Source organism: Balaenoptera acutorostrata, chromosome 3 (genome assembly GCF_949987535.1).
Source record: "Balaenoptera acutorostrata chromosome 3, mBalAcu1.1, whole genome shotgun sequence".
In the NCBI taxonomy this organism is placed as follows: Eukaryota; Metazoa; Chordata; class Mammalia; order Artiodactyla; family Balaenopteridae; genus Balaenoptera; species Balaenoptera acutorostrata.
In genome coordinates this window covers 38859056-38924818 of record NC_080066.1, presented here as the reverse complement: position 1 = coordinate 38924818, position 65763 = coordinate 38859056, and the positions used below count along the sequence as shown (strand labels likewise).

Here is a 65763-nt window from a genome sequence, read left to right as displayed (position 1 = left end):
GAAGACCAAGTGGGGAAGTGGGTTTAAAATCCAGCCTGCACTCAATCCCCAAGCTGTATGCCCTGCAAGCGCTGCCCAGAGGGGGCGCCTTTTCCTAATTTTCACACAAGACTTGTCTGGGCTGGCAGCTGAGGTGGAGTGCAGGCCCTAACAGGAGAGAGGCAGCCTGGCGTCTGAAACCTTCCAGGACTCCCTGGGGTTAGAGCACTTTTCCAGGCATGGATATTCAGCAGGTCTCTGAGGCAGGCATGAATCTGCATCCCCAGTTGCCCATGAGGAACCTGGGTAGGTGATGTGTGTGGAGGTGCTGCTGGTAGGCCCTGGGGCCTGGGCTAAGATCCACCATCCATTTGCCCCATGGTCTGAGCACCACCAGCAGACGTGGCTTCCGGATGCCAGGCCCTCCTCTCCATCCTCTAATCCTCCTCTCTTGGAAAGAATGAAACAGATAATAAAGTTCTATTTCCATCACATTTGCCATTTCCTGGTCTAAGTAAAGAGTGTCAGGAGAGTGACAAGCTAAAAGCTGCTGATTACTGTGGCTTCAAGGCAGTGACCAGTGAAAAGAGCCAACATCAGAAATAATGTGGTCCAGCCAGTTTTGGGTGCCCAACCCTGAAATTAATCAGCATTGGAGTAGAGGGATGGTTGGAGAAGATGGGTGAGGGTCTGTGTGCCTACCCCCAGGAGGTGGGGAACCTGACAGTTAAAGGGACAGACACTCTCCCTCTCCTGGGTGGTGGTGGGGTCTGAGGATGGAGGAGGCAGGGGCCAGGGTAGAGTCACCATGAAACCAGTTTGGGTATTTTGAATTCAAACCCATATTGTGAGTCTGTGCCCCAACCTTCCCCCAGAAATCCCTGGGATTATCATTCAATCCGATTTAGCGGCCTGCCCTCTGGGGGCCTAAATGTTAGAACAGTGAGGCTGATGGACTCACACACACACACACACACACACCCAGAGGCACTTAATCAGTCTGGCAGGAGGGACAGTTTATAGAAGTGATTTCATTTATTTAACTCTCAATATCAAGGAGGCTTTGCAGGGAATAAACCTTTCCTCTAGGTAGGCTGGTAAACTCTGTGACTTGTTTGCAAGCTTATTTTAAACCTATGGTATCATAGGAATAAGGCTAGTTTGGGGCCTGGTTCCAGCTCACACTTATTCTTGACTCATCTGAGTTATTAATTTTGATGGCACTTGTACCATCATGCACACGATCATCTTGATTTGGGTTTCTTGCTTTCCTGTGACTGGTCCTGCACTGGTGGAGCCCCTTTGTTTCTGGGGCTGTTTTCTGGGATTCAGGAGCTGCCAGTCACGGCTCAAGAGGAGGCTTGGATCTGCAGATCCAGAACTCAGGGTCAGGCAGCACTGCCCTCCTTAGAGGTGGGATGGTGCCCTGGCTTCAAGGTGAACAGGGCAGGGAAGATGTCCACATCCCTTGCCACAAGAGCCTCTGAGGCCACAGGGGAGGGGTGGGGAGTACTGGTGGAGGCTTGGTCTCTTGATCTTTCAGCCCCCTGAGGCTCAGTAAATTAATCTGCTAAAGAGGCTGGGTTGTTTTTTATCTCACTCCCAACACCCACCCCACCCCCCAGTCTCCTTTATACACCCTGGGGGCTGGGAGAACAGACAGGACTAAAACCCACAGAGGGGTCAGAGGGGAAGGCCTGGCAATTAACCTCACATCCTGAGCAGGGTGGGGTCAGGGGGTCATTGAGGTGGGGGGAGGGGCTGACCACCAGCTGCCATGCCCAAGAGGAGGCCTCCAGGGGCACCCACAGGTGGGATTCCAGCCAGGCCCGAGCTGGAGAGAGAAGGACAGGAGGTTCCAGCTCTCGAACCACCCCCTGCACCCTCCGCCAGGCCTCCAGGAAGCGTGTTTCTCACTTCGCTCCCACACCACACAGGGCCCATCCTGCTCCCGGCCAGGCCTCTTCCTGGGCTGGGACCCTGCCCCCAACCCCATCTTGGAGAGGCAGCTGATTCTCCCCCACCGCCCCTCCCCCCTCTCTACTTTCGGAGGAGAATAACCTGTGATAATTTTTTCTTCTTCTTTCTGGCAACTAATGGACTCCTTAAATAGCAAAAATTGCGGCCTGTAATTAAGATCTTGCTTTTTAAATGATTAATCATTGTAACCCCTTTGAGCAGCATCCTACTTTCCACTCTTCTCACATTGAAATGCAGATCATTGGCAAGGGAGGGAGGTGCTCCCAAGCCACTGAGGAGCAATTAAACCTTCCCAGCTGTCACTCGTCCCGTCTGCCTCCCGGCCTGTCCAGACGCCTTGGAGAGCGCGCGGGGCCCTGCTCTGAGTGCCGCACTTGCCAGTGGCCTGGCTGGGGCCTCCAGGAGGGTCTGCCTCCAAGCCTGACCCTGGGTGGCAGCGCAAGAGCTCTTGGAAACTCACAGGAAAGCAGATAACGTTTGCTGAGCATTTTTTTTTTTAATATTTATTTATTTATTTATTTGGCTGTGCTGGGTCTTAGTTGTGGCACGCGGGATCTTCATTGCCACGTGCAAGATCTTTTTTTTTTTTTTTTTTAGTTGATGCAGAATCTTTAGTTGCGGCATGCGAACTCTTAATTGTGGCACATGGGGTCTGGTTCCCTGACTGGGGATCGAACCTAGGCCCCCTGCATTGGGAGCACGGAGTCTTAGCCACAGGACCACCAGGGAAGTCCCTGTTGAGCACTTCTAATGTGTCCAGCTCTTTAGTAACAAGATCTCATTCAATGTTCACAATAGCCACCTGAGAGAGATGTGAAGGTAGCCCAGAAAATGCTTTGCATTTCTACAAAGCACCAACATTTATCAGCCCAAGAAGTGTTTTCCAAGCCTTTCCTCCCTTTGATACATACATGGACTGACCACATGATTTGGGGATGGTACCTCATTAGCGCTAGGAGACTTGGAACCCCCATGTCCATACCTGTCATCTTACTCAAGAGATTGCTGGGGCCCAGAGGTTAAGGGAAGTGGCCAAGATCACATATCACACATACAGCACTTAGGAGGAGGCCAGGCCCACGGTAGATGCTCATGGATTTGTTCAATGAGTAAACATGGGCAGATGTACTTCTTGTAGGGCTCTGCTGCTGCCTTTTCCAGAACCGACTTGTGTATGTGTGTGCGGTGTTGGTGGTTGGTGGGGGCGTCCCCCTCTTTGTAATGGTTTCAGAGGAAGAGGCAGGGGAGAAAAACAGCAGATACAAGCGTGAGCAGGGCTGCCATGTGTGGTCATGCACTATCCCTGCATGAGAGCACCGGCTGAGGAGGCTGACAGGCCAGTGCCCTGCTGGCCAAGCCACGATGGGTGCGTCTAATTACTCAGTGATCCATCCTCACTAAGATCCTATCAGCCACATACCGTGGGTAGGGGGTGGCACCCACCCCATGAAGGACAAGATATAGCAAAATGACAAAGGCATATAAGCTTTGGCCCAGCGGTCTCCCTTCTGGGAATTTGTCCTATAGATACGCTCACACTTGTGAGAACTGACTTATGAGCAAGGTTATTTGCTGCAGTGACATTTGTAAAAGCAAAAGGTTGAAACAAGGCAAATGAGCCTCAAGAGAGGACTGATTAATGTCATCCTATGAAGCTGTGTAAAATGAGGGAAAAATCAGAATACAAGTTTGTATGGGCTTGTTTATGTATAAAGAAACTCTGGAAGGATACAAAAAAATGAATAACAGTTATTACCTTTTTAGGGAGTCATGAGAACAGGGCAGATGGGAGACAGGACATGAAGGAGACTTCTCACAGCAAACCTTTTTAGTTTTGTACTAGGTGAAAAATATCAGCTTTTCCAAAAAATTAAATACGAATGATCTGAAATGCTCTTGGTGGTGTGGTACAGGCTTATACAAATGTCACCACCCCTGTGGGTTCTCTTAGGTGCCCGCTCTTGTGGGAGGTGTAGGTCAGGTGACACCACTTGTGGCCTGTCTGCAGGGGCATGCAGGGGTGGAGGTGGTGCAGACCTGCAGCTCCCTTTCCTTCCTCAGGGATACCCCCAGCTTCCTTGGCCTCTTACTCAGCTGTTCTCATGTTGGGACTCACCCCATAATCCAGGTATGGGCCCACCTTTGTCTTGCACTTAGGAACATCAGAGTGGTTCAAGGCCTCTGCTCCAGCTGTACATGACCATGGCACAGGCACACCACAACCGCACACACACAGCCAAACAACATGTGCTTGCATGCACACAGGCACACCTGGGCACATAGGCCTTGCTTGGGCCAATATGCAGGTCAGGGAAGCCCCCTCAGCCACAGTCAGGACCAAGGCACTGAGGAGTGGCGAGTGGGAACTCAGAGGGAGGGCTGGAAGAACCGAGAGAACTGGGCTCATCCATCCCGGGCCATCACCTCCCACAGGCTAGACCCAGGCGGGGAATGAGGTTCCATATCCCTTGGGACTGTGAGAAGTAGTGAGCCTTTGAGCTCAGGGGTCAGACCACACTGATACAAACCCCAGCCCTGCTGCTTGCTCCTGGCGTGCCAAGTGCTTTTCTAGGATGTGTCATCAACATTGGCAGGTCTGCAAACTGAGGCACAGAGAAGTCGACTGGCTTGCTAAGGTCCCACAGCTGGTTAAGTGGCAGAGCCAGGATCACACCCGTCAGGGTGGCCCAGCAGCTGTGCTCGTCCCCACAGTGCCGAGGGGGCCACCTCTCAGCTTTGAGGGGCTTTTTGAGGTGTTTGTGCATGAGAAAAACAAGAGACGCACAAGAGGTGCTCAGTAAGCAGTAGAATCATTATTATGGCCGTTTCTGCTCTGTACTCCTATAAGAGGCAGCTCACCGGCTTTCACTCAGGACATGACACATGGTGGCCAAAGGGTCAGTTGTCTAGTCCTGCTGGGCAAGTGTCAGGACAGGTGTCCCAGGAAGCATGGGGGTCCTCAGGAAATGCCTTTGCTGCCCAAGACCCCCAGAGATGAGGTCTCCTTGGGCGAGGGCACTTCACGGGCCACCACCATCTGGGAAGGGACAGCCCGGCTCACTATACCCAGAATCATTGCTCTGTCCCAGGTCTTCACACCCCACCATGGCTATGTCACCTCCCCTCAAGGAAGTTCTGAGTGGCACAACCCCTTCTGTCACTCTGAAAGTGCAAGACCAGGAATATGAGCCCTGGGCTGTCCTACTGTGTCAGGTAGGATTGTTTCTGCTGCAAGTAACTGACAGCCTGATGGACAGGACAGCGGCTTAAACAAATGCAGGCTTATTCATCTCACACAGTAAGAGGGTGATGATCCCCGGATTGGCCCGGTGGCTCAGTGACATCAGTGTTCATCATCTCTGGTCACCCTGGCACTTGAACCTTAGGCTCTCCTAATGCTGTCCCCTCAACAGTGCTTCACACTAGCCCATCTGGAGAAAGGATCAGTGAACACTAATCCCACCCAGTAGCTGCCAGAGACACTGGGCCACGTTGGCATCGACAAAGGCCCGGGAAGGGGGCCTGGCTGATATAGAGGGACTGTGTAGTTCCCAGAATGCCCCTCTCCCTGGCCTGGCCTGGGGAGAAAGGAAGGGAGGTGAGTTGTTCCTTTCTCTTCCCACCCCTACCCCACCCCGCATTCCAGGACACTTCCCAGAGCTGGGTCAGGCCAGCCCAGCCTGTTCCCATCCTCCCTGGGCGTGATGAATGCCAGGGCTGCTTATAGAGTCACAATCGCCAAATTAGGTTGCCAAAGCATCCGAGGCCTGGCCTGGAAACACCTCCCCAGCTGAAAGGAGGCATGTCTGGACCGAGCAGACGTCTTTATTCAGCTGTAATTGACGTTTCACAGACGTCTGTAACTCCGTCTGGAGAGACACAAAGCGCCCCCATGCTCAGCCCAGGCAGCCTTTTTATGTCGCCCCCTTTCATCTGGCAGTCAAAAGTGTATGAGCCGCCTGGGCCATCCTAACCTGGTCCTGGGGCCAGGACAAAGGCAAGCGCTGCACACAGAGGCCGCCTGGTGGGCCTTTACCTCCCGGAGTGCGTTATGCTAATCCAGCGCCAGCCCGGACCCCTCCTGCATATCGATGGGCGGCTGCCAGCCTGGCTGGGACAGCCACTGGGGATCCAGAGAGTCCCCACTCACCCAGAGGAGGGGTGGCCCTGGCCAGTCAGGTTTGAGAGAGTGGGTCTGCTTGGACCCAGACTCAGGCAGCTGAGGCAAAGGGGGTAGGGAGGTTGGTGCTCAGCAGGGGTTCTTAGCCTGGCATCCCTGCCCCCCAGGGGGAGGGGCATGTGAACCTCTCAAATGGTAGGCAAATCTATGCACAGGTCCTTTTCTCTAGGCAGAGGGTCCATAGCTTTCATCAGATGCTCCAAAAGGTGAGTCTTACTGCTGGCCTCATCCAATCTCCCATTTTACAGATGGAAAAGCTGAGGCCCAGAGCTAGCATGCTTTGCCCAATGTCACACGATAAGTTGGTGGTAGCACTTGGGCCCCTACTCTTGCCCAGAGAACTCTCTGCTGTCACAGGCAACACATTCCTGAGCTTACAGAGGCAGGCAGGTAACTGAGGAGGTATCCAGGTTCAAGGAGAAGGGGCCAGCAGGACAGAGGAGTGTGCAATGGTCTGCCAGGGACACTGCTGCTCAGCCATAGCCCAGTGTTGCCAGGTCCTCAAGAGGAAACTTAGATTTTGGGATTTCCCTGGTGGCACAGTGGTTAAGAATCCACCTGCCAATGCAGGGGACAAGGGTTCGAGCCCTGGTCCAGGAAGATCCCACATGCTGCGGAGCAACTAAGCCCGTGCGCCACAACTACTGAGCCTGCACTCTAGAGCCTGCGAGTCATAACTACTGAAGCCCGCACGGACTAGGGTCCACTCGCCGCAACTACTGAGCCCACGTGCTGCAACTACTGAAGCCCGCGCGCCTAGAGCCCGTGCTCCGCAACAAGAGAAGCCACTGCAATGAGAAGCCCGCACACCGCAATGAAGAGTAGCCCCCACTAGCCGCAACTAGAGAAAGCCCACGCACAGCAGCAAAGACCCAACGCAGCCAAAAAAAAAAAAAAGAAAAGAAACTTAGATTAAAAAAAAAAAAAGTGCTACCAAATGTAAAATAGATAGCTAGTGGGAAGCAGCTGCATAGCACAGGGAGATCAGCTTGGTGCTTTGTGACCACCTAGAGGGGTAGGATAGGGAGGGTGGGAGGGAGACACAAAAGGGAGGAGATATGGGGATGTATGTATATATATACCTGATTCACTTTGTTATACAGCAGAAACTAACATACCATTGTAAAGCAATTATACTCCAATAAAGATGTTTAAAAAATGTGAAATTTGCCAATTTAAAAATGTGGATTCATATTTTAGAGACACTGGGGGGCAGGGTGGTGATGGGATACATGGCCCTCAGGCTGTGGAGTTTGAGACCTTTGCTTCTGACTTCACTGAGATCCCCCATCCTCAGTTCCCAAGACTGCAGGCAAGGGAGGCTTCAATGTGGCCACCAGTGCAGATTCTCCAAATGCACAGGTCCCCCCGGCTCAGAAGTCAAAAGCAGTCTGTAATGCGGGCTGGTGTCCAGAAACCCACTCTACTTGTCCTCGGTGCCCTGGTGCACGTCTGCAGCCCTCTGACTGGGGGGCTTCTGCTTTCCGTTGTCAGCCCCAGCTGAGATGTCCCATCTCCAATGACTGCAATTCCTTGCCTTTCCTGAGCCCCGCTGTTTTCCCCACTGGAGGCAGAAGTGACAGGTTAATGGCAGTCTGTGCTGGTCTCTGCAGGGTGCCCTGACCTTCCCTTTGGGCTTGTCATGATCCCACAACACAGATCATCCTCCAGAGGGGGCAATGGGGAGGGGGAGGAGATCGAGAGGGAGAGAGACAGAGAGAGAGAGACAGCCACAGAGAGAGAAGAGCAGGGAGGTGAGGCAGCAGAGAGGGAAAGAGATAGAGAGGAGAAGAGAAAGAAAGAGAGGGAGAATCAGGCAGATACACAGAGAGAAACAGCAAGGAAATCAGAGAGAGACACAAGAGAGACAGGGGATGGTGGTGGAGACAGAAGGAGAGAGATGGGGAGAGACACAGGGGACAAGCCTGACACAGATGGAGAGAGTCAGAGAGAGACCTACAGACAGACATGGAAAGAGACCGCAGAAGAGAGGAGGAGAGAAGGGCAGAAGAAGAGAGAAGGTGGGGGACACACCCCCCCAGGTGCCCCCAGGTCCCCTTCCCTAGGCTTCCCTTGTCAAGACTGTCTCCACAATTCCCAGAGGCTCTGAGGGGCAAGAATCAGAGCCCTCCAAGATGATTCCCTCTTTGCTCTGAACCCTGGGGCTGTGCGCACCTGCATTTGAAGCTCAGGGGAAGCCGGCACTACCTCTACGCTGGTCAGTGACAGGCCAGGGCCGACATGTTCCGAGGGCTCTGAAAGGCAGAAGGGCAGCTCTCACTGGACTCCAGGGAGGTGCTGCAGATGGGGAGCCCCACCCACCTGTCAAAGGATGAGACCAAAAATTTCAAATTCTTAAAAAAAATCCTTTTAAAAACGTTATTAAGCTTTTAAGATGATAAAGAAAAAACGCTTGCCGTGACAACATAGGAAGAGATCAAGTGAAGAGTAACAATTCTCCTCCCCTGCAACATCCCCAAGCACATTCTAGGGGACAGGATTCAAATCCGGAGCTCTCTAAGCCAGATTCACAAGTGGTTCCCTTAGCCTTCCCTCCCCTTGGCCCATGGGACGGGCTAATGGGGTTGGCATTCGTGCCAGCTCTGCCTGCAGGACCCCTTGGTGGCATCTCTTAGGAACATACAGAAGGGCCAGGTCTTTAGTGAAGCAGCTTTTCACAAGTACCCATGTATGTAAGTGCACAAGCATGCGCAAGTACACACGTGCACGCGCGAGCACACACATGCATGCGCACACACAACCCATCTTCCAGGTGTGGCTCCTGGTGTGTCCGAGGGGTCAGCTAGGTGACCTTTCATTACAATCCTTGGTAATAGTCAACCAGAAAGGTTAGAACACATATCGGGTACTGGTGTGCTGCTCATAACCGTGGTCTTTGGGACACTTGACCTCTGTGCCTTGGTGCTCAGTGACTCAAGTGGGGAGATTTCAGGCACAAGAGAAAGACAAACAGTGCTGGGCCAACAGGGGAGAGGTTTGAGGGGAAAGATGAGCAGATGGGCCAGACCCATCCCTTTGTGTCTTCAATGACTGATTTCTTCTATCAAGCATTTACAGTGATGTTTATCTCATGTGCATTTAATTATGTGTATAGACACTCAAAATATTTTTAATTAAAAATACTGAATACATTTGAAAATGTACTCTTTCTTGTATCCTACATATTAGTACATCCATTTATACATGTATATTACTGTTCAGAGTTGTATATACACAACCACGTATACTGACTTGCTGGGCAAATTTTAAAGGTCCACTAGGGGTAATATTTTTTTTCAAATATTTTTATTTATTTATTTATGGCTGCTTCAGGTCTTAGTTGCAGCATGTGGGCTTCTCTCTAGCTGTGGTGTGTGGGCTCAGTGGTTGCAGTGCACGGGCTCTCTAGTTGTGGCGCACGGGCTTAGTTGCAGAACGTGGGCTTAGTTGTCCCAGCTTAGTTGCCCTGTCCCAGCTTAGTTGCCCCGAAGCATGTAGGATCTTAGTTCCTTGACCAGTGATAGGACCCGTGTCCCCTGCATTGGAAGGTGAACTCTTTTTTTTTTTTAATTTATTTATTTTTTTGGCTGCGTTCAGTCTTCATTGCTTCATGTGGGCTTTCTCTAGTTGTGGTGAGCGGGGTCTACTCTTCATTGCTGTGCACGGGCTTCTCATTGCGGTGGCCTCTCTTGTAGAGCACGGGCTCTAGGCGCACAGACTTCAGTAGTTGAGGCGCATGGGCTTAGTTGCTCCGCAGCATGTGGGATGGGATCTTCCCAGACCAGGGCTCAAACCCGTGTCCCCTGTATTAGCAGGCAGATTCTAAACCACTGCGCCACCAGGGAAGTCCCGGAAGGTGGATTCTTAACCACGGGACCACCAGTGAAGTCCCCCACTAGGGGTAATTTTGACTATACTGGATGTTGACTTTAAGTAATAACTCTAACCCCACAAAAGATAAGACTCCACTGTGCCTATTCCCTCCTCTCTGCCAAGCCCCCCATTATGCCCTGGGGGAGACAGAAACAAAGGTCCCACCTTGTGGAATAGTGTATCCTATTGGGGGTAGCCGTATAGGCACATGATGAGAATATACTGTGATGTGTGTTATATGGGAGGTGTGTCCATGGGGAAATGGCATCCAGGAAGGCTTTGTAGGGCAGAGGACACTGGAGGAAATTCTCAGAGGGGGAGTAGGAGAGGTTATGAGCACTAATAGTTTCAGCCTTGCTCCTGATGTCTGGGAGACAGCCTGGGTTCAAAGTCTGGCCCTGACACATACTAGCTGTGGGGCCTCAGGCCAGTTACCTCATCTCACTGGACCTAACATCCACAGCAGATGCTGTTGGTCACCCACCAGCAGGCATTTCTTTGTCCTTGCACAACTCTAATTTTGTCCCTGGCTCAGGGAAGGGGAACCGAGCTCCAGCCCCAGTCCCAGCCTCCAGGGGAGGGTTCCAGAAGATTTAAGTCCTTGTCCCCTTGTCAGTGATTGGTTTAGGCATTGAAACATATTGCACCATTGGCACAACTGCCTAACAAACCACCTTGACACTTCAAACAACAACAATCATTTCCTTTTTTATTAATTTTTGGCTATGTTGGGTCTTTGTTGTTGCGTGGGCTTTCTCTAGTTGCAGCGAGCAGGGGCTACTCTTTGTTGCAGTGCGTGGGCTTCTCATTGCAGTGGCTTCTCTTGCTGCAGAGCACGGGATCTAGGCGAGTGGGCTCAGTAGTTGTGGCTCGCAGGCCCTAGAGCGCAGGCTCAGTAGTTGTGGCACACGGGCTTAGTTGCTCCGCAGCCTGTGGGATCTTCCCGGACCAGGGCTCAAACCCGTGTCCCCTGCATTGGCAAGTGGATTCTTAACCTCTGTGCCACCAGGGAAGTCCCAACAATCATTTCTTTTGCTCAGTACATCTGCGATTGGGGCAGGAATCAGTGGGATGGCTCATCTAGGTTTCACGTGGTAACAACTGGGCAGTTTGAGTGGAGCTAGAGGATCAGTCACACAGCTGGAAGTTGGGGCTGGCTGTGGGCTGGTCAATCAGCCTAGCCTGTGGGCCGGTCACTCAGCCAAGCCTGTGGGCCAAGGGCCTCCATTCCTCCTTGCTTGGACTTCTTCAGACATGGACGCTGGGTTCCCAGAACAAGGGTCCCAAGAGGCAGGAAAGAGAAGCTGTCATTTCTTAAGTTCTGGGCCTGGAAGCTGGCACAGTGTCATTTTGTCCTGTTCTATTGGGCAAGCAGTCACCAAGCTCAGATTCAACAGGAGGGCACAGACCTCACCTCCTGATGAGAAGAATATGGAAGAATTGGGGGGGGCATGTTTTAAAATTGCTGTAGCCAGTGAAACATGGGGAGAAGTCTGTTGGGGGGTGATTTCTAACAAAGGTTTCTTTGCTCCCCAAAAGAGACATAGGCTTAACTGAATCACAACTGAGAGGCCAACATAAGAAATGAGACTATCCCAAGAAGAATAGGATGATCATACACTTGACCCTTTACGATTATATTCTAAGTTTCATAAAATTCAGGGAAAGGAGACCATTATAATAATATGTCCTGCAGTTGTTATATTTGGGATCATAACAAAGCATGCCTAAATTACATATAATTATGTGAATTATACTTAAAATCCTGTAGAATTTCAATATTTGATGGGAAAACTCAATACTGTCAAGATGTCAATCCTTCCTAAATTAAAGTATAAATACAATGCAATACCACTGAGATTGGAATTTAGAAACATTCTGAAGTTCATCTGGAAGAGCGAATGTGAAAAATTAACCAAGAAAATTTTGAGAGAGAAGAAGTGTTCTCACAGGACACAAAAACACATATAAAGGGATGTATCATAGCATGAGTTTTAATAACAAGAAATCGGAAACAACCTGAATGTCCACCCCCAGGGGAATAGTTAAATAAATTAGAGAGTATGTCTCAAACTTGAGCATGCATCAGGATCACCTGAAGACTGTCAGGCCCCGCTCTCAGAGTTTCTGTAGGCTGGGGGAGGGAAGGCTCAAGAATTTTGCGTTTCAAACAGTTTCCCAGGTGATGGTGATACTGCTGGTCCAGACCACACTTTGAGAACCCCTGGATTAGAGACTCTCTCTACTAGAGAATACACTGAAACTGATCAAAGGACAAGGTGTGCGTGAGCTGCGGAAGATAAAGAATAACATCAATTTTCCCTCCCAAAACACAAAAACTAAACTTAATCAAATTATGTGTGTGTATAATTTCACTAAAAAAGATGACTGAAGGGAAAAAAGACAGGTAAGGAAAAGGTAGATGGTTGCTCTTCCTGCCCTGGACATTGCTGGGTCTGCATGTGATGCCGCAGCCACCTTTACACTGGCCTGACATTGGAGCCAATAGCAAGGAGGGAGGAGCCATGAGAATCACAGGAAAGCATGCCCGCAGCCTGGTGTATCCCTGGAACTCTTGTTATGTGAATTAATAAGTCCTCATATGGCTTAAGCCATTTTTTGTTGAGGTCTTCTTTTACTCACAGCCCAAATTGCGTAACTGATACAGTAATGATTATGCAGGGTTTATGCAAAGATTGAATAAGATCATATAAGTGACTGCTTTCTTGGGCACTTGACACATAGCCCTTTTCTATCCAGCCACCTTTTACTGCACTTATTCCGGAAAAGCTTTCTGGGCTGGGCCATAATAGGAAATACTGTGAGGAAACTGGCAGATTCCCTGACCTCCAGGAGCTCAGAGTGGACAAGGGGAGCCAAGAGAAGCAAAAGAAGGAATTTAATGGTTCATGCAACTGGGAAATCTAGGAATGGGCTGGCTTCAGGTGTGGCAGAGTCCTGTTACTCAAATGATGTCAATTGGTCGCTTTTTCAATGTGGCTCAGGTCTGTTCTTTGTGAGCTAGCTGCATTCTGTCCTGCTGTGGAGCACTTCCTCTATGCAGTGGGAGGAGAGCATGGATTTTGTCAACCATAAGGCTTACATCCTACCATCTGAGCAAGCCTAGAGGAAAGAGAAGGCTCCTCTTTTCCCTGCCTCCGTATATAAAATCCCAGGGAAGGAGTCTGACTGGCTTAGCCTGTGCCATGTGCCCTTATCTGGCCAAAAATTGTGGTTGGGGGATGGCATACCATGCTTGGCCTAACATGTGTATTGTGTGGGTGTTTACATATATCATTTATGTCATATATGTGTATATATTGTGTATATATATATATTTTAATCTATTGTGTTCTTTTTAAGATTTAATTTTGGCTGCTTTGGGTCTTTTTTTTTTAAATAAATAAATAAATTTATTTATTTATTTATTTTTGGCTGTGTTGGGTCTTTGTTGCTGCGCGTGGGCTTTCTCTAGTTGTGGAGAGCGGGGGCTACTCTTTGTTGTGGTGCATGGGCTTCTCATTGTGGTGGCTTCTCTGGTTGCAGAGCACGGGCTCTAGGCGCACGGGCTTCAGTAGTTGTGGCTCGTGGGCTCTAGGGCGCAGGCTCAGTAGTTGTGGCGCACGGGCTTCATTGCTCTGCGGCATGTGGGATCTTCCCGGACCAGGGCTTGAATCCGTGTCCCCTGCATTGGCAGGCGGATTCTTATCCACTGCGCCACGATGGAAGTCCCTAATCTATTGCTGTATAACAATATTACCACAAATGCAGCAGTGTGAGACAACACATGTTATCTCACAGTTTTTGTGGGTCAGGAATCCTGGCATGGCTTAGCTGGGTCCTCTACAAGCCTGCAATCAAGGTGCAGGCCAGTACTAAGGCCTCATCTGGAGGCTCAGCTGGGGAATGGTCCACTTCCAAGTACGTGCAGCACTTGGCCAAATTCAGTTCCTTGCATGTACAGGATTGAGGGTTCATTTTCTTGCTGGCTGTCACCTGTCCTCAGTTTCTAGAGGCCATTTTCAGGTGGGCTGCAACATGGCCACCTGCTTTATCAAAACCAACAAGGGAGTGAGAGAATTTAGTAAGATGGGTGCTACAATCTTTTCTTTTTTTTTTTTGGCCACACCATGCAGCACGTGGGATCTTAGTTCCCTGACCAAGGATCGGACCGGTGTCCCCTGCAGTGGAAGCTCAGAGTCTTAACCACTGGACGGCCAGGGAAGTTCCCGGGTACTACAGTCTTATGTGATGTAATCACATCATCATATACATGTAATCACATACATCCCATCACCTTTGCTGTATCCTGTTGTTTAGACGTAAGTCACAGGTCCTGCCCAGTCTCAAGGAGATGGGATTCTGCATGGGCGTGAATACCAAGAAGTGGGTGTCATGGGGGCCACCTCAAGAGTTTGTCTCCATATAGTATATATACATACATGTATATGTTTATTGAATAGTTTATTACATATATAGTTGTTCTTTGCTTGCTATTCTCCACCTCATTCTCCCAGTGTAGCCAAAATTCATTCATTCACTCATTCATTCACTCATTCATTCACTCAACAAGTACTGATCAATCCCCTGCAATGTGCCAGGCTCAGCCCTAGGAAGATGGATTCCTGTCCTCAGGACTTATATCTACTGGGGGAACTGATAGTTAACTAATCACACAACGAAATACATCATCACAGACTCCGTAAATGCTATGAAGAAAAGTTCAGGGTACAGTAAAGGCATATAACAAGGGGTCCTGTCCTGGTCTAGGACTCAGGAAAAGTTCCTCTGAGAAATATTTCCTGAAATTTAAGGATGAGTAGAAAATGCAGTGCACAGGGAGTCAATGCAATGGGGCAGGGTGTATAGAACACTCTAGGCAAAGGGCACGGCCTATGCAAAGGCCCTGAGGCAGAACTGTATGACTAATTCCTAGAACTCAGTGAATTCCCTGAGGCTGGCATCCTGAACAACAAGGGGGAGTGGAGAATGCTGTTTCTGATCCTGTCACTCCTGGTGCTTAAAACTCTTCAATGACTTGTTCTCAGTACCCTTAGGATAATATCCAAACTTGCCCTTGGGTAGACCCCTGCCTTCCCCTCTGGCTGCATGCCTGACCACTCCTGAGCCAGATGTTCTGTCACCTCCCAGAAGCTGGTTTCTCCACCCCCAACCCTTTGCTTGAATAATTCCTATTTGTCCTTCAGGACACAGATTAGACATCATGGCCTCTGGAAAGCTGGGTTAAATATTCTCCTGTTTGTCTCTGCAAACCCATGGGTTCCATGCATGTTTTGTCAGGAGGGAGGGGAGTGAGGATGGGTAATTGTTCCATGGTCTCCTCTCCTCCCTCCCTCACAGGGTCACTTGGAGCTGACTATGGCCCTTGACAGATATCACTGATCTGCTTGAGGCAGCCCTTTCCACATAACCCTCCCCCACCCAGGATCCTCAAACCCTCCCTTCCTTTGTCTCTTCCAGTGACCTAAGAGTGGTAACAGCCTAGCTGTGACTAAAAGTGTGTGATTAAAAGCTGGACCTCTGGGGTCATAGTTTGAATGCCAGCTTTGCTACAAACTTAGCTGTGTGACTTTGGGCAAGTTACTCAACCTCTCTGTGCTTCAGTTTCTTCATGAGGTAAAATGAGGATAATAACCGTACTCCCTTCATAGAATTGTCATGAAGATTAAATGAATTGGGACTTCTCTGGTGGTCCAGTGGTAAAGAATCCGCCTTCCAATGCAGGGGACACAGGTTTGATCCCTGGTCAGGGAACTAAGATCCCAAATGCCGCAGGGCAACTAAGCCCATGCGCCACAACTACTGAGCTTGCGCGCCTCAACGAGAGATCCTGCATGATGCAAACTATAGAGCCCACGTGCTCTGGAGCCTGCGCACCACAACAAAAGATCCCACATGCTGCAACTAAGACCTAACGCAGCCAAAACTAAAAATAAAATAAATAAATCTTTAAAAAAAAAAGATTAAATGAATTAATATATGTAAAGTACCTAGAACTGTGCCTGGCACAGAGTAGGTGCTTCGTGTTGTTGTTATTGGTCTTTAGTCCTCTCCTGGCCTGACCAGTTACTGTATCATTGCTTTTAGACTTGCCTCCTGAACAGGGCTATGGAACCTGCAGTCAGAGTGCCTGGGGCTTCCCTGCACCCCTGTCTTCCAGCACCTGGCCTAGTACAGGTCAAATGGCAACTGCCCAGTGAATTGGATTTGATCTAAGAAGATTTCTGGCCATCATCTCATTCAGGGATAAACATGGACTCTGGCCTTTCCTCCCAGTTGGGGAGTGAGGGGTGCCGAGCTGTACCTGCAGACCCTCCCTTGGATCTCTCTCCCTGTCCCAACCCCCAGTGCCACCCTGCACCCCAGCCTCCTGACAGCTCCGGGTAGGGCAGATCCTAACAGCCCTGAATGGAACAGTGAGGAGGCACCTGGCGGGTAGGGGGTGGGGGGGTAGGGGTGGGCAGCAGCCCTGGGAGCATCTGTGGGGGGAGGGGGCTCCTCACTTTCAGAGGGACACCAACAAGCCAGATGGGTCCAGCGGGGAGTGGCCAGAGTGGGCATGGCCCCATCATGTGAGATGCAGAGGTGTTAGGTTGCCACACCCAAGGGAGATGGGAGGGGTCCTCACATGCTGAAGTGGGGCCTGAGGAAGGGGAGGGTAGCCCAGAGGGCAGGGGAATGCAGCCAGTGCAGGCCCCGGACAGGGAACTTACCTGTATCTGGACTGTTGACAGTCACTATTCTTAATGTCCACCATGGCTCCCAAGCAATGTATCCAGTGTCTGACCATCTTTTTGGCCGTAGCTCTGTGCTGACTGTAGAGAGTGACCGCAGCTCACACCAGTGTGCCCATGCTAAGGGCCCCATGACCATGCCCTTCTGAAACAGGAGGGAAGGAGGCAGGGCACAACATTTGAAGGAATGACATAGCCCAAGGACATGACATAAACTGATTAGAACCAAGTGGGTCCAAGATGGCGGACAAGTCGACTTCCAGTAGACCGTGAGCCTCAGTATACACTCACTGAAACACATCAGCAAGCTAAATGACACACCCACAGGCACCATGACATTTCCAAGACTGACCATAAGGATCAAAAAGTGGGCCGTGGCCTGATTCTTGGAAATCCACCCCCTTCCTAAAATAGCTGGAATCCTCCTCCCACTCATTAGCCTATGAAGTTACCCACCCCTATAAAAACTGACAACCCCAAACCCTGGTGCCTTTCTCACCTTCTGAGATGGCCCACACTCTGTCTGTGGAGTGTGTTTCTCTCTAAATAAATCCACTCCTTACCGATCACTTTGTCTCTCACTGAATTCTCTCTGTGATGAGACATCAAGAATCTAAGCTTCATTAAGTCCTGAAACCAGGTGTGTGATCTCAGTTGGAAGACTGTGGGTTTTGGCCGGGTTCGAGTCCCAGCCGCATGGGTTCAAGTCCCAATCTGAGGTGCACGGTTTCACTTCCTGGGTCATCTTAGTTCTCTGCATCCTCCATGCCTCAAACAGAACCTGGCCGACTGTCAGTTCTTGTTTGCTGCTTGAAGGAAGGAATGAACGCCTGTGGTGGGGCCGGGGCAGAAGGGACAGAGGGATCAGATAGACCTGGGTTCAGATTTCTGCTCTTGGGGCTTCCCTGGTGGCACAGTGGTTAAGAATCCGCCTGCCAATGCAGGGGACACGGGTTCAAGCCCAGATCCGGGAAGATCCCACATGCCACGGAGCAACTAAGCCCATGCGCCACAACTACTGAGCCTGTGCTCTAGAGCCCGCGCGCCACAACTACTGAGCCCATGTGCCACAACTACTGAAGCCCACGCACCTAGAGCCCGTGCTCCACAACAAAAGAAGCCACTGCAATGAGAAACCCATGCACCATGACGAAGAGTAGCCCCTGCTCACCGCCACTAGAGAAAGCCCACGCACACCAACGAAGACCCAATGCACCAGAAATAAATTAAAAAATAAATTAATTAAAAAAAAAATTCTGCTCTTCACCTACTGGCTGTGTGACCTTGGGCAAGTCATTTAGCTTATCTGAGCCTCAGTTTCTTTGTGACATGGGAAGCCCAGGGCCTACCTCCCTGGATTGCTCTCAGGCTCAATGAGCTGCTGTGTACAAAGTAGTGACACAGTGGCTGGCGCCTGCATAAAGGCTCAGTAAATTGACAAGAACTTTTTCTGAGTCTCTGCACATCCCCAAGTCCGCTTGCTGCGACTCAACCTTTCAGGATTCCATCTCTCTGGCATCTCCCAGATCCTATCCAGCTCCCAAACCACTCAAGTCTCAGCCTGGCCCTCAAAGGATCAGGCATAAAGACAGAAAGCTACCCACCTTCACCCTGAAGGGAACTGGAGGCCAATTCTTCTGTCCTCTATGGGGTCCTTGCCTCCTTCCCCATCCTTTATCTTGACTGGCCAAAAAGGACATCCCAGGGCACAACCCAGGCTGGAAGTTTCTGGAATTCATGGGAAAAAGCCCCACACTAGTTAGGGGAGAGTTCCCAAGGCCTGGGTGCCCCACACTCCCAGCCTGTCTGCTCCCTCGAAAAGGGTCCCGGTACCTCCTATTTTCCCAGCCAGGAGGCCTGCCAGTTCCCACATTACCACATGAATGGGCCACAAGGCGCCCTGTCCACTCGAGCAAACAATTTGGCTAGCAAATTGACATAATTAGGAGAGACAGAGAGGGAAGAAAGCCGCCCGGCTCCCACAGCAGCCCGCGGGCGGCTCCTGCCGAGCTCCTCCTGGGCTTTGTGGGCCTGGTGCTCAGGGCTGATTAGAAACCTTGTGGCCTTTTCAAGAGCCCTAAGTGATTGGCCCCCTTAATCTGATTACAACTTGCAGAGCCCCTCCAGCCGCCTCTGAAGGGCCGTTCTCAAGCATCCTGTTCGATGGTGCACACACGAGTACACACACACACACACACACACTTAGCACCCACTCAGGCCTGCCGGTGGAGGCGCTGCCTCTTTCCTCACCATGTCTCACCTCTTTAGTCAGGGACCTCTGAGTACCTCTGAGCTGGCCTAGTCGCTGCCTTCAGGCCCCATTCCCCTCAAGACACGCCCTAAACCTGACACACAAGGGGACTGACACTGCCCCTAACGCACTGGGTCACCTATCTTTTTTTTTTAAATGTCTTAATACAATTTTAAAAGTTACTTTCCACTTACAGTTATTACAAAACATTGGCTATACTCCTCACATCGTACAATACATCCTTGAGTCTATCTTACACCCAACAGTTTGTACTTCCCTCTCGCCCACCCCAAATTGCCCTCCCCCCACCCCAACTGGTAACCACTAGCTTGTTCTTTATATCTTGGGTCACCTATCTTTAGAGTGTCCCACTCAGATACACTGCCCAGGCCAGGGGCACATGCGTACACTCACACCCCGTGGGCATGCCTCCCCACCACCCATCCCTCCTCAGAGCGGCCACTCCGAGCATCCAGGACCAGGTTACCCGACCCCACCAAGGGCAGCCCTCTCTCCACAGCAGCTGTATTTCCGGGGCTTCTCGGGCTGCAGCTCCCAGGGGATTAGGCCCAGCAGGCAGCCTGGACACAGCTCAGGCACAGGCTGCTTGGGCCGCCCCCCCTGGGAACTCAGCTCGCAGGGCTACCGTCAACGGCCTCAGCTCTCCACATCCACTTTCTAGCTCTTAATCCCCGGAGCTGAGCCACAATGGCCCCTTTTCCCATACTTGCTCCTGGCCCTCACAGGCCCCAGCCTGGCTTCCCACCGCAATCGGAGCCCTCCTGGACCGCAGTGCAGGATGAGGGTGGGGCGGGGGACAAACTGGCCCAAGGCAGAAGGGGACAGAAGAGGAGGCTCCAGCCTTGTTAACTAACCACCCCTACCCCAAGAGATGCAAGACAGGCATGTACGTATGGGTGGGTGACATGCGTAGGGCCCTCAGGGATGAGCCCCAGGCTGCTGCACCCCATCTTTCAGGCCATTCAACCTGGAGGTCCTGAGAAGGGGTTCTCCACTTAGGAACCCCACTCTTTTCTCACACCGTCCTGAATACCCTCATCTCCTGGCTGGGCCAAGAACCAGAGAGTGGGAAACATGGGGTCCAGGTTGGGACATTGAAATCAGAGGGACCTGGGCTCCAGTGTCACTTTAGCACATAACACTCTGACCATGGACGGGTTACTTATCCTCTCTGGACCTCAGTATCCCCACCTGTGAGATGCTGGGAGTTGCTGGGAGGTTAAATAACAGGGCCTGTAAGGTCAGCACAGTGCCCAGCACATAGTCAGCACTCAATACATGGCTGCTGTCATCATTTGTGAGTCAAAACAGGAGGGGACTTGGGGTACAGCCACCAAACAGATGTGGGGACAGTCTCTGGGTGTGCACCTGCAGCCCTGCTGGAATCTGGGCTCTGCAGGGCCCTGCGAAAACCGTCGTCACAGCTGTGCCTTCCAGGATAAGCCTCCCAGTAGCCAACATTTTAAAGACCTCATCCCCAATCACGTGACCCAGAGCTAGTTTGGGCAACAGGGGTCCAGACCCAGGTCTCTCCCTGCTGAGGCCTGGGCTTGGGCTCCCAGGGCAACCTCGACATTACCCTGAGGCGACTGCCGGACCCTTGCCTTCGGTGCCCTCCCTGCACAGCCCCCAGAACCCGGGTCGTGTCATCAGGGGAACGGGGCCCCCCCAGAGCCGCCAAAACCTGGTCCTTGTCTGGGCCTACTACTGGGCGGGACTGCCAGCGGAACCTCAGGGCCGTCAGGCTTCGGGATCTCCTCCACCCGTACCTCTCCCGCGCCGCCGCCCCTCCCAGGCTCTCCGTGGGCGTGCCAGGCTGGGCTGGGCTGGGCTGGGCCAGCTCTGCAGGGGGAGGGAGGCCGGGGTGAGGATCAGCTGAAATCAAAGCCGCCGCTCCCCTCCCCGCCACGCCGCACCCCTGCCGAGCCGCCGCGCACCTCCTTCTTTGTCACAATGTTTTTCAATCCGGTGAAGCAAACTGTCCAATTAGAGCCGGGGCCTCCGGCTTCCATCTTTGCCGACGTTTAATTAACACGCTCCTCTTGGCAGCTGCTGACAAGTTCCAGAAACAGGTTGTAAAGGGTTTTTTGTCTTTACCCAGCATGGAAAATGAGGGGTGTTACATCGCGGGAACATGAATAGGTTGCATTTCAGCTCCTCCTCCCCTCCGCCTCCTCCCCGCTCCTCTGGCAAGGAGAATGAAGGCCTGAGTGTGTATGTACGTGTGAATTGCGAGGGGGACAGGGAGGGCGGATCTGGAGGCAGGAGAGACCTTCTCCTCCCTCTCCCCTCACCCCTTCTTCCTGGAGTCTTTGCTCCACAAAGGATCTGGATTCTGCTTCTTATTCTCCAGCTGGCACACTTTTGCCTCACCTCCTTTTTAGCCATACCAAACCTTGCCATGCTGATTCCCATCCCTGGGTCTCTGCCCATGCTGTCCCTTTGCCATCCTTCTGGTAAACTCCTATTCAGCCTCCAAAACCCTGCACAGGTGGCCCACTCTGGTAAGCCACCTGGGCACTGAATGCCTGCCAGAGTTCAGGGTGGGTTCTGGATGTCAGTTTAATCCCCCAGCTACACTGTGAGCCCCCTGAGGGCAGGAACCCTGTGTGGTGGCAGGCCTTAATAAGTGATGGAAGATCTGCATTACTGCAACATTCTCCTAATATGGAGGGAAAGCAGGACTGGCATGGCAGGGAGGAAGGCGGGAAGGGTTGGGGGAGGGGGATTGGCCACAAAAGCCCTATCTCCCTACTCTCTCACCTGCCTGAGTGCCCTTGAAAGGGAGCCGGGTCACATGGAGGGCACAGCGGGCATGGTAGTTTCACAAAATGGGCGTTTCTGGAGTGGCTGATGTGAAGTAAGGAGGGGCCCTGGGGAAAGATCCCAGTCCAAAAGCTGAGCCCTGCTGGGGGAGGGGGGGGGCGGGCTCCAGGCTGGGCAGACTCCAGCACCCTGAATTCTTCCTCTTCAGCCTGGGATGATTTTCCTTGCAGTGTGAGTGGCAGCTTGGGGTGGGAGGTCAGGACTGAGGCAGGAGTTTTCTTGGGTCTTTTTCTCCCTCAAACTGGCCCTGTTGGAGCATTAATACCCATTCTACAAAGAACACCAAGAACGTTTTATTCACGGAGGCTACCATCTGCATGGCACAGAGAGGTCTGGAGGATTCAGGGGGCATGGGAGATACTGGCTGAGGGGCAGGAAGGGAGTGGAAGAGCCCAGCAGTCGGTGGTTGGCAGCTACGTTGTCTCCTAGGAGGCCTCGGGTCCACCTCCAGCCCCCAGCCCCACTCCTGCCTGCTTTTCTCAGGATGTGGCCACCAAGACCCCTGGTGGCAGGCTTCCTGCAGCCAGAACCTGGCTTGGATGCCCACTTTGTCTATAGCTCCTCCTCCATTCTCAGGCAGGTCCCCTGGGATGAAGGCGGAGGGAGAGATGGAGGCACCCTGGACCAGGCCAGCAGGTGGAGTGCCGCTTGCCTTGCTCTTTTGTTCCCAGCTTGATCAGCACTGGCTCCTTGGGGAACGCTGGAACAGTCTGTGGAGCCTGCAGGGAGAGAGCCAACAGCAGCGGGCCACTGTCATGTTCTGCAATAGCCCCTCGGGCACCTTTTCCTTTTCTGAACGAGATGGGCAGCATTAGAAGCAACTGGTGACAGCCTCTCTTTTCTCTTTCCTTAAACCCCAGCATCCTCTCCTGCCACATCACTCAGCCTGTGTCCCAGATACAGCTCTTTCCAAACTCTGGTCTTCGAAGAGGTCAGATAACTACGATAAGAGCAATGATAGTGACCTGGAGAGACCCCAGTTCCTCCACTTGCGCTGTGTGGCTTTGAAGATCCTGAACCTCTCTGAGCCTTAATTTCCTCATCTATTAAAAAGAGGGAAGTAACTGCACCTGTCTGTAGAGATCTCTGAAGGGTCAGATGCAAAAGGCATGAGAAAGGGCTTGGTGCATTCCACAGAGGGAGCAAGGAAATGTTAGTTGATGGAAAAAAAGGAAGCAGAGAGAGATAAGGAAGGAAGGGTCTCGCCTGAGTTGATCTACTGAATAGAGCCAGACCTCCTGTCATCTCAACTTTTATAAATGAGGAAAGTGAGGCTCAGTCTCTGGGGTGAAGAGATCCTCAAAGTCACTCAGCCAGTAAGCAGCAAAGCCAAGTATGCACACATATATATATATATATATATATATATATATATATATATATATATATATATATATGGTCACCTTCCATCTATGCCTTCCATTCCAGGGTGCTTTCCACAAATTACCGTGTCTGTCCAGTAGGTGCATAGTCTGACTCTGAGTGCCTCCCCACCAACCCCAGCATGCCGCTGTGGGTGGGTGGGTAGGGGGGTGTGGGAGCTCACATCCTCATTTCCTGATGCTTTCTTTTTGCCCCTTTGCTGGTGGCATCTGATTCCTGGAGTTGGGTCCCCACTGACAAGCCAAGCCCATACTCACCTGCTTCTCACTTGCCCTGGGAGTTTAAGGTTCTGAGGCCTTGAGGGCGGGGTCCTCAGAACGGAAGACAATACTCTTCTGGTCCTTGGGCATCTGCAGAGAGAGGAGGCAGCTCCGAGTGCCCTGCCCCAGGCCGGGCAGGTGTACCTGGTGGAACTAGAACAGCCTGGGCAAGTGAGGAGCAGCAAATGATGTGTGGCGGGCGCCACCTTGTGATCACTGTGCAGTTTGCATGCCGCAAAGCAGGGCAGTCTTTCACACAGGTATCCTGCTCCTGGTTCACTTAGCCACTGTCCAGGGTGCTAGGTAGTAGTAGTGTGCCAGGTGAGAGGCAGCATGGCAAGCTCCCTGAACCGCAGGCAGGTCCAAAAGTGAGGTAGGGGGAGATGCAGGGGAAGCCAGAAGTGGATTGGTAGGTGCAGTAGGGGTGGGGCAGATCAGCCCAACCTTGGCCTCAAGGCTCAGATTTGATCCTAAAGACTCCCTCATCTGTTGTCCTGGGGAATATCTGTCTCACTTCTGTCCTCTGGGAAGCCACCTTATCTCCCAGGTAGACTACCCAGAGGCCAGGGGCCATGGGAATGGCTTGATGGTGGCTTACCTCCATCGACACGGAATTATATTACTTGAAACTGAGCACTGCTGAAGAGTATATAGCACGGAGAAGGTGTGAACTTAGAATAAATTATAAAGATCAAAACAGAACCAAGAGGGAATTCCCTGGTGGTCCAGTGGTTAGGACTTGGAGCTTCCATTGCTGCGGCTGTCCCAGTTCAATCCCTGGTTGGGAAACTAGGATCCCACAAGCTGTGCCATGGCAAAAAACCAAGAAAAGAAAAGAAAAAAAAAAAAAACAAGAGAGAACTTCTACATTTGGGAATTGATAATGTTTTTTAGTTTATTTCATCAGCATTAAATCTGTGTGGTGTCTGAAACAGTTTAAGTTCTGACTTCAAATATAGAATGAAAATAATTACACTGCTAAAAAAATAAAGTTTATTCAGAATGTAATAACACAAAACACTTCTTATGATAGAGAGATAAAGAAAAAGAGCAGGATAACAAATCGAGTATAATATCATCTCAGCTATGTATGAAAAATCAATGCCGATTTTTAAAAAAGGGCTGGAAGGAAATATATCGAGACTATTAATAGTGCTTGAATAAGGGTGATGGGATTTCTTTCTATTTTTCTCTATTTCCAGATTTTCTTTAATGAGCTTCTATTCATGTTATAATTTAAAAAATAATTTAAAGAGAGTGAATTTAAAAGGCTTATTAGTTATGTACATAAAATTGGATTACCCTGAAAACTTCTGGTATGATTTTAAAAATACAGAGCCAACTAATCATAAGAGATGCAAATCAAAACCACAATGAGCTATCACCTCACACCTGTCAGAATGGCTATCATCAAAAAGTCTACAAATAACAAATGCTGGTGAGGATGTGAGAAAAGGGAACCCTTGGACACTGTTGGTGGGAATGAAAATTGGTGCAGCCACTATGGAGAACAGTATGGAAGTTCCTCAAAAAACTAAAAATAGAACTGCTATATGATCCAGCAATTCCACTCCTGGATATATATCTGAAGAAAATGGAAACACTAATTTGAAAAGATACATGCACCCCAATGTGCATAGCAGCATTATTTACAATAGCCAAGATATGGAAGCAACCTAAGTGTTCAACAACAGATAAGCGGATAAAGAAGACGTGGTATATATAGAGAATGGAATATTACTCAGCCATAAAAAAGGATGAAAGTCTGCCATTTGTAACAACATAGATGGACCTGGAGGGTGTTATGCTTAGTGAAATAAATCAGGGAAAGACAAATACTGTACATTATCACTTATATGTGGAATCTAAAAAATAAAATGAATGAATGAATATAACAGAACAGAAACAGACTCACAGATATAGAAAACAAACTAGTGGTTATCAGTGGGGAGAGGGAAGGGAGGAGGGGCCAGATGGGGTAGGGAATTAAGAGGTACAAACCACCATGTATAAAATAAGCTACAAGGATATAGTATACAGCACAGGGAAATATAGCTATTATTTTATAATAACTTTAAATAGAGTATAATCTATTAGAATATTGAATCACTATGCTGTACACCTGAAACTAATATAATATTGTAATTCAACCATACTTCAGTAATAAAATAATACAAAGCCAAATGAAGGACAATGATGGGCAGACCCTTGTCTCAGGGGCCACAGACGCAGGCTAGGTCCTTGCCCTTGTCAGGAGGGGGAAGTGCAGGAGGCAAGAAGGGCCCTCCGTGTCATCCTCCATCACCTAATGCAGGTAAATACCTCTAATAATGATTCGTGGGGAGGAAGGCCATCCTGAAGTCACAGAAAGCCCAAACTGTGGCATGTTTTTAAAGAAACTGAGTTCTGTGACATTCTACTACTTTTAGCTTCTAGAACAGTGTTTCTCAAGTTGGATTTTTGTACTGACACTTCTCTGGATGCTGGGAGAAGTGTTAGTACAAGACCACCTGGGAGCTTGTTCCCATGCAGAGTCCCAGGCCCTACTGAAATGGAATTTCTGGGCTAGGGTCTGGGAAACTGAGTTTTTACAAGGTCTCCAGGTGGTTCTTATGGATACAGAAGCCAAGCACTGCACTGTGATTCTAAACCCAGGCTGTATATTAGATTCACCTGGGAGGTTTTAGGTACTGAAAAATTCTAATGCCCAGGCCCTTCACAAGACCAATTACTTCCAAGTCTCTGGAGGCTGAGACCTGAGCTTGGAAAGCTTTTAAAGCTCTCCAGGTGATTCCAATGTGCATGTAAGGACCCAAACCCACTGGTCTTGGGCCAGATGAGTTTTTCATCAGAATCAGGTGGAGGGCTTGTAAACAGAGTGCTGGGCCCCACCTCTTGAGTTGTGAAATCAGGAGCTCTGGGTGGGACTTGAGAATTTATATTTCTCATGAGTTCCCAGGTGGTGCTGCTGCTCTGGGGAGCACAGGGGACTATGCTTTGGGAATTACTCTAGAATGCTCTAGAATGAAGCCTTCAACCCCCAGGAGACACAGCCTCCTGGATAAAGGAGCAGGATGACACAGGCTCTGTCCCCCAACCCTCAGCGTCCTGCTTCCCAGGCCCCAGCCCAGCTGATGTGGTCCAGGGAGAGGGGAATGCAGCCACCCTTGTGTGGGGGGACAAGTCAGTAAAACTCACCTCCCAGTAGATTGCATCCTCAAAGCAGTTCTCATCAGCGGCTTGTCCCCAGAATGGCAATTTCAAAATGACCCCTAAAGGAAGTTGGAGGTCAGGGATAACTTCTCTACCTACCCAGCCCTTTCCCTTGACTGGAAAAATCCCCTCAGTCTCACCGCTATAAGTGCAGAGACAAAGGGTTTCTGGGAGCCCCAGCTGACCTCTGGCATGCACTCTTAGGTCCCCCAACCACAGGCCCCACCTTCTCTGGCCCAGCCAACCCCACTCACCTACGATGATGCCGCCCACCAGGGCCATGGCCAGCGACACAAAGAGACCAGCAGCCTGGAACTTGCCCTGTGTGCTTGCGTTCCAGCTCGGTGTGGAACTTCCAAAGGCAAAGGCAAGCCTGGGGTGGAAACGGGGCAGGTCAGGGCCCCACGGAGAGGCCAAGTCACCGCCTGCTGCCACCCCACACACGAGTGGACACCAAGGCTCAATAACCCCTGGGCCTCAGCCTTCCCGTCTGCAAAATGGGGGCACTGGAAAGATCAGATGGTCTCTAAGATTCTTATGGAAGGACAGAGGTTGAGGAGAGAAGGCCCATGAAATAGTGGTCCAGACTGGGCAAGAAAGGGGATAGAGACACAGTCTTGGACCCGAGAGGAACAGTAGGAAGGAGGAATGGAGAAGGAAGGAGGGAGCTCAACCTCCCTCTACCTCCTCCATTCTTACCCTTCCTGCCCATACAGCTCAGTGTTGGCGGAGGCTGCCGTCACAGCACCCACAATGCCGCCTATGATGCCGGGAATGCCATGCAGGTTGTGAATGCCACATGTGTCCTGGATCCGCAGCCGGGACTCCAGGAATGGCTGGAAAGGGGAGATAGGTGCTGCTCAGGCAGGGGGCTGTGGCACGATGTGGGGAAGCCAGGATTCTGGAGGCTCCAAATACAGAGAGACCCCGGATTCCCCAGCCCGTCACCCCCTCCCTAGGGACCGCCCCCCCACTGTCAGGAACACAGAGACCCCAGCATTCTCCAGCCCCCAGCCCCTGGCCTGGGGCCCTCACCGTCAGGTACACAAAACCCAGGGTGGAGATGATGCCGCAGATGAAGCCGACGATGAGGGAGCCGTAAGGCATGAGCATCATCTCGGCGGCGGTGCCCACGGCCACCCCTCCCGCGAGCGTGGCGTTCTGGATGTGCACCTGAGCAGGGCAGGCAGAGCAGGCAGGAACTCAGTCCTCTCCCACAGTAGCGTCCTGGAGGAGCTGACCCAGAGCCCAAGTTGACCTCCTATGCGTGGGTGCCACCTGGGAGCCAGGGATGGCTCAGAGTGCATCTCAGCAAGCCAGGAGACTGCGGAGGGCTCCAGCCTGGGCCCAGGCTTCGGACAGCCACCCCTGTGTTCTCTGCACATGTGCCACCCACACCAGCGTTCTGGGCTTTTTCCGTGTGCACAAATCAGTGTTCTTGTGTCCATGCCAATGAGTTCCATCAGCACATCTGCATGTTCCCTTTGTATCTGGCTGCCACACATCCCTGTGTGCCCAGGTTTGCATGTCTGATGTTCTCTACGTGCTCGTGTGCCAATGTCAGGCACCTCTGGGGCGTATTCATTCACACGCACCCATGTCAGACTCTGCGAGCCTACACCAGCACCGGCTGACTCTCTGAGCGCCTATCTGTGCCGTGGACTGTGTCACTGGCTTGCGGGGATGTTGTTTCCTCTCCACGACAAGCCCAGGAGGTAAGTACAGTTATCTTTTGACATTTGCAGATGAGGAAATTGAGGCACAGGGAGGTTAATGGACTTGCTGAAGACCACACAGCTAGCAAGGGGCAGAAAGGTGTCTTGATCCAGGTCTTCATGGAGCCAGAGCCCCTGACCTTGACCCTATTCCATGTCCCTCCCTGCATGTGCCCACGTCAGCGTGTCTGATTCTCTTCCCCCTGCTGCCTGAGTCCCCACCTCTCTGTGCACTGATCGGCCAGTGCATCCAGGGGCTTGAGGCTGTGTCCCGGAATAACGGGCACTCCTGGCAGTGTCTCAACACACATGTGCCCACGTCTAGAAGCTAGTGTCAGAATAGCAAATAGAGAAAAAAAAAAAAAAAGAATAGCAAATAGAGAGGTGGTCGTCTTTTTACAGAAAAATCTACCAACACCCATGGGGTTTGGCCCCTCCCGCTAATGACAGAAACACATGTCCCAGTGGCGTGATATGAAGGACACCGGGCAACACCACATTCCCACAAACCTCCCAAGTGCATCGAAGGGATTCCCCCTTTGAGTGGGTGGGATAGGGCAGGTGAAAGCAGTGCTAGGAAGGCTGAGGGCCAGTGTCTGGAGGATCAGAAGTTGGCAGAGGGGAGGTGCTCAGTCCAGAAGAGCTGTCAGCACCCAGGCTGCGGTGGGGAGAACGAGAGGAGCCAGCTCATGCAGAGCAGCCGGCATAATAGAACCTCCAAGATTGTGGTTCTGGACTCTGCCTAAAGCCAGCTATGTCATCTGGACAAATCATTTCTCCCAGAGCCTCCGTTTCTTCATCTGCAAGATGGGTGCGATAATCCTTATGCTGCCTGCTTCACAGCGTTGTCGGCAGGGCATGGTGATCAGTGCCCACTGGGCACAGGCAGTCGTGGCCGCAGCTCCCCCCAAGGCTCCCCACTGCTCCCCCCCACCCCCGGCCCCCGCTCACCATATCCAGCTTGCCCTTCTTATTCAGGATGCTGGACAGCGCCACCGCAGTGAGCACACAGGCTGCCAAGGAGCAGTAGGTGTTGATGGCAGCTCGGTGCTGGGCGTCTCCGTGATTGGACACAGCTGAGTTGAAGCTGGGCCAGTACATCCATAGGAAGAGGGTGCCTGACCAGACCAGACAGGGCCGGTGGGCCCGGGAGAAGAGGTGTTAGATGGGCCCAACGGAGCTCAGGCAGACATCCTGTCCTTTAGCTACAGAGATGTCAAATGACTCACACGCCCCAGCTATTTCCCACCCCGGCAGCTTTATTCATGCTGGGATCTTCTTAGAAGGCCCTCCCTGCCTTACTTACTACCTAACTCCCACTGAGCCCTCCACTCTGCTCCAGAGAGTCTACCTTGACCCCATAACTGGGCAAAATGCCTCCCACCCGGCTTCCACAGCACCTTGAGGGAGAATCTTTTTCTCTACTGTAGGGAGATTATCTGGTGGCATGGCCATCTCTCCACTACACTGTGAGGAGCTCCTTGAAGGCAGGGCTGGGTTTTAAGAGACCAGAGAGGGTGGCTGATATGTATTCTCTGGAATGAATGGACACAGGAACTAGGAATGTACACCTTGCCTAGCCTAGGGACGGAGTGAACCGTTCCTGGTTACCACTGTGTCTGCCCTGGGACATCCTAGGGAACACACAGGATGATTGACCAACTTCTTCCAGCCCCATGGGGGAAAGGGACAAGTATCTGGGATCCTGGAAGTATCTGTAGGCAACCTCTCTCTGCTCTTCCTCCAAAGGGAACTGGCAGCCACCTGACAGACCACATGGGGATCAGGTGTGAACGTGGCAGCCTGGATTCCTCATGGTGACCTGCACCCATCATGGTGCTCCCCACCCGTCACAGTGGTCCTCACCCAACATGGCAGCCCTCGGTCATCATGGTGGCCCTCAATCATTATGGAAGCTCTCACCGATCATGGCAAAGAGGTCCGAGTGGTACACAGAACTTTGCCTGTCCTTGCTCTGATATAGGTTGGGTCGGTAGAGGATCCAGGTCACTGTGAGCCCAAAGTAGGCGCCGAATGTGTGGATGGTCATGGAGCCCCCTGCATCCTTCACCTGGGGTACAAGGGGCCTGTAAGACTCTGACACCTCCTCTCTCTCCCTCCTCGGAGCACTCTCCCACCTCCCCCTACCCACAGACAGAAGTTCAGCTGTCTTTTGACTCCACAGGCTACAGGAGGGAGCCCAGGGCCCCTTATAGACCCATCAACTGGGAAGGGGAGAAAGTGGGGATCCCCTGTACAACTACACTTCAATAAAAAAATAAAGAGGGGGGAACCCATGAACTCAGGCTGTAAGCCTGTCAGCAAAATGCCAGGGCATCCTCACCCAACAGATGAGGTTTATGGCCAGACGGGGAACCCAGGCCTGGAGAGGGACTTGCTCAGTCACACAGCTGGAAGAGGTAAAGCCAAGCTAGGACCCAGGGCAGCGCCCTATCTAGTCTGTCACCCACTAGTTTCCAGCTTATCTTAATTCCTGGGACCTCTCCGCTGCCCTCTAGGGTCTCCCCTCTCCACATTTCCTCCTACACACCACTCCTGGCCCAACACCACCCTATCCGGACTGCCATTACCCATCTCCCCTGCACCCTATCATGCTCCTTGCCCTCCAACCTCCCAGCCAACCTCCCACCGTCCACCCCATCCCCTCTCCTCTCCCCTGTCCCCCAGAGTCAGAGCAGGCAGATTTGGTGCCCTCCCCATCTGTCCATTCCTGGGCCTCCTGCCCTACCCGACTCAGCCCACTGCACCTCTGGACCTTAAGTCTCAAGTTCGTCCTTTACAAAGTGGGGCAGGTCGTAGGGACTTAGCACGGCTGTCTTGAGGGTGTAACTAGACAACTTGCGTAAAGCACTTGGCAAACAGGTGGCACTCCACAGGGGTGGATGATTGACTGATTTAGTCTTCCTCCCTGCCCCCAACCTCCCCTCTCTTCATCTTCCTCTTCCTCCCCACTCAGGAAATCCCAATCAGAATCACAGACTCGCTTCTTCACTTTAGATGGGAAACCCAACCTTGTGTCCAAGGTCACAGAGCTAGCTGTTGAATAGTTGACAGAGCTGAGTTTCCTGACTCCCAGCCTGGTGGGTGCCTCTACTAGCTATGTGACCCTGGGGGAGCCCCTTACCCTCTCTGAGTCTCAGTCTTCTCATCTGTAACATGCGGGTAATAATTGTCTCTATCTCAGAGATGAGAATTAAATGAGATAACCCATGTGAAGCATTCAGAGCAGGGCCCAGGCAAGGGCAAGTGCTCCTTAGCTGTCAGCAGTCATTATTGTGTTTAAACTTGGCTCAAAGAGAGGCCAAAAGACTGTCATGCATTGAAAGAGTTTCTGCAGCAGATCAGGGAGGGGTTTTGAGGGCCAAAGGAGCCTTCTCTGCCTCTAAATTCACACCCAAGATACTACTTCTCAGTCAATTTCAGATCTCATCTGTTGACCCCACTGTGTACCCCCTCACCTAGCCTAACTTCTTTCTCTCTACCCACCCCAACCTGTCTCCAAGGCCTATTTGTTCACCTTCTTTATAACTCTTGTATCATCCACTTTCTTCTCTTTGTACTAACCCAGTCCCAGTCCCATTATCTCTCACCAGGGTGACTAAAACAGCCTCTTAACTGGACCCTTTGCCTCCAACTGTTCTCTTCACCACAGCCAAAGTGACTTTTCCATTACATGTGTCTGACCATGCCACTCTTCTGCCTGAAACCTTCCATAGCTCCCGACTGCCCTCATGATAAAGTGGAGACTCTTTGGGCCTTCCCTGGTGGTCCAGTGTTTAAGACTCCACGCTTCCAATGCAGGGGACTTGGGTTCGATACCTGGTCGGGGAACTAAGATCCCACATCCTGCATGGTGCAGGCAAAAACAAACAAAAAAATAAAGTTGAGACTCTTTAACACAGCCTCTGAAAGTCTGAAGATCCATGTTCCTCTCCCTACGCCCGCCCGTTTCTTTTGCCTCAAATGCCCTTGCTCATTCCTTTGCCTGGTTATCTCCTACTTGACTTCTAGCTTTGATATCTCTTCCTCCAGGAAGCCTCCCTGACCTGCCATGTGCTGGTTCAGGTCTTCCTCCCCTCCCTCCAGGCCACCTAGCCCTGGAGCTCAATCCTTGTCTCACTGTACGGTCACTGTCTATTTGCTTCCTGGCCCCCTCACTAGACTGTGAGCTCCTTGGGATCGAAACAAGAGTCCTGCTCACCTCTGTATCCCAGTGCCTGGAGCATTGCCTGACATGCAGTTAGACCCCAAAATTCATTCCCTTGACAAATATTTCTTGAGAACTTATTAGGCATTGGGCCAGGTGCCAGGAATAGAGACGGTCCAGATAAGATAAGGTTTCCCATGCTTATCAGGTAAGGATACATGCTATGAAGAAGATAAATTAAGGCAATGAGAGAGAGACTGGGAAGAGGTAAGGTAGAGGGCAACACTGGGTAGGAGAATCTGGGAGGGCCTCTCTGAATAGGTGAGATTCCAGTTTAGACCACAAAAAAAGGACTGGGGGGGATGAGCATTCCAGGTAAAGGGAACAGCAAGTACAAAGGCCCTGAGGTGGGACCAAGCTTGGTGTGTTTGAAGAGCAGACAGCAGGGTATGGCCAGAGCACAGAAAGATGAGGAGAGAGTAGATGATAAGCTTGGAGAAAAGGCTGGGACCAGAACGTGTAGGGCCTTATAACAAGTTTGGATTTTATTTGAAGTGAAATTTTAAAAACCAGGGTTTTAATCTGGGGAATGGTCTTATATGCATTATTAACAGGTCACCATGGCTGCTGGTGGAGATTAGCCTGAGGTGGTGGGTGGGGCAAGGATGAAGACAGGGAGGGACTTACTTCCCTGGCCGTCCAGTGGTTAAAACTCTGCACTTCCACTGCAGGGGGCGTGGGTTCAATCCCTGGTAGGGGAACTAAGGTCCCACATGCTGCCTGGCGCAGCCAAAAACAAAAAGGATGAAGACAGGGAGATGAGTCAGGAGGAAGGGATATGATGGCTTAGACTAGTCTGATGGCTGAAAAAAATGACACCATGAATGACTGAATGTAGGGTGGCCTGAAAACAAAAACCCTGGGGGTGGGACTTCTCTGGCTGTCCCGTGGTTAAGACTCTGTGCTTCCACTGCAGGGGGCGCGGGTTCGATCCCTGGTTGGGGAACTAAAATCCTGTGTGCACAGCATGGCCGAAAAAAAAAGAAAAAGAATGGAAATCATGTGCTCACAATAGTGGAACAAAAAAGATTACGGTCCTGGATCCCAGATGATACTGAGGAACCACTATACAAGCCCTGATCTCCCTGCTTCTGAGAATAAACTTTTGTATTAAAAAAAAAAAATCCTGGGGGCTTTCAGGCAGAGTCTAAATATAGAGGAGCTGGGGGCTAAGAAATGGATGGGGTCCCTGAATAATCCCTACACCTGCAAATATACCAAAGAGGTGTCTGAGCAAGAGTCAGCAGCCTAAGGTGCCCCTTACCTGGGCCAGTGAATTGGCCAACCCCAGGGGGCATCATTCCTGCCATAGAGGTCCACGTGAATGGCACCTCTGGAGTTGTGCAACCTGTGAAGCTATACATATCCACCTTGGCCACTCCCCTGGGAACTTTTCTTACTGATGTGCCCCTTCAATATACTGCGTCTTTTTCTTGGCAGAGCAATCTGGGAATATGTGTGTGGAAGAGGATGTGCAGGAACATCCCATTCTTTCCATCTGATATACAGGAAAGAGAAAGAAGAGAGAAAATCAACATGTGAGGAACCACTGCTCTGCCTAGCTGGTGGACTGATGTACCAGGTAGACTATCATTCCTGCCCAATAAATGTCATTACTCCCGCTTTACAGATGAGGAAACTGAGATTCAGAAGGTTAAGTGACTTGCCAAGCTTGAATTGAATCCAGTTGTCATGTCTCCCCAGCCCTCTCTTTCTCTGTCCCCCTCCTGCCCCTCCCCCAAGTGTCCCTTCCACCCCCATCCCTGTTCTGAGCCCTGCTCACCTCTAGCAGGCTGAGGAGAATGAACTCATTCACTGAGAAGAGGGTCACTTGGAAGAGAGTCATGATGAGGAGCTGGACAGGGCTGACTTTGCCCAGAACTGCCCCAAAGGCGACACAGACAGAGCCCACGCAGAAGTCCGCATTGATGAGGCTGTGGGGAGACAGGTCAGGGGAGGGGCTGAGGCCACAGCAAGAAGTGGCACTCTAAGCCCTGGGGTTGAACCTAGACTTTCGTCACTTGTGGGTTTGGGCTTGTGGTCTAAACTTTCTGAGCCTCAGTTTCATCATCTGTGGTAATGGGCACATAGCATCTTAGAGCTACTCTAAGAATTGAAAGAAATACCATGTGAAGTATCCAGCACAGCAGTGGCACATACTAGATGCCACACCCTTCCTTTGCGGCCTCATCTCAGGCCACCACCCCTCCTTGCAGGCAGCTTGCACTTAAAGCACCCAAGTGGTCTGGCTGCTGTTGTTGAATGTGACCCATATTTGGGGCCTTGTCCTGCCCTCCATCTTCTACCTGCCCTTCCAGAACCTCTTCTCACCTGCCTCCTCTTCAGGAAGCCTTCCCTGATTCCTCTAACCAGATGTGGTCTCTGCCTCCAAATCCTTATCTCTCACTCTGCACACACCTCTCCTGCTGGCTACCAGGGCCTTGCTTGGGTTTGAGTTATCGCGACCTCCTCCTCACCTTACTTGGGAGAGGATATGTGTCCAGGGAAGAGAGAGGGGCCTTCCTGCAGGCAGTAGGGAGCTGGAGGCTGGGTGGAGGGAGGGGGCAGAAAGACCAACAGAGAGAATGGAAGCAGAGGGGCACATAGGTGCTCCTTAAGTCTGGACCCTGAAAGCCCAGCCAGCCAGCAGAGGCGGACATCATGTGGTCAGAGGAGATCCTGTTTCCATCCGTGTGTCCGCTTTGCCTAACCCAGGCCCCCGTGGGCCCTGCCAGCAGCAACGCTGTCCTGGATTCCAAGGCAGACTCTCAGCGTGGCTCTCCGAGTCATGAGCGTTGTTAATTGGGGTTCGTGTAAGGACAGCAGGGGCTACTACTTCCTTAAGGCAGTCACATCCAGGGGAGTGCCCCTCCCCCACGCTCAGGGGTGTGTGTGTGTGTGTGTGTGTGTGTGTGTGTGTGTGTGTGTGTGTGTGAATCAGGAGGTGAGAAGTAAGAAGCCAGCTGATTGTAGGGTCAGTGCGTGGAGTGGGGGCAGGGCACTGTTCCCTCAGGGTCCCTCCCCAGACAAAGGATGTTCACTGGAATGTATGCTTCACTATGAGCCTTGTTCACTGCTGAGTCCCCAGGGCCTGGCTGCATGAAGGATGACAGTTGCTAAGTGCCAGGCACTAAAATGCCTGCTCAGTACTGCTCAGGCCCTCCTGTACCACATCCGAACCAATGATGGGAAATGGAGGCTTAGAGAGGCCGAGTTATTTGCCCCAATTCCCATAACTGCAGTCAGAAGACCATCTGACAGAGGTGACCACTAGGAAGGAGTGAGAGGGAGAGTACAAAAGCCCACACCTGGGCCATCAGCTCCCGGGAGATGGCGATCTGGATTTCACCTCTCGGGCAGGGCCTGCAGAGGGGAACTATGATGGAGTGGCAGGTAGGATCTGGAGGACTCTGCAGCAGGGACAGGACAGAAGCCAGAAGGGTCCACGTGTCAGGTTTGAGGGCGACATGCTCATCTCAGCCCTGGGCACCAGAGATCAGCTCTGGCTCAGCTGGTGAAAATCATTTCCCTGAAAACGAATTTGCCAAAACTCAAGTTGTCAAGTGACTAACTTGTTAAATAACTGGTTCAAAAAACTTAACTCACAAAAGTTTACAATAATTCCCTTTGAACATTTTAAAAAGCTGTATACTTTTGTTTTGCATTTGGCCATAGCTATTTTGCTGTGGTGGCCAATTAAATATATTACAGATATTTTTATACTTTGGGTCTATGGCTTTGGGAATGAGAATTTCTTGTGTATCTTAAACAGTAGAATGATATGCATGTCACGGATTTTATATACAAAAAGACTTCTTGGTTCCGAAACATTTTCTATCTAGTCGACTATTTTTCCTGTTTCTCTTAAGTCATGGAGTCACTAACTGGCTTAGTGAATTAATATTTTGCAAATATTTGGCATATGTTTAAAATTTCAGGCACCTGGCTTATGATACCTGGTTGGTGCCCTATATGTGACAGCAGGGATTTGCACTTTAAACGTGGTTTATATCAATTTGCCTCTAAACCCTTTCTGTGGACTTGGTTTTCTGATTTTGTCCCATGCAACACAAATTGCTGTAGGTTCCATAAGTTGCCATGGCCTAGAGAGTTTGATAAATGAGCCATTCAGTGAGTTGACTGCTTGGCAACTTGGTTTTTTAGCAAGTTGGCAAATTTATTGTATAACCTGGTGGTGGTGTTGCGGGGGAGGGACACACTGAGGCTCCTAGGAGGTCTCCTCAGACAGAGGGAGGGGCTGAGTTACCTGATGGGAGGGGGTGGTGGTATTCACCAGACCAAGAGATTATCACAGAGAAAAGTGATGAGGATAGAGGTGAGAAGAGATGGGGATGAGGTGCCCCCTGGAGGCTGAGGCAGGGAGGGGCTTCAGTCCTAGGTCTCCACACCTGCCTCACAGCTCTTTCCTATGCCTGTTCAGTGGGTGGGGATACGGGCAAGTCAGGGAGAGGGCAAGGCAGGGAGAAGCACTCCATTCCGTCCACAATGAATCTTAGGAGGCTGGTTCAGGCAGGCCCACACTCCTTCCCCTCCTCTGCCACCCGCAACACCGCCCCCTCCATGGGTTCCATGGGCTGAGGTCTCTCAGGGCAATTCTGATGTTTGATGTGTCAAAGGGGAGGGTCTGGCTCTGGCCCCTGGAGAGAAGAAGCCTGGCCTTGTGTCCCTGAAGCCTGCGTCATAGGAGGAGGGAAACCCTCCAACAGCACTTGGACACCATTAGAACTCCCACCCTGGGGACTCGCTGATCAGGAAGTGAGTGAGTGAGTGAGTGTGGTGTATGTCGCAGGGCCCGGGTACCCTGGTTCGACGGTGAGGACCCAGCTCACAGCCCCAAGCCCCGGGCTCCGCCCCTGGACCCTCCCCTCACCCGGGGCCCCGCCCACTGTGCCCGCCCCACCCCCACCCCCCCGCCCGCGCCGCGCTTACTTCTCCACGCCCAAGAGAATGTAGCGTCCGTCAAAGGAGTGGAACCAGCCCTGCATGAGCAGCGCCCACTGGATGCCGAAGGCCGCCAGCAGGAAGTTGAAGCCCACGGCGCTGTAGCCGTAGCGCTGCAGGAAAGTCATGAGGAAGCCGAAGCCCACGAAGATCATCACGTGCACGTCCTGGAAGCCTGCGGGGAAAGCGCAGCCGAGGGTCTTGGCGGCCTGGCGAAGACCCGCCATAGCCCTGGGTCTGGGCCAGCTCCGCCCGACACAGAGCCTGTGTCTTCCCTGCCACTGGCCGGGCCGGGCCGCCCCCCAAGCCGGGTCCCGCCATGCCCGCATCTGGATCCTGAGGCTAGGCGCGGTAATGAATAATGGCTCTACCGCAAGTAGAGGAGCCACTACTACCCCCATCAAGTCATAAGATACAAACTACTATGTATAAAACAGATAAACAAGGTCCTACTGTATAGCAAAGGGAACTATATTCAATAGCCTGTAATAAACCGTAAAGAAAAGGATATAAAAAAGAATGGACTTCTCTGGTGATGCAGTGGTTAAGAATCCGCCTGCCTAATGCAGGGGACATGGGTTCAGTCCCTGATCCAGGAAGATCCCACATGCTTGTGGCAACTAAGCCTGTGAGCCACAAGTACTGAGCCTGTGAGCCACAACTATTGAGCCCACGTGGTGCAACTACTGAAGCCTGCAGTGCCTAGAGCCCATGCTCTGCACCCCCACAATGAGAAGCCCGCGCACCGCAACGAAGAGTAGCCCCTGCTCTACACAACTAGAGAAAGCCTGAGCGCAGCAACGAAGACCCAACGCAGCCATAAGTAAATTAATTAATTAATTTTAAAAAATTTATTTAAAAAAAGAAAAAATATATTTATATATATGTATAACTGAATCACTTTGCTGTACACCAGAAACTAACATAACATTGTAAATCGACTATACTTCAATTAAAAAAAAAGACCTTCTGGAGTGGACTGGGCTGGGGGAACGGAGGTGGGCCCCCCACTTTAGAGCACTTAGACCACTGGGCTTTAAGGCCAAGAAATGCCTGAGCGCTGCCTCAGAAGATGACAGCTCCCCCTCACCACTCTCACCAAGGGTGGGCGTGGGCAGCTAGGCATTTGAAACTGGGGCCAGGCTGTGGATTACACCCAGGGTCTAGGGCCTTGCCTCCTCAACTCCATTCTTTTACTATGGAGAAGTTAGTCTCATCTAGCCTAGGAGTCCCTTGACTGGCCATGCACATCGGTTGATCACCCCCAGAAACATCGCCACATCCCACCCCCACTCCCAGCAAGCACACCTTCCAGCATCACTGAGACCTGAATTAGATGTCTCTGGAAAGTCACTTAACATACTTGGTTCTCAGCACCTTCTGCAATGCTTACTCACAGATGTTGCAGAGATTAAATGCAGACGTGTACGTAAAGTACCTAGCACAGTGTCTATCCCATAATAGATGCTCCAAATGGGCATGTCATTATTTATTGCTACTTGATTATTATTTATTGTTACTTAGGTATAGTCTAATTCTCAGTTCTGACCCAACCCTTCTACCAATTCACAGTGTGGCCTCGACAAGCTACTTCCAGGACTCCCCTGGCAGTCCAGTGGTTAAGACTCTGCGCTTCCACTGCAGGGGGCATGGGTTCGATCCCTGGTCAGGGAACTAAGATCCCGCATAGTGCGGCAAAAAAGACAGAAAGGAAGGATGGAAGGAAGGAAGGAATAAAGGAAGGGAGAAAGAAAGAAAGGGAGAAAGAAAGGAAGGGAGAAAGGAAGAAAAGACAAGCCACTTCCCCTCTCAGAGCCTCACTTTTCTCAATGATAAAACTAAAGGGATGGATTAGAATGATCTCAAGTGTCCTCCTAGGGCTAACATTGCATGGTTCTAGATTCCCAGGAAATAACAGAAGGCAAAGAGCTTTGAGAAGCAAAGACAGCTACGAAAGTATAAGGCACTAAAAGGAACTACCACAGGTGTCACAGGACACAGGGGCCAGAGGGAAGGGCTCTCACTGGCCAATTCTGGGACAATTTGAGCACCGAAATAATTAGGGTACCATAACAAATTAAAACCATAAAAAAATAGGAACTCAGAATAGGTAAATAAATAAATGAGATAGCAGGGAGGGCTCTTGCTTACAACAGAATGCTGACAGCCTGACGGTTAAATGTGTAATGAGCACTGAAGTTGGAAAATCATAATTTTCACAGCAAAGATTCCATCAGTGGATGCTGAAATCCAGGGACAAATTTTTATGAAGAGCTGGACATTTGCCTTGTCTTAAAAGAGTCTCCCTATAGACTGCTTATGAGTTGCAAGGGAGGGGGGAAAGCACCCAGCAATTATACGGCAGAGAAATTGGGCAACATCTTGACTGGGTGATCAAAATGAACATCACCAGTGGGGGACAGATGGACAATGTGCACCTTCAGGAAGATACTCTGAAAAGGACACATCACCTATGTGGTGCTCTGGCTGAGAATGCATAATCCCAATCTACCCATGAGGAAACATCAGACAAAAAATGAGGAACATGCTATTAGAAAGGGGTGAGGCTGTATTCTTGAAAAAAATCAATATCGTAAAAGATAAAGAAAGGCTGCCCATTTTGAGCATCTATTATGGGACAGACCCTGTGCTAGGTGCTTTACCTGCACAGGAATGGTCCAGATTAAAGAGGCTAAAGAGGGAGAGGGAAGGGTAAGCTGGGACGAAGTGAGAGAGTAGCATTGCCATATATACACTACCAAATGTAAAATAGCTAGCTAGTGGGAAGCAGCCACATAGCACAGGGAGATTAGCTCTGTGCTTTGTGACCACCTAGAGGGGTGGGATAGGGAGAGTGGGAGGGAGATGCAAGAGGGAGGGGATATGGGGATATATGTATACATATAGCTGATTCACTTTGTTATCCAGCAGAAACTAACACAACATTGTAAAGCAATTATACTCCAATAAAGATGTCAAAAAAAAAAAAAAAAGAGGCTAAAGAGACAGGTCAAATAAATTCAACACCTAACACTAGACTGGATCCTGGACTTGGCTGGGGTGGGGGGTGGGTGCGGGTGCAGGGGAGTACTACAAAGGTTGTTAGTGTGCCAACTGACAAAATTATATAGGGACAGTATATTAAAGTACTGTGCAATGTAAATTTATGAAATTGATTACTGTGGTTATGGAAGAGAATACCTCTATTCTTAGGAAGCATTGTGGAGTAATTAAGGCTACAAGACCATGATGTGTATAACTGACTCTCAAATAGTTCAGGGAAAAAGTAAGTGTGTGTATGTGCTTGTGTTTATGTGGGAAAAGAGAGAGGGAGAGAGAGAGAAGAGCAGATAGCTTAATCGGAGTTAAGGAGTATACAGTGTTCTTTGTACTATTTTTGTCTTAGCAACTTTTTGTAAATTTGGAATGATTTCCAAATTAAAACATTTTTTGAATAAAAGTGAACTGCAGGGCCCACCAGACCTGGCCCACCCACCTGCCTCCTCCTTCTTCCTTTCCTCAGTCCTCCCCTCCCTCCTGTGCCCCGGCGTCACTGGCCTCCCTTGTGCTCGGTCCCACTCCGGTCTTTGCCCGTGGTGGTCCCTCCACCTGGGATGCTGCTCCCACAGAATGGCCAGCAACTTCTCTTCCTGCAGATCTTGGCAAAATGTCACCTCATCACAGAGGCCTCCCTGACCCCTGAGTTTAAACTTGGTTCTTTCCTTCACAGCACCCTCTTCTTTCTTTTCTAGTTCTTATTACAATTTGTAGTTAGGTTTGTTTGTCTAGCCCACCAGACTATAAAGCTCCAAGAAGGCAAGGCCAAGCCTGTTTTGTTCACTCTGGTATTCTCCATTGTCTATGAGAGTGCCCCATAAATATCCAGGAATGAATGAATGAATGAATGAATGGTTACTGTCATGATCTCAGCAGCACCCAGATATGCCAGCCTAGGGTCCAGGTGGGATTTCACCATCAGGGGAGGCTGCAGGCCTTCTACCGTCCAAAGTCTCCTACCCACTGGGCGGATAGGCCCTGGTGCCCACAGCAGCCTGGCAATGCTTATGCTTGCCAGCCCCCATTTGCCCTCATCTGTCTCCCCTTCAGGCTTCCCTGAGGCCCAGGCCACAGCCATAGACCCCTTGGCTAGCAGCCACCTGGACGAGGCTGAGAGACGAGGCCCTGGCACATTGCTGGGTAAGGGTTGAGGGCATAGCATTTGATGCAAGAGAGCTGTGGGTGTCGCCCCAGTATGGTGCTCTGAGCTTTGCGCTTCTTGCGCAGACCTACACAAACAAACAGCAGCTCAACTTAGGTTCACAATGTGTGCAGCTGATTTCATGTATTATCATGTTTCATGGTTTATCACGTTTCTAACTGTTGTGGAGGAAACTGAGCTAATGTATGTGAAGCACCATACACGGTGTTATGGTTACTCTTGGGAAGAACTGATGGGTGACAGACTGGAAAGAGAGGGAGAAGACACGTTCAGACCACAATTACAAAAGCAGGGAGGGGACATGGCAGGAGGGCAGAGCTGTGGGTAAACACAGGGAAGGAGGAGGAGGTTGCCGGGGTGGGAGGGAGGTGCTGGGACTAGTGCTGGTTGTGGGAGTTTGAGATGACCCCGGGAGTGGCGGGTGGCGGTGAGTGTCGGGCAGGGTAGTGTGGGAGGAATGGATCCTGGCCGTGGGGCTTGGAGCTGGGGTCTGAGATCAGGCAGACCTGCAGACAGAGCTGGCAGCTGGAATGTGGGAATGGTGAGCGGGAGCCAGAAGCCGAGGATCTGCTAGCTTGCCTTGAAGCCAGCAGACCAGACAGGGAAGCTGCTGGCAAGGAGGTGGGGGGAACCCCTGGAAAAAGGTAGCATCACAGAAGGTGGGGGCCATTCAAGGAGCGGGGTGTCAGCTGTTTGGTGGCAGAGGAAGCATGCGGGCAGGGGCAGGGCTGAAGAGCACTGGAGGCGGCCTTCCTGGGGGGTGATGTGCAGTTTCAGGGCTGCCTTCGTTCTCCCTGTGGAGCTGGAGAAGACAGGCCTCAGCTTCCCAGGGCTTCTCCCTAACTGCCCCCACCTGGCCAGTTCTCTGTCCTTCTCTGTGACTCCCTGGCTGTCCTGACCTCTCTCTCTGACCCTCTCTGCAGGTGTCTCTTTCTCCTCCCCCCACCTCAGGCACACAGATGCCAGCTTCTCTCTCCTTGGGCACCTTCCCTATTCGTTCTCTTGCTCATCTCTCTTTATCTCCCAAAGTCCTCATTAGAAGTACCACTTTATTAACTTATATTTCATAAAGTTTGGTGCTACTGAAAATGCTTTTAATAGTAATGGTCTGGGGACTTCCCTGGCGGTCCAGTGGTTAAGACTTCGCCTTCCAAGGCAGGGGGTGTGGGTTCGATCCCTGGTTGGGGAGCTAAGATCCCACATGCCTTGTGGCCAAAAAACCAAAACATAAAATGGAAGCAATATTGTAACAAATTCAATAAAGACTTTTAAAATGGTCCACATCAAAAAAAAAAAAATCTTAAAAAAGAAAAATAATAGTGTGAAGGTCCGAGTGCATGAACTTCAGCAGGGACATACCTCTCTGATCTGCAGTTTCTTTTTCTGTAAAATGGGGGATAGTAACAGAGCTCAGAGGTGTGTGGTGCACATTTAATTGGTCATCCAACCAAAGCCCTGGGCATAGGCCTGGCCCTTTAGCCGTTGTGCAATCATATTAGCTACTGTAATACTTCTCTTTTTCTCTTTCAAGACTGACCAGGTGCTTTGCATTGGGTTGGCGACTTGCTGGAGGACAGTGTAAGTTGATAAGGCACCTCCCCTCTTCCCCCTCCTTCCCCAGCCTGGAGTGACTCAAGCAGCCCAGCCCAGAACCTGCTCTCCACTGGGAGGTCCCTGATAGGGCGAGCCTGGCACCTGGCGTCCAGCTCTGAGAGCTGCCACAAGGGGGCACCAGTACACAGCTGTTCTGCACCCGCTTCCTTGCTCACTCTTCCCTCCCAGGATGGGTCCCTAATGAAGCTGGTCTGAAGCCGGCCAAATCTCAAAAATCTCTGAAGCCTGAGGACAAAGCTTCCCATGCTGACAGGCTATGGCAGCTCTCCCTCCTCTGTTGCCTCAGCACAGAAGGAGTGGTGCCCTGCAGCAGCCTGGGTACCAGCCCTTCCCATGCTCTGTAGGCCAGCCCAGCCTAACCTGTTGCCTTTGAAGCCTACTGGCCAGTCCCTCAATTCCCCAAGGCTCTGTGCCCACCTCTCCCACGCCTCAGAGCCAACCACAGAACCACCCCATCACTGCAAAATCTCCTGGGGAGGTGGTCGGGGAGTAGCAATGAGGCAGAGACTGGGGGAAGCTGGTTGGCTGTGCAGTGGGAGGGCTTGGCCTCGCCCCTGCCTGTGCCACTCACCAGCTGGGCAAGTCTCTAACCTCCATCACTGGCACCATAAAACAGAAACAAATACACTCCCTGCCTGACAGAGCATGCAAAAAGCACTTGTAAGTGGGGAGAGCACAAAGGAATTTAAATGCTATAATTGTTCAAACTAATATTCGAAGAGACACTCCTCGGCCACATCTCTAAAGGGATGCTGAGCCTGCACTTAAACACCTTCAGCAACAGAGCACTCACTCCCTTCTGAGTAAGCTCGATACCAGCATTTACTGTCCTCTGGTTTCATGCCATGAGACGTGCCCTCCCAGCCACCCGTCATCTTCAATCTTCCAGGAGAGCCTGTGCATTAAATAACATTCCCACTTCACAGATGAGCATATTGAGGCTCAGCATGGTTAAGGAGGTGGCTTACTCCATTTAGTGATGGACCCAGATCTGTTTAATTCCAAAGTCAACCACCAGGTTACACTGCCCTCTGCTTGTGGGAACATTGGTCTTTTATTAAATGGAGTTGAATCTGAGGTTCAGGTTCCCAGGAGCACAGGTCAAGCCTTGTTGCCTCGGTTTCATGAAACAGTCCTTCAGGTTTGAAACTGTGGCATCCTCTACCTTGGGTGATCTCCCTTCTTCCTTAGTTCTCCCAGGAGGCTTCAAGAACCGAGGCTCTGATGGCTCCTCCTCAGGCCAACCTCCCCCAGACACTGCCTGGAGACCCTCAGGCCCCAGAGCACCAGCCCAGGAGAAAGTTTGTGTTCAGCAGCCGGTGCCTGCAGCAGGGCCTTTGAGGCCACTGCCAGGGCAGGTCCTCAGCTGGTTCTGTGCCTGCCGCCAGGGGCCCACATTTGGGGAGTTGTCCTCAGGCACTCCCGGGCCCCAGCCTGAGCCAGCTGGAGCGGTACTCCTCTGGAAACCGAGATGCCCAGTGGACTCCACTAATCCCTTGGGCAGGAATGAGGCCCACACAGGTGTTGACAGCCTGGAGCCAAGAATCCTGAAAGTACCACAAGGGCTGCCCTCACTCCCTGCCCCTGGGAATTGCCTTGAGGCCCAGGAATCCAGGCATGGGGCACCACCTGGGCTCCAACTCCTAACCATGGCCACCGGCCACTGTGAGCAAGTGGGGCAGGAAGAGACGGGAAAGGTGAGACTAGGCGAAGGAGAGCAGTCCAGGAGGGTGGGCTCAGGTCCCCGGAGCTCCTACTCTGGCTCACTAGTTTCCTAGTTGAGTGACTTTTGCAAGATACTTCCCCTCTCTGGCCTTAGTCTCCTCACCTGTAAAATGGGAGTCATAACATTGCCTTCCTCATCCAGTGGTGGTGATGACGTATGGAGAGATTGCATATTCCGTTTGAGTTGCTGCCACTACTTCCTGCCCTTGCCAAGGAATCCTAAGGCTGAGATTCTCTCCCTATACTCCTCTCCTCGCTGTCACTTCCTGCTGCTCAGATGACAAAGAGCTCCCAGGCCCTCACAGAGGCCATGGCAGGAGAAACTCAAGGCCCTCATTGATGGCTGGGGCTCTCTCATCCCACTTAGCGACCTCCCTCCCAGTCTTTTCACAAACTTGAGCCACTCAGCCCACATCCCTGCATGCCCTTTCCATGGACCCCTTAACTGCCCTGCTTTCCCCTCCTCACCATCCCACTGCTCTCCAGGAAGCTGTCACAGATCTCTTCTGCACAGAGCACTTGACCCCCTCACTGAGGCCTGGGGTGTCGGGGTGTACCTCTCTGACCAGAGTGGCCATAAGCCCTGGTTTGCTGAGACAGTCATGGTTTACGCCTGTGTCCTGGCAAATTACTACTAGCACAAATTTCCTACCTCTTCACTCTCCAAAGTGTCATTTGGTTGATAAATTATACGGCCACCCTATAGATAAGCGATCACTGAGTGAATAAAGGTAGAGCATGCAAGGAAGTGGGTGGGTGTGGAGAGAGTGGGGATAGGAGTTGGGGAGATGTGAGGATTGTACCCCCTACTGGGGGTTCTGTAGCTCCTATTAGAGGGTCTTGAGACCTTCCACTGCGCAGACACATGGAGGACCTATAAACGTCCATGGGAGGCCTTGACCCTGATGCTTTACCAAGGGGCTGGCTCTGTGGCCAACAGAGAAGCAAGAGCTGGAGGGAAGCAGTGAAACAGGCAAAGGAGGGTCTCAAGCTTGCCTGCCTCACCATTTGCTGGGTCAGTCCCCCACCAAGAAGCATAAAAGTGGGCAATGTGAAAGGTGGATTTGGAGTCTAAATTCCAAGGCTACAGCTGTCAAGATCTCTTAAAACATGGCCCTGAGTGGAGCCCAGTAGAGGCTGTGGTGTCACCAACGCTGGGCACCCTCTTCTCTCACCTCCCTTCTTTTAGGCACCATATTTCTGTTAACGAAGACTGTGATTTTGCTGGCTTTTTGGGAGGCACTTAATGTGGCTGGCTTCCACGGGGCCTACAGCCTCCTCCACCTCTACTTCTTTTCATGCAGGCTGCCATCCTGAATGTGTGTACTTATTTAACTGGATCTGAGTACAATGGGCAGAATCCCATTACTGAGGGTGTACAGCCATGGAGGGAAGACCAGTTTGTATAGGTGACTGTTCCAAAACCAACAGTCCATGACTATGTGAGCACCAACAGTTAGAAAGATTGTCTTTGGCTGCTGGTAGATGGTGTGGAAAACTAGAAAGCACAAGGGCATGAAAAGAGTCCTGGGCTGGGAGTCTGGAAGTTGGGCCGACCCGAGTGACCTTGGGCCAGTTCTTCTAACTCCTGAATCCTAGGGCCTTTGTGTTTAGTGCTCTTCTAGTAATTGTTCCATTATGAAGTGAGGATTCCGTGTCCAGAACCACGCCAGAACTTTATGTGCAAGGTCTCAACCCACTCCTGGGAGGTAGGATCTATTATTATCCTCACTGGACAGATGAGGAAATTCAGTTTCTGCATTGATGACATTTGCCTAAGGCCACCCACCTGGTTAATGGCAGAGCCATGATAGAGGTGAGGTCTGGTGATTCCAAGGCCATGCTCTTAACCACAGCACCACAGATGCGAGAGAATTCAGGGGTGCTCTTTCTCCCTCTCCAAGCCAAAAGATGGTAGGTGCCATGGTCCCCCACACCTCTCCCAGCAGCAGGGCTGGTAGGCCAATGAGCCACCCCTGCAGCCCTCGACATTGGAAGTACCCCCTTAACGTGGAGAGCATGGGCACAGCTGGACAAGGGAACCAGGGTCACCCACTGGTTGGTGACCAAGATGAGACTCAGGTCTTTGGAAGACATCAAGAACAGCTCTCTGACAGGGAGGTTGGAGGTCTCTGGCGGCACCTGGAAGGAGTGAGCTCTCCCCGGTGAGCTTTCAGGGGGTGAAAGGAATTTGTGCACATCGTGCCACTTCCCAAGCTTGATCTTCAGACACTGGGAAGTCCCCCTGGTGGGGAGCCTAAGAGGGGCGGGGCAGGGGGCTGTGGGTAGCATTTCCTCCTCTGGCTCCCGCCTGCCCGATGTTCCTGAGCAGGAGGCTGCGGAGGTGAGGCCAGGCAGGGCCCTCAGCCCGGTGGGGACAGCTCGGATATGCCGCAGGTGGGCCTGCAAGGTGGTGGGACTTACTCGGGTAGCGATAGTAGAATTCGTTGTCCAAGTCGCTGGAAACGTTCCCGGACATCTTCTTCTCGATCCAGTGGGGGTCGGCATCCAGGTCGTAGCGCACGAACACGCCAAAGAGGACCACCAGGGCCACCTGCAGGAGCAGGCAGATGACCGGCAGCCGCCAGCGGAGATTGGTGTTCCAGGCCATGCTGCAGGGGGCGCCTGGCCGGGACGGGCAGCAGGCAGTTCGGACGCTCGGAGGCGGGAGAGGCTTTTAAGACTTGGGCAGGGGCGGGGCGGCCGCGTCCGGTTGCGGAACAGCTGATCCGGGTGCCGCCCGCGCGCTCGCCCAACCGGCGAGGGGACCCGCGGCCCGCGGCTCGCCCTCCGCCGAAGGGCCCCCGCGCTGGGGTGGCGGTGACGGTGGCGGGAGCAGGGACCGAGAGGGCAGAGGGCAGGGATTAAGGCGCCCAGCCTCTGTGGATCCCATAGATACCGGGCAGCACTGCCTTTCCTCTTCTGTTCCAGTGAACAGAGAAAGAAAAAGCCGATCATTTGCCTCCCACCGAGATAAAAACGAAGGCATTCCCGGACATAAATCATCCTCATCATCTTCATCTTCATCTTCTTCATCGTCGTGCCTTTCTTTTCCTGATTACAAAATTCACACAGGGTACATGAAAAACTAGGAAAGTTCAAGAAACTGTCACAGACCAGGGAAGCCTGAAGAGACATGACAAATCACTGTGATGTGGTACCCAGGATTGTATCCTGGAACAGAAAGAGGACGTTAATGGGAAAACTGGAGAAACCCAAATAAAGTCTGAAGTTTAGTTACTAGTGTTGTACCCACGTTGTTTTCTTAGTTGCGACAAGCGTACCCTGGTTATGCAAGTTAGGAGGGACTGGGTGAGGGGTACAGGGGAACTCTCTGTACTATCTTTGCAAATTTTCTGTAAATTAACATTATTCCCAAAGAAAAGGGCATTAAGAAAAAAATATATATAAAAGATTGTAGGAACAGTTTAAGAGCTTTTCACAAGTTCATTTAGCTATGATCAGGAATTATCTATTGGTTACTATAAGTGATCTTGATATGAGTCAAGATAGAATTTAACCTTGGAATTTAAGTTAAATATTTGCTTAGTCCGTATTTTGTCAAAATAAATTTGATTTTCTAATTTTTCTTTTTTTTTTTAATATTGCTTTCCCTTTCTTTTTTTTCACACACACACACTGTATTTTATTTTTACAAGAGATAAATAAACTGACACCAAGCATTGTAAATGGATGACCACAACAAAAGCAACAATGGTTGCAATTACCAAACACGAAACACACTCATACTATGTCATAATATTGACATTCAGTCCAGTAATCCTCCACTGTAACAGCTCCTTTACTTTGCAGTGAAAATTGATTTGTATATTTTTTGCCTCTGAGTCCATGTGGGATTTTTTTTTTTATTCAGACAGAAAGTCACAAAAATTAGAATCATCCTCATCAGTTCACTCAGTCCCATGTAATTAATTTTTTTTTCATCTTGATCTTTTGTTAGCACTTTTATGAATTCATCAGGTAAAAAGAAAGAAAGAAAGGAAGGGAGGGAGGGAGGGGGAGGGAGGGAGGGAGGGAGGAAGGAAGGAAGGAAGGAAGGAAGGAAGGAAGGAAGAGGATTCTTCTGCTGCCTTTAGTCCCAGCTTGCCCCTGAACTTGGGGAACATGACCTCCTCAGTAGCATTTTGATGTTATTACACTTTACTGAATGTCCCAGGGCAGCTGTCCTCTTCACTGGCTGCCCTTGGTCTTAGTGGTAAACTGAGCTCTGTTTTTCCCTTGAGTGGCTAGCAGTTTCATTTCTGGTGCCCCTGGGGGGAAATGGCCACTGCTCCAAAAGCCTAGGGAAAATACCTCCTCCCAGAATAACTTCTCTCCAGCTAACATAAGGCCAGGCCAGCAGGCTGCCCCATCTCAGGCAAGGGCCAGACTCTCTGCAGAGCACCTGTCCTCCCAGGGTGATGGCAGGAGGATGGGAGCTCCCTCCCCGGGCCATTCATCCACTCTCTCCTCTCCTCGATCTACAATTCATTCATTCATTCAGTCAGTCAGTCATTCACTCACTCTTTCTTTGTAGCGCTGGCCTCACATCATCTGCTTATTTATCTGTCTGTGGTCTGTCCCCCTACATTCAGTCCCCAAGGGCAAGGGCCCCTAGAAGAGATTCTAGCTCAAGTAGTTGCTCATTAATGATTTTTCGAGTGAATGAATGCATGAATAGATGAACTCTCATTTTATTTAGCTAATCAAAACATGTACTGAGCACCTACTGCATACACAATGCAGGATTAGGCCCAAATAGCTGCACAAAGATGCACCCCCCCCGCCCTACCCCCCCAGTTTAGTACTATACAAGAGGAGGCACAAGTAATTTGCTCCAGTGGTTAAAGCAGAATTAAGCACTTTCCTATGCAGTTGAGAAGAGCTTGGTGGGCACCAAGGTGATCAAGGTGGGCTTCATGGAAGAGGTGAACTGATTTGGGATTTGTAGAGTAGTTAAGAGGTAGACCTTTCCCCTCTGCCCTCTGGCTTCCCTTGACTCACCCACGTCCCACCAGTTGATTCCAGGCCACCTCCTTGTCCTGGCCCAGTATTTCCTTTTGCCACCAGCAGGCTGGGATTCTAGGCTTCTCCTCTGAGACCAGGGTTCAAGAAACCAGCTGCTCAGGTCTGTTGGGCCAGGCAGGGGTTTACCACAGGAGCCAGCCACTTCCTCCTAAAACGTGAGTGCCTTGACAAGTAGGGAGGATGAGTGGGGATTGCCGGGACAGGTTGGTGTCCTCCCAGCCAAAGAGAGGCAGGGCATGGCAGCCACGTAGGCAGGCAGGAGGGGGGTTGTGGTTTGGGGGCAAAGGTGATTCTGAACTGCCCTGGGAAGCAGTTCTGGCCACACCCCATTCCCTTCATCTCCTCAGAGCCACAGAGAGTGCCACCTCCCCACGCTCATGGGGCGGTCTCCAATGTGGCTGGCCTGCAGGGCAAGGGGAGAGGATGCAGGCTTCTGCAAAATTCTCTCCCCTATGACAACTTGTGGGATCAAAAATGAGGTCACAGATAGTGGCACATGGGACATCTTGTGCTCCCTGGTGGGCTGCTCTGAGAGGGTCACAACATTCTATCTGTGCTATTCCTACCAAAAACATACACGCTGAATTTAATCATGTGGAAGCAGCAGACAATCCCAAATTGAGGGACATTCTGCAAAACAACTGGCCTGCATTCCTTAAAAAAAATGTAGGTGTCCCAGATGACCAACAAAAAAAAAAGAGAACTAGGTTAAAAAGACGTGAGAGCTGCATATGGTGCTTTGATTGATCCTTGATTGGCTCCTGGATCAAAACAAACAAAAAGAACCCTGTAAAAAACCACTATTGGGACAACTGGGGAAATCTAAACAAGAACCACGGTTAGATAAGGGATTTATCGGCGTCAAGTGTTTTGAGTATGATCACTGTAGTGTGGTTGTATAGGACAGTGTCCTTGTTCTGAGAGTATGCCTGGTGAAGCATTTTGAGGTGAAATGTCATGATGTCAACTCTCAAATGGTTCTGAAAAAAATGTATGTGTGTGTGTGATGAAGCAGAAGTGGTGAATCCAGGTGAGGGGTACCTGCATGTTCATTGCACCATTCTTGCAACTCTTCTGTAGGTTTGAAAATTCGTAAACAAAAAGTTTGGAGAAAATCCCTTGTGGAGCTGTCACTGGGAGCCTCCGATATCTGCTAGGAAAAATCAGCTTCCCCAAGGCCTGGGGCAGAAACCACAGAGTTATAAGCTCAAGGAGAGTCCTACCCACACACTCTGCCCAATTATGGTTCAAACTTTTCATGACCAACTGGGCTCCCTGTGTTCCGTACAGCACAGGGACCAGCATGTACCAGGGACTCAGCACTTACTCAGGACCTACCCCATGCCAGGCCCTGTACTAGGCACCAAGACATCAAGCCCCTGCTCTTTCAGTGTGCACAGTTCATGGAGGGGTCAGCTCATGCCACTGCAGAGTATGTTCTGGGTACAGGAGTCCAAAAACACACAAACCAAAATGCAGGGGTCTCAGGGAAGACAGAAGCAGAGATTAGCAACAGCAGCAGCCTCTGTGAACTGGGCGTTCCTAGGAGCCAAGCACAGAGCTGGGCCTTCTCTGGACAACACTGTGTCTCCTCTTCACAATGGCTGACCATGCAGGAGGGATTTTTTTTTTTTTAACAAGGTGGAAACTCTGGCTCAGAGAGGTCACATCACTTGTCTAAAGTCACACAGCTAGAGGATGGAAGATCTGGAAAAGGAGGTGACGTGATCTCAGTCATGAAGAGGTTTGACAAACTAACTTAGTTTTGTTTTTGTTTTTGTTTTTTGCTGCACCGTGCAGCATGTGGGATCTTAGTTCCCCAACCAGGGATCGAACCCATGCCCCCTGCAGTAGAAGTATGGAGTCTTAACCACTGGAGCGCCAGGGAAGTCCCCCCAAACTGATTTAGTTTGTTGCTTGAAGGAATTGCTTGAGTGAAGATGTGGAGGGAGGAAAGTGTGGGCAGGGTTTCTCGGCTTTAGCACTAGTGACATTTGGGGCCAGATAAATCTCTGTTATGCGTCTGTCCTGAGCACTGCAGGATGTGTAGCAGCATCCCTGGCCTCTACCCACTGGATGCCAGTAGCCAGTAGGACCCTCCACCCCTCGTTGAAACAACTAAAAATGTCTCCAGACATTGGCAGACGTTTGTCTGGGGGCAAGATCCCTGCAGCTGAGAGCCACTGGGGTAAAGCATCTGCATCCTGCCCTAAGCTGAAGGGCAGCTCTTGGCCTAGCTCTTCTCCTGGCTGGAGGGCTGTGCCTGCTCCCTCCTGAGGTGGGCAGGCGGACAAACCCTGGCATGAACTCTGCACTATGTCTGCGGCTGCACCCGGCTTCTCCTCCCACACTGTCCTCGCCTCCATTTCTGCCTTGACTGCTCTCCTTGGAGAGTCCAGTGAGCGGCAGCCCCCTGGGCCAGCTGAGAGTGACCAGAGACAGGCCAGGCCCTGATCATCACTTGCAGGGCCTAGGAAGGTCACCCCTTCCAGTGCCTCAGTGTCCCCACTTGTAATGCGGAGACAAACACAATTGCCTTGAGGAATCCCAATGGATCACTGCCGTGGCCTCAAGTTTCCTGGCCAGGCCTGAATTCCAGACAGTGAGTGACAAAGGGAGGGCTCTTGCACAGGGATCCTCCCCTCCACACCCACACAGGGCAGAGTCCTCTCTGCAGCCCAGATGGAAATGCTGTCCTTCAGACTTAAAAAGTCCCTGAGACGTTGGACAGTCAGGTCTCTAGGAATTCACCGTTAACAAATAAAGTACAGTCAGTAAGCAGTGGTATGGCCAAACTAGAGTGCCCCTCCACCCCAGCTGACCTGGACGCCCGCCACTGTGTACTGTGTGTTATTTTGCCAGCTGCTGCATTAGCCTTTAAAAGTATTTGGAAACTTAAGATGAACTACATTTCTTGCAAAGTATATTCCTTTCCGTATCACAGAAATTATTTTATGGAAATGTTAGCACTTCTGTACCAATGTTGAATAAAATTTAAAATTTAAAAAAAAAAAAAGGGTTAACACTCTCTTAATGAAGAACCTCCAGGAACCTCTTCCCCACCTCCCATCCGCCACCCCCCACTGCTATACCGGCCGTTAGATATTTTGGCTATTTCCTCTTCACTCCCTCCATCATTCAACATTTATTGCAAACCTACCATGAGCCAGGTCCTATGCTAGGTGCTGCCCTCAACGTGTTCCTGGGCCTGTAGGGACTAAAGAGACATCCAAACATCAACGATTAACGTAACACAGCAGTTGTAAAGGTAGAGGCCTGTACAGAGTCCCCTGGGGGCACCACGGAGGTAGGAAAGGTCTACCTGTGGAGGAGTCTCAGAGGACTGGGTCTTGAAGGATAAGTGGAAGATCGTAGTGAAGGACAAAGGGGGAAGGGAATTCCCGGAAGAAGGACCAGCATGTGCAAAAGCAGAGGTCATCCATAGGATGTGGAGAGAAAGTGTTAGAACTTGTATTAATTTCTAGTCTCACGCTTTTTTATTTTCTATTTTATAGACATATTAACATAGTGATACATATATGGTTTTTATTGTTGTTGTTGTTGTTGTTTTGGCTGTGCTGCAAGGCTTGTGGGATCTCAGTTCTCCAAACCAGGGATTGAACCTGGGCCACAGCAGTGAAAGCCAGGAATCTTAACCACTAAGACACCAGGGAACCCTCCTGGTTTATTTTCTAATATATGTAGTTTGAGGCACACCCCTCCCACATTTTCTACTGATGCATGATCAAAAGTGTTGCCAAGGCTGGCTTGAGACGTGTTGTGTTTGAAGGGCCTGTGAATGTCCAAGAGGTAATGTCTAGGCTTGGAGTTAGATATGGGTGTGGGTTAGGGAGACAGCCTTGGGTGCTGGGGGTGAGGAAGGGAGAGAGGTTTAGATTGTGTGTTTACAGAGACAAGGCAGGGTGGAGGAAGGAGCAAGTGGTTCTTAGCCTGGCTCAATCTGGGGAGCTTTTGAAAAGCACTCACTCCCAGCTCCTTTGATTTAATGGGCCTGGAGTGAAGCCCAGTCATCATCTTCTTTTAAACTCCCCAAGTGATTCCAGTTGCAACCAGAGTTGAGAACCACTGCCCTAGATCAGTGTTCTTTAAATTTTCATGCTGTGCATCCCCTAAAAGAATTTTGGAAAACTACATACTTTCATATTTTTAAGTTGACATCTAAATTTTTTATCACAATTTTAATAGCTGTAAAAATATAATTTCCTGCATGTTGTATATATTTTCTCCAGAACCTCAGGGTTGCAGATTTGGTTTATTTAATTTATGGGAAATGTCTGCCATATAAGCTAATTGGCAAAGCCAGAATTCATCATCAAGCCAGTCAGCCCAATCAGACTTACTATCTGTCAAAAGAAAATCTGGATTCATTTTTCATTTCAAATAAATGTGTTAATACATAGCCTCATGAAAACCATCTCACTTTCATGTTCTAGTTCTAAGCTAAATAGTGCACAGAGCCTTGTCACCTAGAATTTGTCCCTTAGATGGAATAAGATGCTGCCCCTTCAATATTTATAGCCAATGCTCTCTGTGCTTTGTTGAGGGGGATCTCTCCCTCAGAAGTGTGCACTCTCTAATTGCTCCTTTGTTTGGGTCCATAGTGGTCTGCACTTGTCTAAATGATGGACCATGGTCCAACTGAGATTGAGTGAAAGGTAAGCCTTACTTGGAAAGGTAAGTGAAGTGGGAAAGGACAACTGGCTTGATGTTTGACTGCAGAAGCAAATAGATTCATTTTAGAAAAAGAGGACAGAGAGAAGTTGAGGATCTGGAAGTTAATACCTCTGAAGTTGTTCATGATAGATCCATACATATGGTAACTTGATTTACAATAAAGACACCTATGCAATTCTGGGGAGGAACCAATGCTTTTTTCTCTGCATACTCATAAGTGAAAAAAATTAGCTGTGACCCCTTCCTCACACCATACACATTAACTCAACGTGGATCATAACCTAAATGTGAAACTAAACTAATAAAGCCCCTGGAAGAAAACATGGGAGGAGATCTTCACGATCAGGCAAAGATCTTTTAAGTAGGACATAAAAGGCACTTACTAGAATTTTTTCTAATTGGTAAATTGAACTTCATTAAAATAAAAACCTCTGTTTATGAAAAGATGTCATTAAGAGAGTGAGAGGGCAAGAGAAGATTTTCACAATACATATCTCTGACAAAGGACTCATGTCCTGAATATATAAAGATCTCTTCAAATCAATAAGAAAAGGACAGCCAAACCAACAAAAATTTGGGCAAAAGACTTGAAAAAGAGGCTATTGAAAGGGCCAGTAAACATATGAAAAAACACTCAACACCATTAGTCATTAGGGAAATGCGAAATAAAACCTCAATTAGATTCTGTGATACTCTCATCAGAATGGTTAAAATTAAAAAGACCAGCAGCACAAAGAGTTGTCAAGGATATGGAGCAGCTGGAGCTCTCATACATTGCTAGTGGGAGAATAAATTGGTAAAAACCATATATACCCCTACCCTATGTCCCAGAAATTCCACTCCTAGCCATATATCCAAGGTGAGATAGTAGCTGCAGTTCAATCAGCATGCAGGCAATAAGGGGTATGATGTTGTAGAAAATTTAGGACAGTGATAAAAACAACTAAAAGTCAATCTGCTTTATTGTCACCATGCACCAGGACCAGAAATTCTAAACAGTGTCAGTTATAGAATATCCTTCCCCCTAGAACATCTTTTCTTGGTCTAAGTTCTAAACAATTGCTGCAATTACCATTGAGTTAAATATATATGTGTGTGTATATATATATACACACACACACACACACACACACACACACACATATATATATACACATATATGCTTCAAATTAGCACATTTATAGTACTTATCCTTTCTTCTTTTTGGCTGTGTTGGGTCTTCGTTGCTGCGCCCAGGCTTTCTCTAGTTGCAGTGAGCGGGGGCTGCTCTTCGTTGGGGTGCGTGGGCTTCTCATTGCAGTGGCTTCTCTTGTTGCGGAGCACAGGCTCTAGGCATGCGGGCTTCAGTAGCTGTGGCTCACGGGCTCTAGAGCACAGGCTCAGTAGTTGTGGCGCATGGGCTTATTTGCTCTGTGGCATGTGGGATCTTCCCGGACCAGGGATTGAACCCGTGTCCCCTGCAGTGGCAGGTGGATTCTTAACAACTGAGCCAACAGGGAAGTCCCTATAGTACTTATCCTTTAATAAGCATTGCATTGTACATGGAAGTTAATTTTGAGAATGTCCAGATATACACTTGGCCCTCAACACACATGAATTCTGTGTATTTTTTTATTTAGCGAGGTTTTTATTGTGGTAAAATATAAATACTCTAAAATTTACCATTTAAAAAAAATTTATTTATTTAGTTGCACTGGGTCTTAGTTGTGGCAGGCAGGCTCCTTAGTTGTGGCTTGCCGGCTCCTTAGTTGCAGCACATGGGCTTCTAAGTTGTGGCATGTGAACTCTTAGTTGCAGTATGCATGTGGGATCTAGTTCCCTGACCAGGGATCGAACTCGGGCCCCCTGCATTGGGAGTGCAGCATTGGGAGTGCAGAGTCTTAACCACTGCGCCACCAGGGAAGTCCCTAAAATTTGCCGTTTTAACCATGTTTAAATGTACAATCCAGTGACATTAATTACATACACGATTTTGTGCAACCATCACCACCACCCATCTGCAGAACTTTTTCATCTTCCCAAACTGAAACTCTATTAAACATTAATTCTCCGTTACAACCTTCCCCTATCTCTTGGTAACCTCTAATATACTTTCTGTCTCTATGAATTTGCCTATTCTAGGTACCTTATGTAAGTGGAATCATATAGTATTTGTCCTTTTATGTCTGGCTTATTTCACTTAGCATAATGTTTTCAAGGTTCATCCATGTTGTCACATTTATGAGAACTTCATTCCTTTTTATGGCTGTATAATGTTCCATTGTACCTGTATTTATTTTGAGAGTAATTTCCTAAAGATTCAGAATCATTCAAGCTTTTTCAAGTCACAGTTCCTCTCTCCAGTCCCCGTGGTATTACATATTCCTGCACCTAACAATATATTTGAAATAAATAATGGTAGCACAATGATTTTAAAGACAAAGAAGCAGAACCTGAGTTAATTTAATTCTATCATTTATGTGATTATTGGTTTGTTTGTTTTTTTCTTTTGGCCGGGCCGAACAGCTTGTGGGATCTTAGTTCCCCAACCAGGGATCGAACACAGGCCCTGTGAATGAAAGTGCCAAGTCTTAACCACTGGACTGCCAGTGAATTCCCTATTGGCATTTCTGTGTTTAAAATTTAATACAGTAAAACAGTAAAAACTGGTATATGTTTCTTGTCTCCTTTAAAAAAAAGTTAACATACTTTAAAAATATTAATCCTTTTTGGGGGGTTATGGTAATATTTATTTTATTCTTAATTTTTTAAATGGTGTGATGACATATACATGAAGTGCAATAAAATTAAAATGTCATTTTCTGTGTTGTTTTTCTTGTCATCATTATTATTATTATCAATTTCATTATTATTGCTAAAAATAATTTTGTTGTATAGAGAACTGGAAGCATTAAAAATATCCATTCCAAGGGTCCAATATTGTAGGTATGCCACGGGATATACTAAAGAAAAATGAATATGTCCACCAAAAGATATGTATTATACAGTATGTTCATAGCAGCTTTGCTCATAAAAACCTCAAACTGTAAATAACTCAAATGTCCATCACTTAGAGAATGGATAAATAAATTGTGGATTATTCGCACAATGGAATACTACATAGAAATTAAAAAAGAACTAACTACGTATACATGCAACCATACAGATGTCTCTCACAAACATAAACGAAAGAAGCCAGGCACAAAAGACTCCATTTCTATAAAGTTCAAGGACAGGCAAAAAAAAATTTTTTTTAATGCTATTCTTGTCTGCTTACATTCTTTTTTTTAATGTATGTATGTATGTATGTATGTATGTATGTATGTATGGCTTTGTTGGTCTTCGTTTCTGTGCGAGGGCTTTCTCTAGTTGTGGCAAGCGGGGGCCACTCTTCATCGCGGTGCGGGGGCCTCTCACTATCGCAGCCTCTCGTTGCCGAGCACAGGCTCCAGACGCGCAGGCTCAGTAATTGTGGCTCACGGGCCTAGTTGCTCCGCGGCATGTGGGATCCTCCCAGACCAGGGCTCGAACCCGCATCGCCTGCATTGGCAGGCAGATTCTCAACCACTGCGCCACCAGGGAAGCCCCAGGCAAAATTAACTGATGGTGAAAGAAGTCAGGAATAGTGGTTACCTTGGGGAGGGGGTGGCAGTTATTGACTGGGGATGGCGGATACCCAGACGTATATATTTATAAAAATTTATCAAGCTTTACACCTGTGATTAATGCATTTCACTATATGTAAATTATTCTTCAATACAAAAGAATAAAATGTTAGCTCCAAAAGTTCAGGGATTTTTGTCTGTTTTGCTCAACTCTATCCTCAGAGATTAGAACAGAGCCTGACACATGGCAGCACACAGTAAGCACTGAACGAATGAATGAACTTAGGATTGGTCTTATTACACCATCATGTAAGTCTTGCAAGGTTACATTTACTTGTCTATCTTCCCCAGTGGATTTCTGACCTTGGGGATCAGGGACCTGGTGGAGTGAGGCTGTGCCTGGGATTAGGGTGGTTTGACGATCTGGGTACATTTTTTCCTCCAATTCCCATTAAGGGAAGGTAGGTTGGGCTCTGAAACTGGAGAGCATTCAGGATGTGCTCTAAGGATTTTGAGATGGACCATCAGTGATAACAGAATAAAGGAAGGAGAGAAATAGAGACATCTGTAGCTACACTGACCCCAACATCCTTCGTATCCCCCTACCTTAGACCACGGTCCGTGGGCCCTGCTCCTTCAGCCCAGGGTCCCTCTTTCCCTGCTGGCCCTGGTGGAAGGTCTCCGCAGGCAGCAGCTGTAGATTCTGCTCCATCCTGCCCCGTCTGATGAAAGCCCCTTCCAACCTTATTCCATCTTTTCTGAATTAGCCTCCATGGTGGATGCTCCTTTCTCATTGACTCCAGTGGTTTCCCTCCAATCCGTCTCTCTCTCTCTTTTTTTGAATATAATTTATTGGCAAAAAAAATTTAAATCATACAGCCATGCATGTTTACTTGTTCTCCTTTCTTTAAACAGTTTCAGTGGGTCTCTCTCTTTGCCCTTGCTCCAAACCTCTCATCCTGGTCTCCAGCTTCCATGTCTGAGCTTCCACGGTGACTCATACTGACACTGATCTCTTCAAGGTCTATGTTCGCTTGGAACACCTTTTAAAACTAGGAAAATTTGGAGAGGGTAGTGGCTTTATCCACATGGACTAATCACCCCTGAATGGGTCTTTTATCAAATTATGGTCCAAACATGGCAAGTGGATCAGGACACCCAGGAGGGGCCCTTGGCAGAGGTGAAAGTAGTGAGAAAGATCCCCAAACACATTCCTGCTCTCCCACACTTTTGCTTAACGTGGCTCCAAGTGCTTAACAATGATGGAGAGACAAACCTAATCACATCTTTCTAGAAGGTCTGGATCTAGAGCTGAGAGACCAGTTTTTAAATCTTTGCTTATAATAAAAAGAACACTGGATTAAATGCAGCAGAAAGGATCTGGGCTTAAAATAAGAAAAGAACTGCCAAACTGATGGTGAGAACTTCAGAACCTGGGCATGACCTGGCAGGAGCAGTTGGGCCAGCTCCTTCCAGGAAGTCCTGGCCACAAAGACAAGCACTGATTCAGTTGCATTTATGGAGTGAAACTAAGCCAAGCCCTGTAGTTAGGGCTGCTGCCATTGTAGGGCCAGGTGGGCTGGGTTGCCAGGGAGGCAGTGGCATGAGATGGCCAGGGAGCCTGCCCTGGCCAAAGAGGGTTTCTGGGCAAGGCTGGTTCTGTGAAGCAGGAGGGCCAGTCAGGAACCTGAAGCTACAACTTTCTTGCCCATGAGGGTTGACCTCTTGCCCATTTTCTTTCCTGACCAACTCTTCCTCATTTATCAGGATCCACCACAGGTACCACCTCCTCCAGGAAGCCGTCCCCTAGGACTCTGAGTTCACAGCAGTGAACTCTGGGACTTGGCTACTTCCTTCTACAGACTGTAGGTCTCTTGAGGGGGGACAGAGGGTGATTCATCATTGTGTGCCTTGTGCTTGGCAGGTGCTTGGAGATGTAGAGAAATGAGAGAAGGAAGGAGGAAGGAATGGAGGGAAAGAGAAAAGGAAGGAGGATGAGAGGAAGGGAAGGATAAAGGAACTGAAGAGGGAGAGAGGAAGGAAGAGAGAGGGGGAGAAGAAGGAAGGGGGGAGGGCAGGAGGGAGGGAAGAAGGAAGGGAGGAGGGCAGGAGGGAGGGACTCCTGTACCCAGAGCTTGCACAGATGCCCAAGACTCACCCCTGCTTGATGGTCAGCGGTTTATCAACAGCAACACTACCCCAGGCTTTGCAGCAGCTGGGACTTGGGCTGCTACATATTTCCTGCCCCGTGCAGGCCAGCCCAGGGAGAGGGGTCAGGCCAGGCTGGTGGTTGCTGAGCATCAGAGCTTGGGACTATGGGGGGTTGGGATGGGCACAGGCTGACAAGTGAGCGTGGACAGCTCTGGGGGCCAAGGGAGAGCTTGGGAACAGACAGGACTGGCAAATTCTTATTAGGTCTAGTTCTTGCTCATTTCTATTTGATTCACGTAATTTCAGAGCTGTGTTCTTAGAGGGAAATGTGCTTTCATTTAATTTTAATGTTTTCCACAAAATGACAATAGTATTATTGTTCTCCCTGAATATAAAGGAAAGAAAGCTCATGATTACCAATACAAAGAAAACAATACAAAAATGACCTAAAATTCCAGAGATAACTATTGTCAACATTTTGCTGCATATCATTCTAGAATTTATATATATATTTATATTTATATATTTGTATATTAAAATATATAAAAGATTTTTTAAAACAAACAAAAATGGAATCACACTGTACATAGTGTTTTGAAACTTCCTTTTTTCCATCTAATAATGCCTATGAACACTTTTCTGTATTAGTAAATAAAATTTCACATCATCATAGTGGCTGCAAATATTTTAGTAAATGAAGGTACATAATTTATTTATTTAACCTCTTTGAACATTTAGAGTTTTCCCCCCATTTTTTTTTTTTTCACTGTTAAAAGCAAGTTTTGGGAAAACTTAGCTCTTGTCATTTGAAAAAAAAAACAAACACACAAGTATACTATAAAAGACAGCTGATTTTGAACTACAAGTTTTAGAAATAACTTCTTTGATAATTAGCAGCAGTGTCATTCAAATCCGACCTTGTGGGGAAAACAAAGAATTGGGCAATAGCTGAGATTGAGATAATTGATAGTGAGCTGTGGAAAGGGAGACGTTTCATCCTGAAACAGGATTTTTTTTTTTTTTTTTTTTTTTTTTTGCATCAGTAGACCTCTCCAAATATAGTTGTTTTGAACAAGCTGTTGCCTGTAATCATTCCATCTACCAATCTCTTCTTGTAATTGTACCCTTTCAGGGCACCCCTGGTAAGTGTTAGTTTGTCAACAAACACCAGGGATCCCGCCCTGTTCCAAGCACTGTGCTAGGTTCTGGGGATGGAGCAGTGAGCAAGACCCACCCACATCTCACTCCCTGTCAGGCTTAGTGGCAAGGCCTTCAGTGAAGACAGGCTGGGCCTCTAAGAGTCGGCCTTCTCCCCTCCTTCTGTGGCCCTGAGCAGCAGCTGGGATCAAGGAGTTCCTGGGTGCTGACTCCCTGCTACCCCCTCCCTGGGAATGAGAAAATGCTTCTCCTAAACAGACCAGGATGTTGGAGTCCCCTGCCTCCTCCTTGCAGCTGCTCCAGATAACCTGCTCCTCCCGGATGCCACTGCACAGTACATACACCTTCAGGCACAGGGTGTTGGTATTGTTATTGAGATCAGGCAAGTTTCAGATTTGTTTCCAGTAGGCTAGAAGAGAGCTTAAAGGTCACCTTGTTCAACTGACCTGGCCCACTGAAGATTGAATCTTCTCTCTGATCTCTACCTTAGGTGGCAAGAAGGACATCTTAGGTGGCAAGAAGCACTGTACCTCTCAAGGTGGCCCAATTACTCATTAGATACTGCTGTTTAGTAATCTATTCAATCAAATGGTGCATATTGAGTGCTAGGTACTGAGTGCTTACTATGCGCTAAGAAATAAATCAGTGAATAAACAGACAAAAATCTCTGCTCCTGTGAATCTTATCTTCTAATGGCATGGAGTGGGGAGGACAGACATTAAACAAAATAGGTAAATTACAGAAAGCTAGAAGGTAATAAATGCTCTAGCAAAAAAACTGGGGGGAAGAGTGTGCTAAAATGGATCAGGATGGCAAGAATTGGATTGCAATTTTAAATAATATTTAAACATTAATGTGTTATTAGCTAATAATAACTAATAAATGTTAACTAATGAGTGAGCTTATTAGCAAGGTCACAGGATACAAGGTCAATATACAAAAATTAAAATTATTTCTATACATTATCAATAAACAATTGAAAATGGAAAAAAAATTTTAAAACATTATTTACAGTAGCACCAGAAAACATGAAATACTTAGGTAGAAATCTAACAAAATACGTGCAAATCTGTATGCTAAAAATGACAAAACACTGATGGAAGAAATCAAAGAAAACCTGAAAAATGGAGAGGTACATCATGTTCATGGGTTGGAAGACTCAATAAAATTATCCCCACACTGATCTGTAGATTCAATGTAATTCTAATAAAAATTCCATAAGAATTTCTTGTAGAAATTGATAAGCAGATTTTAAAGTTTATTTGGAAAGGCAATGGAACTAGAATATCAGAACAATTTCAAACAATAACAACAAAGTTGGAGAATTCACATTAATTTCATGACTTACTCTGAAGCTATAATAATCAAAACAGTGTAGTACTGGTGAAAAGATAATATAGATCAATGGAACCAAACAGAGTCCAGAAATAGACCAAGACATATATGGTCAATTGAATTTTGACAAAGCCGCAAATGCATTTCAATGAGGAAAGGATAAACTTTTCAACATTGGTACTAGAACAATTGGATATCCATATAAAAATAAAAAACCTCAATCCATACCTCATGTTACTTACAGTATTTAACTCAAAATGGATTATAGACTTAAATGTAAAACCTAAGACTATAAACTTTCTCAAAGAAAATAGGAGGAAATCTTTGTGACTTTGCGTTAGGCAAAGATTTCTTAAATATGATGCTAAAAGCATTACCTGTAAAAATTTTTTTCTTTTTTGCTAAATTGTGCTTCATCAAAATGAAGGACTGATTTTTGAAAGATGCTCTTAAGAGAATGAATAGGTAAATGACAGACTTGAGGAAAATATTTGCAAGTTACCTATCTGAAAAGGGACTTGTATCTGAATATAGAAAGAACTCTCAAAACCCAAAATACAATTCCTCAAAAATATTAAAAGTAGAATTACCATACTAACCAGTAATTCCACTTCTGAGTATATACCCCATAGAAATGACAGCAGGGTCTTGAAAAGGTATTTGTACACCTGTGTACGTAGCAGCATTATTCACAATAGCCAAAAGGTGGAAGCAACCCAAATGTCTGTTGATGGATGAATGGATAAACAAAATGCGTATGCATACGATGGAATACTATTCAGCCTTAAAAAGAAAGGAAATTCTGACACATGCCACAACACGGATGAACCTTGAGGACATTTTGCTCACTGAAATAAACCAGTCACAAAAAGACAAATACTGTACGGTTCCACTTACACGAGGTACATAGAGTAGTCAAATTCATAGAGACAGCAAGTAGAATGGTGGTTGCCAGAGGCTGGGGAAGAGGGAAATGAGGAGTTCTTGTTTAATGGGTATAGAGTTTCAGTTTTGCAGGATGAAAAAGTTCTGGAGATGGCACAATGTGAATGTACTTAACACTACTGAACTATACACTTAAAATGGTTAAGATGGTAAAAAAAATTATTTCTTAAAGCAAAATATAGCAACAGATAAATCTATAAAATGTGCATATTCAGCCCCTAGACACTGAGCAGCCTTAGTAAAGCCCTGGTTTATACAAAAGCCACAAACCAGCTGCCCTTGGAGCAAATTCAGACAATTGATACACTCTGTCTTCCACAGTGCCAACATTTAAAAACAGGAGATTTCTCATATATTTCTTTTTTTTTTTTTAGATTCCTAGCTTCTCTTGAAATATTGGAAGAAGTGGCCCTGCTGACCTCTTATTCTGTGTGGCAATAAATTTACATAAGTGCCCACTCAGAGCTCTTCACCCAGTACATTACCTGCCTGGTCACTCACTGTAGGCATCTGAATTTGCCACCCCTGTTTTGATCTTTATTCCCAATGGGCTTGGGATCTGTAGCAGGTATTTGTCATTCTTTTTGGCTGACCAGCATTTAAATCTCCTTCCAGTGTTTGAGGAAAGTCCTTTCTGATGAGGCATTATAGAAGTGGAAAATTCCAGGTACATTCCCAGTTTTCCTGGAAGTTTGGGAGCTGACCTAGTACCATTCATCAGGAGCATCAGCCTCAGACTCGGAATTGGAAGCAAAGTAGCAGGGATAGTGCACAGCTCATTTTGGTGATGGGTGGTAGCTGCAGCAGTGACCATATACAGTCTCTAGGGTTGTCATGGCCACAGTTCTTGTGGTATGTCCAGTGGTGGTGGTCCAGGGGGTGTCTAGGGCCTGTGATGGTCTTCCCTGGATTAGTCCCATAATGTGATTTTGATCATTGATCCCGTGAAGTCTCTAAGCCTGATTCTCTAATCCCACCTGAATTTAAGGAAGGATTTCTTCCTTCTTTCTTTCCTTCCTTCCTTCCATCCAATTCTGAGATCTACCCACAAACATGTAAATAAATTCCTTTCTTGCCTAACTCAATTGGAGTCAAGGGCACTGGTTGATGTAGTAGCTGGGACTTATTAAAAGAGAAGTCCCTGGGAATTCTCTGGCAGTCCAGTGGTTAGGGCTCAGTGCTTTCACTGCCGTGGCCTGGGTTCGATCCCTGGTCAGGGAAAGACGAAGTTCCCGCAAGCTGAACAGTGTGGCAAAAAAAAAAAGAGAAAGAGAGAGAAGTCCCTGAGAGAAGACCCCATGGACTAGCTCTATTAAACAACCTTCCTCCCCACAGCCTTGTTGTTTACCTTTTCTTGGATCCCCTCGCATACAAAATCTGTAGAATAACTATTATTTTCCCCCAGTTCCTTGACATAATTTGAATGGACCTCATTTTCCTAAAAGGAAAAGCATCCTATGAGAACAGAATCCTTCTAAGGGAACAATTCAAGTGAAGAAAAAGCCAAACAAGGCTGTCCACTGCAGTGTTACTTCTAATAGTGGAAAACTGGGAGGCAACTAAGTGTCCAACAATGAGTGACTGATTAAATAAATCCAGATGTGTTCTCTAGGTGAAATATTACAAAGACCATGAAAATGGTCTCTGGCAGCAAGGAAGTGTTTATGAAACAATGTGAAATGA

The 65763-nt window shown here is 49.0% G+C and overlaps 1 protein-coding gene across 1 annotated transcript; it reads right to left on the bottom strand.

Moving 5' to 3' along the window:
• Positions 1 to 22151: 22151 nt before the first annotated feature.
• Positions 22152 to 47824, bottom strand: RHCG (Rh family C glycoprotein). The gene is made up of 11 exons (XM_057543514.1): positions 47609 to 47824; positions 37615 to 37801; positions 34448 to 34598; positions 30360 to 30507; positions 29388 to 29554; positions 27757 to 27894; positions 27421 to 27557; positions 26976 to 27094; positions 26707 to 26780; positions 23506 to 23598; positions 22152 to 22584 (listed from the first exon to the last, which is right to left on the bottom strand). Exons 1-10 carry the CDS (start codon positions 47793 to 47795, stop codon positions 23530 to 23532), a joined length of 1377 nt encoding a protein of 458 aa, XP_057399497.1. The 5' UTR covers positions 47796 to 47824; the 3' UTR covers positions 22152 to 22584; positions 23506 to 23529.
• Positions 47825 to 65763: the final 17939 nt, after the last annotated feature.

Bases quoted from the DNA above. Each gene is read 5' to 3' on its own strand.
- RHCG (XM_057543514.1), bottom strand. From the start codon at position 47,795: ATGGCCTGGAACACCAATCTCCGCTGGCGGCTGCCGGTCATCTGCCTG. The intron at 30,508-34,447 runs GTGAGCAGGGCT...CTTGTACCCCAG, and splicing joins TTCTCCTCAGCCTGCTAGAG to GTGAAGGATGCAGGGGGCTC. The intron at 23,599-26,706 runs GTGAGTTTTACT...CTCTCTCTGCAG, and splicing joins AGGATGCAATCTACTGGGAG to ATGCCCAAGGACCAGAAGAG.